The sequence below is a fragment of the Staurois parvus genome, unplaced genomic scaffold (genome assembly GCF_062004578.1).
Source record: "Staurois parvus isolate SC_StPar_1 unplaced genomic scaffold, SC_StPar_1.0 ptg000213l, whole genome shotgun sequence".
Classification (NCBI taxonomy): Eukaryota; Metazoa; Chordata; class Amphibia; order Anura; family Ranidae; genus Staurois; species Staurois parvus.
This window is the reverse complement of record NW_028318009.1, coordinates 1,476,760-1,548,848: the sequence shown is the minus strand read 5'-3', so window position 1 is coordinate 1,548,848 and position 72,089 is coordinate 1,476,760. Positions and strand designations below refer to the sequence as shown.

At 45.4% G+C, this 72,089-nt stretch overlaps 1 protein-coding gene across 1 annotated transcript; it reads right to left on the bottom strand.

Moving 5' to 3' along the window:
• Positions 1 to 26,276: 26,276 nt before the first annotated feature.
• Positions 26,277 to 58,870, bottom strand: ENSA (endosulfine alpha). The gene is made up of 3 exons (XM_089678952.1): positions 58,705 to 58,870; positions 42,629 to 42,754; positions 26,277 to 29,928 (listed from the first exon to the last, which is right to left on the bottom strand). Exons 1-3 carry the CDS (start codon positions 58,759 to 58,761, stop codon positions 29,758 to 29,760), a joined length of 354 nt encoding a protein of 117 aa, XP_089535078.1. The 5' UTR covers positions 58,762 to 58,870; the 3' UTR covers positions 26,277 to 29,757.
• Positions 58,871 to 72,089: the final 13,219 nt, after the last annotated feature.

Sequence of the window (72,089 nt, the reverse complement as noted above, 5' to 3'; positions counted from 1 at the left end):
CACAGAACTCTGTCCAAACAATATTATACAGACACTGCATTTTTTTTTAGAAAATAACACGGGTGTGGTAAATTTTGAAACATGGGACTGCACAAAGCCCGACATCGCAATAGGGACAGTGGAACCTCGTTTCCTTGTGGATTTTTTTTCCACTGTCATCTCTGCAAGAGCAACATACCATGCACATCCTGGTAGGTGCTGCCTTTTTTTGGGTTGATGGGATGTGGTCCATAAAATGACGTCCAGTCAGACTTTCTGGGTTGACAACTTCCACAGCACGTCGACCGGATCTACCCGCAGACACTGATGGCGTTTGGTGTTTCAGGAAGATGGATTCCGCCAATTTCCATATAAAGTCTGCATGAACCACAGGCTTTTCACTGTTTTTGCGGAACAGAACGTATGCATTCCACAAACACTGTTCCAGAAGATGCCGGAAAATCTTTTTATAATATTTTCTCTGCTGCTTTCTCATCGCAGGATAAAATGTCATAGCTTGGTCAGCTCTGTCGACACCTCCCATGGTTCTGTTGTAGTCAATGACAACCTGCGGCTTCTGAATGTTTTTGCCACCTTTTGTTTGGACCATAACTGCGGAGGCATTGTGAACGGTACTCATCAGGCGCACATCCTTCTTGTCCCGCCATCTCAGTGCAATCATTTTGCCTTTCTGCCAGGCAACTAATTCTCCCGACTTTAGTTTTTTCCAAACATGGATGGCAGGTTGCGCCAGTTAGCCCGAACGGTTCCGTAGGCATCTGTTCTGTGCTGAAGAAGAACCTTGTAAAGTTCTGGCGAGGTGTAAAAATTGTCCGTCATTATGCAGTAGCCTTGGTTTAGCAGTGGCTCGATTAGTGACAGGACGAAAGATGTTGCCAGTCCGTAGCTGCTGTACTTAGGATCAAATTTTGTTCCTTTGCCGGTGTATATGACTGCGTTCCATATGTAGCCGGCAGGGGATTCGCACAGCAGATAGGATTTTGTGCCAAATCGTGCTCTCTTGGACGAGATGTACTGTATCCAGCTGAGCCTTCCTTTGTAGGCCATTAGACTTTCGTCTATGCTGATATCTCTCTCTGGCACATAGCTCTGCTAGAAATTTCGTACAATTATTTGGTAGAGTTCCCAAATTTTTTTTAGCTTGGGAGCCGGATGACTTGTTTCGTCAAAATCCTCATTATTTGTGAAGTGCAAAAATGTCATAATGAGGGAAAAATTGTACTCCGACATGACAGTGCCAAAGAACGGCGTGGTGAGCATTTTGTTGGTGCTCCAGTACCACTTCTGCAGCGGTTTCCCCACCACTCCTTGCAGAATAATTAGGCCGAGAAACAGCCAAATGTCCTCTTTGGTGACAAGCTCCCACTCTCTGCTGCGTGAAAACCAGGTCTGTGGAGCAACTAGTTGTTGTGCTGCGTACCTATTTGTCTCCGTCACTATAATTTCAATTACCTCATCGGTCAGAAACAATTCCAAGTACGCCAAGGGGTTGTCACCTTCAACGTGTATTTTCATACCAGGTGCGCCGGTAAACGGAAATCTTGGGGGCGCTGGCGTATCGCAATCAATAATGCACCACGTGCGCAGATCACTCACATCAGTCTCAGATTCGCCGCTGTCTTCACTTTCGGTGTCTGAAGATAAATCGCCACATGAGTCGCTATCACTCAATTCAAGTAGCTCCTCACTGTCGCTGTTCGCTAGCTCTTCATAAACCGCTTTAGCGCTAGCGAGGCGCTTTTTGGAAGCCATGAGCGCAAAACCGTTTTTAATCACAAAAACTCAAAAACTGCACTATGGCTATATCACAATGTATGCACAGAGTAACACTTTATTTTGACAGTGAGCTATTTTTATAATTCCCGCCTCCCACAAGCCCCGCCCCCCGACGGCACGGCAGACTCACGCTGATCACACTGATCAGCGTGAGATAGACGGGAACCAGAGGAGCAGGGAAGGAGACTGGGGACGGACGGAGGGGATGGCTGCTGGCAGCGCAGGACCAGGGACACAGATTGGCACCAGGTAATAAAATTGCGGTCAGCCTGAGTCTGGCTCGGGGTTACCGCTTTTGACAGCTGCATTTTACCCCGAGCCAGACTCGGGAATACCGCTTGGGAGGTTAATAAAAGACATGTAGCAGATTACATTTTGACCAAAACGTATGAAGAAATTAGATTTTGTATTTTTTTGCTTTGGATATGCAGAAAGTAAAAAAAATTTTTTTTTTTTTCAAAATTTTTTATTTATTTTTTCGCTTATATTGCAAAAAATATAAAACCCATTGGTGATCAAATACCACCAAAAGAAAGTTCTATTTGAGTGAAAAAAATTATATCAATTTAGTTTGGGTACAGCATTGCATAACCGTGCAATTACCAGTTAAAATAGCTCAGTGCAGTATAGTAAAAAATGGCCTGGCCATGAAGGAGGTAAAGTATTCTGGAGGGCAAGTGGGTAAAATAAAAATGCATCATTATATTCTATAACCGAAATAATTATACAATAAACAATTCCGTGCTTTTCTCAAATTCAAATAGTGACAAATAATAATCCCAATGTGAACTGATTAGTGAAAAAATACTACAAACAATATGCCCAAAATCTAATGAACTAATAACATTATGATCAGATCTCCCTGAGGAAGCCACGTGACCCTGTGGGGTAATGTGTATGGGAGGGGCTTGGTGACGTCAAGGCGCTCGCGGTCAGCTGACCCGCTCCAAGGAGAGATCAAGGAGGGGAATACGGACAGAGTTGGTTATAGCCAGAATGTGTCAGCTACATTACATTGTAAGCATGTATTATTGGGTGCAATGGAGCACCTGAATCATGTGAGTTGCTTATTTATATTTTAATAAAATAAAGGTTTTTTAAACAATAAAGCACTATTGGTCTGCCTATGTATTTACTATATGTATGCTGACTGGAGGAGAAGGAGTCAGAAGAAGGAGCTGAATCAACAATGAAGGAGAATCTTGGTAGAGGTCATACCATCACTGTATGTCCACCTAGAGGACACAAGCTATCTTTGACCAAACTTTGTTGTGAGGTCAAAAATTTCAGGTGAGGACACAGCTGGTGTCACTGGTGGTGGAGGTGCACTGTATATGAAAAAAGATTTTTGATGGCAAAAAGTTTTTTCTTAGCTGGAAGGAATATGCAGTAGCGATGAACTGTTATTAGTTCATTAGATTTGAGCATATTGTTTGTAGTATTTTTTCATTATTCAGTTCACATTGGGATTATTCTTTATGTCACTATTTGAACTTGAGAAAAGGACGGCACTGTTATTGTATAATTTTGATATTTCAAACATTTGTATGAGAATGTGTAGGTGTGGGCAGCTTTTCATTATTTGATTGTATTTTTAAATTGTTTTAATTTGTTATAGCACTTTCATTTCGAGGTAGGATTTTTATTTATTTAACTGCTCGCGGGTTCACATTTATATCTTTGATATTCTATAAGCTGTTTTGTTACATGCTTTCTCTACGTTAGTTGGAGTAGCATACTTGCACATATGATGCATTTCGGGGGCCAGAAAACACACCCCCTTCATTGGGGCTTTCCAGTGTCTTTAAAGTGGAACTTCACTTTCTCAATCAACATTGAGATTTATTTCTTTTAGAGTTTATTTACTAAAGTTTTCTGCATAGAAACCATCAGCTTCCAGGATGTATCCAGCTTAATTAATCAAGTTAAGGTTAGAAGCTGATTGGTTTCTATGCAGGAGTGAGCTTGATTTTGAACTTTCCAGTATTAGTAAATAAACCTCATTGAATATTTTTAATCATTTTGCTGCTAGCATTTGTAAATAGATAGGAAAGCGTATCCTAGTTACTTGTTTTTTTTTTTTTTACATTTATTCAATTACTTTCTAGTTTCTGGCCTAGGCACATGATATCATACATCCCAGGAGTCTTCAGGAGGAGAGAAGGCTGTAAAGGTTCCCATGGTTTGGCCATACAATATGTTGAAGGATAAGTGGATGGCTCTTAATCTGTCATTCTCTCTGAGACATTTATGCCCAGACTCATCCTGCTTCTAGATGTCTTGGTTGCTACCTTAGAAGGGTTTATAGGCCAAAATGAAAGAATAACGTTTTTGGTAAATTGAATTGTATGTATTTGGCAGTGGTTTTGGATCCTTGGGCCTACCCTGAAGGTTAGGAGGATGTGTGGCCCTTACGTTCCCTCCTCCCCTGCTTTGCTTTGGCGGGGGAGGGTCTCTCTTTGGGAGAGTCCCTCACCCAAAACTTGTTGGTTGGTGTCACGGAGTGCCCGTGCCTTCTCCACTCCCCTTTGCCTGCTGTCCCTCTGCCGTATCCCTTCACCCCTCCCTCCCCCCTTGCAGATTCCTCACGTCCTGCCAATCTACATCGAAGGGCTGTGCAGGACAGAAGGAAACGCCCCTGTGGTGCGGTTAGCACCTCTTGGGCCCATCACCAAGAATGAAGGTTTCCTGTGCCGGAGACAAAGGCTGCGCTCTCGAGAGCGCGGCCCGTGTTGACGGGGCAGGGCCTTGTTGCCCCGGCAACCCGCTGCTGGGCCGGCCGTTGCCAGGGCAATCGTGGAGTGTCCTGCGCCGGCTTATGAAGGCCGGCGTGGGACCCCGGTGTGTGCACTCGATCCCGCTCGGGACAGGGTGCTGTGCGGGGTCTGCACTGAGGCCAGACCCCACAGCCAAGACCCTGCCGAGCCCCTGAAGCCTGCTGTGTCCCTACCTGCAAGCCTGCTGTGAACCCTACCTGCTGAAGCCTGCCATGTCCCTACCTAAGAGCCGTGGGGGTCCCTGTCTGTTGATCGCTGGTCATCCCTGTCTGCTGATCGCTGGTCATCCCTGTCTGCAAGCCGCCTGCTGCTGAGTGTCTGCAAGCCGCCTATCCCACCTGCTGGCGACTGTCTGCAAGTCCCCAACCGTGAGTGTCCCTACAAGCCGCATGTTGCGAAGTGCCCTGAACTGCCCCCCATTGTGTGCCCAGATTACCCTTGCTTAACTGCCCCTACGGTGTGCCCAGATTACCCTTACCTGAACTGCCCCATTGAGTGCCCGGATTATTGCTACCTGAACTGTCCCTATTGTGTGCCGGGATTAAAACTTGCTCGGACTGCCTATTGTGGTACCTGTACTGTCCCCCCCCCCCCCGAATGCTCGGGCCATCGCTACCTAGATTGCCCTAATGTGGGCCTGATTACCATTATTTTGGGCTCCTCCCCTCTTTGGGTACCTGGATGCTACCTTCCTACCCTGATTGAGTGCCTTCCATAGTTCAATAAAGCTTTGCGTGTTAATTATCTTCTTTGTGTGTTCTGTCCTGCCTACGCTTCCGTCACAGTTGGCTTTGGCTGAACATGAGGAGCAGGGTCTGACGGACCTTTCAGCTAGGTGGACCTGAGTGTACCCCATGATGAGTTTTGCACCCTGGGAAAAAAAGGGGGGGGGGTCAGGGAAGGGTCCTTCCGCTTCAGGAGGGGACCATATGACACACCCTAAGTACAATTTTTGGTGTGTGCTCACATATACTTTTTAAAATCATTTTTGATGCTTTGTTTTTGCGCACCACATCTGGGGCTTAAGAAAATAGTAGTTTTTGTAAACTTTGACAAACAAAGCAGTTGCTTTAAAGGATCCTGTTACTTTATATAAATTAAGAAAATATTACCCTGTTGAGGGGATAGACTTATCTGTTCCACCACCTGGGCCACTGATCTTCCATTTTATTAATGACCTACGATGTTCTGGGAATCCACTTCATCTGACACGTGTCCAGATCAGGTATGCGCAATTCATGGTGCCCCACTGAGCACTGTGGTACTTCTTCCAGCCTAACATCACTACCAAGTCCTGCCATGATATAAGGACCAATGGAAGGATCCACATAGCTCCCACAAGTGGAACAGGTATATTTTCTCTTCTTTACAGGTCACTTTTTTTTTTATTTTTAAGAGAAAGCCAACTTTTTTTGTGAAGGTGTGCTTCTCTAACTGGAAGGTCTAAAAGCTAAAAGGCTGGCTGTCCATCCATGTGTGTGGGAGTCAGCTGGATGTGGTCCCTGGTGTACTGGCTGAATATCCCATAATCCAGGGAGCACCGCTGCTGTTCCTCGGAGCGGCTTTAATCACAGAAAACAGCCTTGTCTGGGGTCTGCTGGGTCCATATAAAGTGGGCAGCAATGTAAGCAGAGTCTCCTCTAGGCACGCACACCCACGCAGTGCCAGTGTTTACAGTCAGATGGCGGAAGTTGGGTGAGCTAAATGTAAAAATGCTTTGTATCCAAATGAATGTTGCATTGCTGGCTATGGTTGTGCCTTGCTCCCTGCAGCGGTTGTGTATACCCTGAGCTCCTCCACAGACAGTACTCTGCATAACAGGTGTACAAAGTAATACTTTGTCTGACATTACCTGTTGGTAGCTTCTCATATTTGCTTTACTATTGTGCCAGTATGCCAACCACTTCAAAAGACCAGCATTTCCAGAGAAGGTAGAGGAGTCGTCTGTGAATGACTACCATACCCAGTATTGCCTGTTGGAGTATAGGACATCCCTTTAACATTTCTTTGTGGTCTCCAGTTTCTCAATAAAAAAAAAAAAAGGTCTTTATGTCGTCAACAATTCCCTTGGATGACTTGTGTACATTGCAGAATATTATTGTAATTCTCATGCAGATTCCTACCTTTTTGTTGCATTTCTTAACAAAACATTTTCATCATGTCCTGTTCTCTGGCAGGGCAAGGTTTGGTTCATTAACCTCCTGGTGACTTCAGGGCTATGGTTGGAAGCTGAAGTATTGGCATCCCTCTAGCAGTGGTTAACTCTTTAGGGTTTATTACTAAGCAAGCCATTTTCTACTTCATTAAATTATTGTTTGTTTGTTTTAGCTGCTTTAAGCAGCAGGCAAAATCCTGTGAAAGGTTTATCTCATCTGGCAATGAGCAGTCTAAGAGCTTTCCCAAGCAAGACAACCCTCTTCAGACTTTCAAAAAAGAAGACACAGATAAACATGAATGTTTGAAGGGTTATCAGCATTGGCAATGAGAAGCTGCCTAGTCTTCCCAGGCGAAACATCCCTCTTCAGAGTTTCCAAAGAGGACGATGTAGACGGACGTGACTGCATGATCACTGCTTTGTTCGAGCAACCAAGGATAAAGATGACACCTAACCGGTTGTCACATGAGACCAATACACTCTAAGGGAATGTTTTCACTCACACTGTGAAAGGGTTATCTGTTCTATCAATCAGCAGTCTCCTAGTCTTCCAGGTAAACAATCTTCCTCAGAATCTTCCAAAAGAAGATTCAGGTGAGCACGACTGTGTGAGCCCTGCTGGTTCAAGCAACCATGGATAAAGAAGTTGACACCTAACAATTTATCACATTCATTGACCCCACGTGGTCAATACATTCTAAAGGAGTTGCTTCCACTCACCTTGTGAAGGGGTCATATATTCTGCCAATCAGCAGTCTCAGAACCTTCACAGTCAAATCGATCCTTGCCAGATTCGTTCAAAGAACATGTGGACAATCATCACTGTATGATTCCTGCTTTGTAGACAGTGATTAAGATGATGGTGACCAAGTTGTCACAATTAATTAATCATGTGGTCAAGCCACTCTAAAGGAATTGCTGATTTCACCTTCTGCAAGGGCCACCTATTCTTGCATTGTCCAATTTTACTTCTAGAAACATTATAATTGGTCTCAGAGCCTTATCAAGCCAATCAATCCTCATCAGTCCCTTTTGAACAAGAAGATGAGGTCAACCATTGTCCAGGTTGTTGCTTCCTCCTTTTGTAAGGTTGATAAAAATTCCTTTAACCACTTGCCTACTGGGCACTTATACCCCCTTCTTTTCTTTCTTTCTTTGAAAACATGCCGTAGCACGAAACATGTCAGAAAGCTACCCTCAGTGACCTTTCTACGATGTGGACTTCATTTTTGGCCATCAGGCCACTTGCACTTTTACATGTCAGTTACATTCTTGTTAATACTTTGCACCTATTAAAACAGTGTTGCACTAAGATACTCCTTTTGTGCTTGGGCTCATTTCTTTTTGAGCCTGTCCCCTCTAAGGGAATCGTCAGATGCATTTCAAGGTGCAGTCTTCCTCTGGTGGTCCTTTCTGAGCATACTACACTCTTTTGGATACCTGGTTTAAAGAAGGTTTGATGACATACTGGTTGTTGGCTCCCTCTGGTGGTCCTCAATCAGCATTCGGTCATGCAGAAGCCTGGCTGACATGCTGTGATTCCTGTCGCTGCCTGTCAGAAAACCTGGGTCCAGATATCCATATCCAGATGATTTCATCATTCACATGCGCATAGTTAGTGCAACTCACTCTCACACTTACCACCAGTGTCACGATTATTGTCTTTCGTCAGACAGACTGTCACCGTTTATCACCAATTTATCTATGAAGCATTGAATTAATGAACTGCTCTCATTTATAAGATCTTATATACTTTATTTATTCTCATGTATTCAGGTATATTATTTTCATCTTCGCGCTGCATGTTATTTTTCATATTTTTTTACATAGAAGGTTTTGAGGTATTACCTTTTCATGCTAGCTGCTCTTTAAATACAGATCTAGCGCTCGTTTCCTGTACTATTATTTATACCCCCTTCCTGCCCATGCCAATTTTCAGCTTTTAGAGCTGTCGCACTTTGAATGACAATTGCGCAGTCATGCAACATTGTACCCATATGAAATTTTTACCATTTTTTTCACACAAATAGAGCTTTCTTTTTGTGGTATTTAATCTTCGCTGGATGTTTTATTTTTTTGTGCTATAAACAAAAATGTGAAAAAAGTGTTTCTTTGTTTCTATTATAAAATTTTGTAAACAGGTCATTTTTCTCCTTCACTTATGTGCACTGATGAGGCTGCACTGATAGGCAGCACTGATGGACACTGATGAGGTGGCATGGATAGGTAGCACTGATAAGCTGGAACTGATGATGCTGCACCGATACAGCAATGATGGGCAGCACTGCTGGGCATTGACTGGTGGCACTGCAGGGCAGCACTGGTGGGTGGTACTGCTGGGCACTGATCATCAGTGCCCTGATGATCAGTGCCAATCTGTTCTCTGACAATATCTTTCCTCATGTTGTGACAGCGTGAGGAAAGTGCAGCCGATAACCGGCAACTGCATTTACCCGGTAATCTGCTGTGTCATTGGACACAGCTGATCACATGGTAAAATGCCGCTATGACTGGCCTTTTACCACATCATGTAATCAGCTGTGTCTGTACGACACAGCGATCATGGAGATCGCCTGGGGCATGCATGAGGGCACGTTCTGGGAGGACGTCATATGTATTTCAAGTGCCTCCAGAGGACAGTTTGACAATTCCCTTATGGTGACTGAATCAAGTGTCTGTTCTACAAGATTGGAGCATGTTGTCACAGCAGGATGTCAAGGGTTGTGAATCACCCCATTGGTCAGTGTTTCCCTTATGGGATTGGCTAGATACATGACTTTACCATTAGGAGATGCTGTGGCCGTCCAGGATGTACTCAATAACTGCATTGTTCTTGATCTTGGAAGGTGAAGTCTGAATTAATAGTGATCAGTTTGACTTCCTGCCTCAAGATAAAAATTGTTGAGTTAAAGGAGACTAGAGTTCAAGAGTCCATTTCCACGCTCACTCCAGAAAGGGTAGGTTCTGCATATCTGGCTAGGAGTCAAAGAAAAAACCAGTACATAATCCAAAAAGTCAGTGAAGAGCTTCATGTCAGGATGCTTTCTGGTATTTTGGGAATTGTGCCAACCTTACATGTCTTATGGGCACTTGGTCGTCCCTTCTTGGACATAGGTAAAGCTTTGGTGACAGACATATAGTCACTCAAGGCAGACATTTCAGGTCATATTTGGGAGATCTTTCATCCTTCACATCTCAGATCCAGCAGGTCAGGTAGACTCAGTTGAACTCTCACCCCCTATCAAGTTGGGTTTCTGGACTGGTAGCAGTCAGAGGGCTGACGTCAGAAGATATGGATTACACCCTGTATGGAAGTGAGCCAAAACTTGTAGTTGGAAAAGCATAATATTCTGCAATGTCATTCCCAGCTGATGACCTACTGGCTGGTGGTGCAGTAAGACACCAGCAAAGTAGGAGTTAAAAACTGAATTTCAGGCTCCCCTTGCCTTCAGTGACCTCATCTAAAGTGGACCTGCCCTGGTGAAGTTAGAGAGCACAACGACTGTGGCCTACATCCTGAAACAACGGGGCACTTAGTGTCTCCCTCCTGAAGGTTTCTCTGATTCTAGAGTTGGCCCAAGTCAATATCCTGCAGCCATCTGATGCCTTTACGCCCGGTTGGGGGAATCTTTAGGCAAATAATTTGTCCAGGACAATCCTGGACAACAATTAATAGCCCAGACTGCCGCAGGTCTTTCGAGAACTAACGAGCTTGGTAATCACTTCCAGAGGTAGACCTGTTCACATCCTCAGTCAACATAAAGTTGCTTTCTATTCCAGGGTCCAATATCCACAAGCAGTGGGGGGTGGAGATGCTGATCGCAGAGTAGATCTCCAGGACAACTTATGCCTTTCTGCCTGTCCCTCTTATTCTCAGCTTCCTGGTTCTGGTGGTGATCCCAGATTGGTTGAAAGGGCCTTGGTACCCTCTGCCCCTCCTAATGAGTGCTAAGGATCCACTCTAGTGGTGATTCTAGATTGCTTGAAGGGGCCTTGGTACCCTCTTACCCTCCTAATGAGTGCCAAGGATCCACTCCCTCTCCCAGTAAAATCGGACTCTCCGAAGTCACATTCTATTCATACACCTGACAGGCTCAAGGTCATGGTTTGGGTCTAGAGAGGCAGAGGCTAATAGATCTTGAGGGCTCTGTAAAGGTTGTGAATACTCTTATGAAAGCAAAGAACAGAACTAACAGCAAACTGTTGGCGCTATATAAATCCTGTATAATAATAATAATAACAGTGCCTATAGTAGAATATGACATAAATTCACAGGATTGCTTCTGATCAAGGTTTTACACTTGGCTCTCCACAAGTCTGTCACATTCTGAAGTTTCTGTAGGCGGGGCTTGATTTATCTTTATATGTAAGTACGCTATGGGACATTTCAGCTATCTCTGCCTTCACCGGCATACAGTGGGCATCCAACACTCGATTATACTGTCCTTCAAGCTGCAACTTGGTTGAAACCTACCTAAGGGATTGTTTGTGAATTGGGATCTCCCATCGGTATTGGACTTGCTTACATCAGATGCCTTCAATCAAAGTGGTACGTCTTGCTGAAAACTGCTTTCCTGGTGGCAATTATATCAACCAGAAGGGTGTCTGTATTAGTGGCCCTGGGGTTTAAAGAACCCTGCCTTACGTTCATCCTGGATAGGGTGTTACTCATGCTGATGCTCAAGATCATGCCTAAGTGGCCATCATAGTCCTTAACACACAGAAAGTTGTCCTTCCTTCATTCCTCTTGGGGAGTACCCAAGAAGTTAGCCCATCAGATGTGGGTCAAGCTTTAAAATTTAACATCAAGGCGACATCTGTCATCAGGAAGTTGGAGCACTTGTTTGTCATTCCAGATGAAGAATGTAATGATTTTATGGCTTCCAACAAGATTATTGCCTCCTGATTGGCGAAACTCATCTCTGCCCAGACACTATCTGCAAGGCAGCTACATGGGGGTCAATCGTATCTATTGATACTCCATAGCTCCATGTCAGCACAATTCCCACCCAGCTTGGTAGGACTAGATACAGAACACTGAGGCTGCAGGTGGGCTCAAATTTATAAGTTAGGCCCTGGAAGCATGGGGGGCGGGGCCCTTACCCAGCTGTGCTGACATGGAGCCTGTCAGGAATGGAAAACTACAGTATCTCTATTCCATTTTCTTTCAAAGAACTTTATTGAAATGTCATGAGTGACCTTTCAAAAGAGTTCTATTTACTGTGGCGGTGCTGCGTTGCAGTGGTTCATGTCACAACCCAACGGGCTGAAAAAACTGTACATTTAGTTGTGAATTGACATCATATAAAGCAAGGCACTTTGCTTTGTCTATGTATTGGGGCTGTGTCGGAAACAGCTACCTGCATAGCCCCACTGCATCTGATGGAAACAGGCCTTCAGTACCACTCAGCATATGACTGAGAGCCAGAGTCAGTTCCCACCACTCCCCTGTTTGTTCCAGATGGCTCCCCTGGAAGCAGAGACTGAGAGCTATCAGATCAGCAGTCATGTGATAGTCAACATGTGATGGTCTTGGAGTCGGCGTGGGACAGATGCAGCATCAGGATGAGAGATCAGTTTGTATCTCTATGTTTTTATGACCCCAATATCTCCTTTAATTTTGTGGTAAGGTGACTTTAAAATTTGAATCAGACAAGTTCCTGTTTATGGAATCCATGAAGTCCTTCTTTTGGTTGCTGAAAGCTGAGAAGGGGACCTTACTGTTGTGTATACTCACTCACACACATGCTGCACATTGGGAGTTGCTGACCTACTGGTGGATGATGTGAGCTTTGCTCAGGAGATCCAGAACTGAAGTACTTCACTTCCTACTAAGAACAATGGAGGCACACTGCCAGTGACATTGTTTAGTGTGTAAAGTGTAACATCCTTGTATTTAGCATGCAAAGGTCTCAGTATAAAACATGTCCTTGTCACTGTGAGAAAATCTATACAGCAAATTTCAGACCTACAGGGTGGCCATAAATCAGCTGATGGACAGAAATAAGGGAGCCAAGATTACAGGCTCAGGGTTTACAATCCTAATTTTAGTTCGATGCCAACTGGTGAGTCACTGATTGCGAACAAGCCTGCTGGATGGCCGTTCACAGCATTTGGACTTCAATGACTATATGTTTGTTCCAGGACACCGACGCACTGGATAGGGCTCTCTTGCAATTTGTCCAAAGCAAAGTAAAAAATAAAACTCTGACTCCCCCCATGAAATTTGGTGGCCAAGCTGGGGTTGATTTGTGACAGTTGCTTTGTATAGAGTTCCAGGACAAGTTTATATGGGATGGCAGATGGGGTAGTTCCATGTTGGCTCTATGGCCAGCTGGATGTGAATGGACTTTTATGTCCATTTATATCAAGCCATCTCCGATTGGTCCCATTTAGGTCTGGAAAAATGGGAAAGAACGCAGAGGGTTTACATCAGCCTGCACATAGACCAACATGGAGATTCCTATCAGGTTCGCCTGAAAAACAGACAGACACTCTAGCCTTAGTGCCACTTCCCCCCCCCCCCCCACTGGACACTGAGGACCTGGTGGGGTAGGCCTAAAGGAACCAAATAATCCACTGAACCAATAGAAAACATCAATTAAAATTGGGGCAGATACCTGCTATTGTGCAAAAGCGTTTTTTCTTAAACCTTTATGATTTTTTTTTTCTACTGTTACTTTCTTTTGTCACAAATAAAATCCATGAATTATGAATCTATATCTGCTACCAAATAAACATCCCAAGTGACTAAGTAATTTGGGTTAGGAGATAAAAGTCCCTTTTCAATGAAATGTGTAATGGTGTGCACATATTTTATGTATCATGGTCAAAACTAAAAAAAAGAAAATGATGCCCACTCCTGGATTCACCCTTCTCAGGGAGCAGGCCTGGGAGGTAGAGGTCTCCAGCACAGCTTTTCGTAGGCAACACTGCAGGAAGCAAGGAAAAAAGCCCACTAATAGAAGGTCACCCCAAATATTTTTTTTATCTTCCCCAGCAAGTTTATAAGGCCAGTATAGGTTTCTTACTTTTGATAAAAGATTACTATGTAAAGCCAAAGCGTTACAGGGGCTCACAACTCCTCCATCAGGGCCTGAATGCTGGGGGTGATGGGAGAAGACACTGGATAACATCAGGCTGTCACTCACATTATAATAATCATTATATTAATTACTGAATCTTTGCTTTCATCATCCAGTATTTTCTCCCATCACCTTCAGCCTGATGAAGGGGGAGTTGTGAACCCCTGAAATGCTTCGGTGTTTACCTTTTATTACAAACCTGTGGTGCTCTCAACCGTCACATTTTTTTTTTCTGACTACTCCCAGCACCCTGTAAGGGACCGCCCGGCGGTACCACTAGCACTCCACTGAATAGGCGCCCCCAGCACACGGAATCTAAGTCCCAGGGTGCTTGTTCACCAGGGCCCCTGATGGTGGGGATGGACTTGGAGCACCCCGAGACCAGGTCGTGGCTACTGGGTACGTCCGTCAGTGGTAGTGGTATGCGCCAAGGGCTCCCACGGGAAAGAGTCTGATATGAGGAGGTCAGAAGACCCCACTGCGAGGGATGGACGGATGGATGGATGAGCAAGGTCAGACGGGCCGGTAACAGAGAGGACAGTAAGGTACAAGGCAGCGGGCAGAGAATGGTCGGGTCACACGCCAGGTCAGCAACAGCAGGTCAAATCCAATAGGGGGCATCCAGGAGAGAGGTCAGGCAAAGCAAGGGTCAGGACAGGAGAAATTAGCAAGGTCAGGTACAATCCGGGTCAATAACTTACAGGGCACAGGTTCACAGATTCACAGGATGCAGGAAAGACCAGAAGGCACTGAATGACAGCTCAGGGCCATTTAAATATCCCGCCCTGCGCTGCCATTGGTGCCCAGCGGGCGGCCGCGGCTTCTACTGCGCATGCGCGAACTCGAACGCCGCGGCCGGCCCGGACCTAGTGCCCGTGTCCCTGCACAGGGCGGCGTACTGCGCCTGCGCCGGGACCATCGCGGCGGGGATCGAGGAGATCCCTGACATTGCCCCCCCCTACGTGCAACCTCCGGATGCCCACCCGATCTCTCCACCACGGGTGATCGCGAAAAAACCTCCGGACAAGTCTGGGTGCATGGACATTATGGGCTGGTTCCCAAGAATTGTCCTCAGGGCCATAGCCCTTCCATTTGATAAGGAATTGGGTCTGGCCCCCCCTCCTTCGGCACTTCAGGATTGTTTCTACCTCAAATTCTTCTTCTCCCTCGACCGTTATGGCCTCCGGAGGTCTAGATTCTCGTTCAGGGAAGGCATCTGGGATCACTGGCTTCAGCAGGGACACATGGAAGACTGGGTGGATCTTGAGTGTGTCAGGGAGGACAAGTTCGTAAGCCACTTCGTTGACCATCCGCTTAATGCAAAAGGGGCCTATAAATTTGGGTCCCAATTTCTTTGAAGGGCAAAGCATCTTTAAATTGGATGTCGCTAACCAAACCTTCTCCCCAGGCCGCAACAGCAGATCTACCCTCCGTTTCCTGTTGAATGCCTTCTTGTAGTCTTCTTGGGCCCGACTGATGGCCTCTTGAAGTTTCTTGTTGTTTGAGGAGAAAAATGTTACTACATCTTGTGTTGCTGGAACTGGGCATTCCGAGACCAAATCCGGGAGGAAGACGGGGTGAAACCCATAATTGGCAAAGAACGGGGACTGCCCCGTTGCTGAATGGCAAGCGTTGTTGTACGTGAATTCCGCCAGGGGTAGAAGTGGCATCCAGTCATCTTGAGTAAAAGATGTGTAGCATCGCAAGTATTGCTCAAGGGTCTGGTTGGTCCTTTCGGTCTGTCCGTTAGTCTATGGGTGGAACGCAGAGGAGAGGGACAATTTGATGTCCAGGGCTTCGCATAGTGCCCTCCAAAATCTTGACGTAAACTGGACCCCTCGGTCCGAGACAATGTCTTCGGGGACCCCATGCAGTCTTACAACCTCACGAATGAATACTCGCGCAGTCTCGGCTGCCGAGGGAGTTTTCTTCAACGGAATGAAGTGGGCCATTTTGGATAAGCGGTCCACGACCACAAGGATTGCCGTGTGGTCTAGCGATGGCGGAAGCTCGACTATAAAATCTAGCGAGATTTTTTGCCAAGGTCGTTCAGGAATCGGTAAGGGCCGCAGCAGACCCCAAACTTTGTTCCTTGATGGCTTGTTCTTCTGGCAGGTGATACAGGATCTTACATAGCCCTTACAATCTTTAGCCATGTCTGGCCACCAGAAGGAGCGTCGGAGAAGCTCCAGGGTCTTTCCTGGGCCAAAGTGCCCCGCCATCGGGTGGTCATGGCAATGTCCCAAGACCAGGGTTCGGGCTTCCTCCGGCACCACAATCCGATCTTCCCTCCATAGGAGTCCCCCCTTGTTCTGGAGGGGCCCTTCGACTGGGGTTCATACGGTTGTGGACGCCTCCATTATCTTGGAACGAAGGTCCGACTGAAGGGCCAAGAAGTTACCCGAGGACAGGATAGTGTCAGGCACTGGGATCTCCTTGGCGTCCTCGTACATACGTGATAACGCATCTGGCTTTGTGTTCTTTGATCCAGGCCTGTACGTGATGTGGAAATTAAATCTCGAAAAGAATAATGCCCATCTTGCCTGTCGTGGGCGTAAACGCTTGGCGGTCCTCAGGTATTCCAGATTTTTGTGATCTGTAAATATCAAGATGGGGTGCACGGCTCCATCCTCCATTCCTCTAACGCCGTTTTGATCGCCAGTAGTTCTCGATCACCGATATCATAGTTTTTCTCCGCGGGGGTAAGCTTCCGTGAGAAAAATGCTACAGGATGGAGCAATTCCTTGGTGCCTTTCCGCTGGGAAAGAATGGAACCTACTGCATTCTCCGATGCATCTACCTCTAAGATGTAGGGTAGGGCGGCGTCTGGGTGACCCAAAATGGGTGCCGAGGTGAACAGCTTCTTCAAGGCTTCAAAAGCTTCCTGAGCCTCTGGTGTCCATCTGAACCGAGTTCCAAGCTTGGTTAGCTGAGTAATGGGGGAGACCAGACCCGAGAAGTTCTTGATGAACTTCCGGTAAAAGTTTGCAAACCCAATAAATCGTTGGACGCCTTTCCTGTCCGTGGGTTCAAGCCAATCCAGAATTGCAGCGACCTTCTGAGGGTCCATCGAGACCCCAGGGGTGGAGATAATCAGGCCCAAAAAAGTAATGCTGGATTGTTCGAAGCAACATTTCTCTGCCTTGGCATACAACCCATGCTGCCGCAATCGCCCCAATACCCTTGCTATATGTATTCTGTGCTCCCCCAATGAAGGGGAGAAAATCAAAATGTCGTCTAAGTAGACGATAACAAAGATATCCAGGAAGTCCCTAAAGATATCATTCACAAAGTGTTGAAAAGTGGCCGGAGCATTGCACAACCCGAACGGCATGACCAAATATTCAAAGTGGCCGAAGCGGGTGCGGAATGCAGTCTTCCACTCGTCCCCCTCCCTTATGCGAACCAAGTTGTACGCTCCCCTCAAATCCAGCTTTGTAAAAACCACTGCTGCTTTTAAACTTTGGAATAACTCCGGTACCAATGGAAGTGGGTAACGGTTCTTTATTGTGACCCTGTTAAACTCCCGGTAATCGATACACGGCCTTAAGGTTTTGTCCTTTTTTTCAACAAAGAAAATTCCCGCCCCTGCCGGAGAAGTGGAGGGGAGGATGAACCCCTTCTGGAGGCTGTCCTCGATGTATTCCTTCAGGGCCCCCAATTCGAGCTCCGAAAGGGGGAAGATTCGCCCAAAAGGAATTTCTGAGCCGGGTAACAGGTCAACGGGACAGTCATATGGGCGGTGGGGGGGTAGAGTATCGGCTCCCCGTTTACTGAACACATCCAGAAGCTCATGGTAGGCTGCAGGGATTACCTGTTTTAAATCGGCATCCCCCTCAGAGCACAGGAGGAACTGGGGGACCTCCGGGCCCGAAGTGCGGCAGTGTTCCCAACAGTATGGGGAAGGGAACGAGATTACTCCAGTCTCCCAGTCAATTTGGGGGTTATGGGCCCGTAACCATGGGAGCCCCAAAATGACTGGGAAAAGGGGCGATGCTATAGCATCCAGGCGGAGGAGTTCCAGGTGCTGGCTGGCAATGGCAGCGGCAATGGAGGGGGTTTCCTGGTTAACTACCCCTGATTCTATCCGGGAACCGTCGGCCAAAAATATATTGAACCCTTTTTCTTTTAATTGGAGGGGAATACCCTGCTGGTGAGCAAAATTAATGTCCAAGAAGCAGCTGCATGCCCCCGAATCAACTATGGCCGTCACCTCCACGGTCCTTTCTGGAAGCTGAAAGGAAAGGGGCACCACTAAGTATTGGGATGGACTAACATTGCCAATAGACAAGGAAGAAGAGGTGCACTTACTCAGTTTCTGCGGACAGGATCGTACCATGTGACCAGCTTCACCACAGTAGAGGCACAGGTTCTGGGATCGTCTGCGCTGGTGTTCCTCTGGAGATAATTTAGGCCGTGCCAGGCCAAGCTGCATGGGTTCAGGGATATCTCCAGGTGGCCGGTTCTGGATGTTTGGCCTAGTTGCTTGGCTGGGACCTTGAAATGACCCCCAGGGACTTCCATGACCCTGACCGGACCTCTCAAACCTGCGTTCCCGCAGTCTACGGTCAATCTTAATGGTCAGCGCAATTAAGTCCTCTAATGTCTCAGGCACCTCTACCCGGGCGAGTTCATCTTTCAGGGCTTCTGATAGGCCTATACGGAACTGATGCAAAAGTGCAAACTCGTTCCAGCGTGTGTCCCCCATCCAACGCCTAAACTCAGATGCGTATTCCTCCGCCGCTCGACGGCTTTGCCGGAGCGTGTACAAAGTAGCTTCAGCAGAGGCTGCCCGCTGTGGGTCATCGTATAGGATAGCCATTGCGTCAAAAAAATTGTCAACCGAACTTAGGTGAGGGTCATTCTTTCCCCGCAGTCGGTGGGCCCCGTCTTGGGGCTCACCCTGCAGGAGGGAGATGACGAACCCCACCTTCACGGATTCAGTCACAAAGGTCCGTGGTTGTAATTCAAAATAAAGAAGGCAGGACTCACGGAACGACCTGAAGCGTGTGCGGTCCCCGTGGAAACGTTCTGGTAAGGGTACTCGGGGTTCGGCCGCAGGGAGTGGTGCGGAAGCCCCAGAAGCTGGCACAGGGGCTGCTACGGCCAGGGGTGCGGGGACCGCAGCCTGTGGGGCAGGGACAGATATAGTGCAGGTCTGGAACCGATTCTCAATCTGTAGACATCTGTCCTGCAGGGCCGATACGGCCTGTGTCAAATTAGATAGGTGCCTGCAGATCTCCTCAAGCGGAGAGGGCCTTCCTCTAGACTCAGTCATGGCCTTCTGGTACTGTAAGGGACCGCCCGGTGATACCACTAGCACTCCACTGAATAGGCGCCCCCAGCGCACGGAATCTAAGTCCCAGGGTGCTTGTTCACCAGGGCCCCTGATGGTGGGGATGGACTTGGAGCACCCCGAGACCAGGTCGTGGCTACTGGGTACGTCCGTCAGTGGTAGTGGTATGCGCCAAGGGCTCCCACGGGAAATAGTCTGATATGAGGAGGTCAGAAGACCCCACTGCGAGGGATGGATGGATGAGCAAGGTCAGACGGGCCAGGTCGGTAACAGAGAGGACGGTAAGGTACAAGGCAGCGGGCAGAGAATGGTCGGGTCACACGCCAGGTCAGCAACAGCAGGTCAAATCCAATAGGGGGCATCCAGGAGAGAGGTCAGGCAAAGCAAGGGTCAGGACAGGAGAAATTAGCAAGGTCAGGTACAATCCGGGTCAATAACTTACAGGGCACAGGTTCACAGATTCACAGGATGCAGGAAAGACCAGAAGGCACTGAATGACAGCTCAGGGCCATTTAAATATCCCGCCCAGCGGGCGGCCGCGGCTTCTACTGCGCATACGCGAACTCGAACGCCGCGGCCGGCCCGGACCTAGTGCCCGTGTCCCTGCACAGGGCGTCGCACTGCGCCTGCGCCGGGACCATCGCGGCGGGGATCGAGGAGATCCCCGACACACCCATAGGGATACCCCATATTATAGAGAGCTACCTCTTGAAACTGAAGATCACACCTGACTATACTTACCTTTGAGCCCAGCACTCTACCAACACCCATTTTGTACCATTCTACCCTATGTCAACCATCATTCAATTTCCTCATTACATAGCTATTAAAGTGTTACTAAACCCACAAAAGTAAATCAGTCTGTATATGCAGTAAAGCATGCTTGTTATACTCACTGTGGAACCTAAGGGGTTAATCCTCTGCATTGTGTAAAAAGGCTGTTTGATCCTGACTTCTCTGCCCCCTCCTCTTGTTTAAATGTCCATGTCTTATCTCCTGATAAGACAGACTGAACCCATAGCCACATGCACATGCTCAGTTTAGCGTGTATTACTAGAGAGGTTGTTTTGTTTTTTTTTTCTTGGGAGAAGGCATGTGATCAGCACAGGGCCAATCAGCACTGTCCAGACAGAGGGCCAGGGGTTTTGCATCCTCCTAGAGCAGAAAGAAAACTCCTTCTACAAGCTTTAACCAGTGCTCTGCTGAAGTCACAAGACTGCTCTAACTGCTGATGGGAAAAGGTATTTAGCAGTTTATATTTACTAAAATAATTGCACTTCTATGCTCTGTGTACCATGGCAGACCAGATATGAATGCAGGGTCCTGGGTTTAGTAACACTTTGAAGAACTTTTTTTTCCATTTTGGATTAAGCAAGAGAGGGTTATAACTCCTCTGTTTATCTTTTGCCATCTGTGTCTCATTGGGAAGATTTCCCTTCACTTCCTGTCCCCTAGCCAAAGCAGGAAGTGAGAGAAAATCCCTGAAAATTAAGGTAAGTCCTTGGGGACCCCCAGGTTATCAGAACTGGTGTCCCCATTGGAAGATTTCCCCTCTATTACCTTTCTGGGGACAACCCAAAATTTGGGGCCTTCTTTACTTTCACTTTCAATGATAAAGGTAAACAGGACAAATGGAGAGGGTGAATCTCCCTAATGGTGGCACAGACTGCAATAAAAACCCGAGCAGGGTTTCTAATCCACGCTATCCAAAATTTGAAAAAAAGTTTTGCCTTTAGTTATACTTTATTAAAATCATAAATGTCATGTAGGCTGCAGTTTTATTTTGATGGTTATGAGTGTTTCATCTATGACAGTTTCTCGGGAGAAACTGCTTTAAAAGGAATTACCTTAATCCATAAACCTATGATATAGGTCAAGAGCAATCTTCTAAATGCTTATTTAAAATGGGTTTAGAAGAGTGGTTTTACGGAGATTTTACTACTTGACACCACGTTTCATCTACCAATACATCATCAAAATGTCAGATGAGTGTAGAAAATGTAAGCAAAGAAATGGACAGGCTAATAATTTTTTTTGTTTTTTACAGATGAAGGTTTAGTAGGATAAATTCCCGTGTGTGGCAAAATTATGACACCATATAGCACAATGTTTCAGGGGTAACATCCCTTGAAAGCATCTGAAGACGCAGGATGTCACCCTGGAGATGTTATGACAATGCTGCTTTGTATTTCTGAGATGCTGAATTCATTTCCAGAATTCTAAGGCTTGCTATCCTTTGTAGTTGTGTTACACCATCTGTGGAGTGACTAGATGTCTTTCCTTGGGTTGCAGAAACTGGATTTTTCTGATCAGTGAACGCTCTTGAGTCGGTGGGGGGTGAGATCCCCCTTCTGGTTTACAGAGCAAATTGGTCTGGCTATATGGCCTATGACCTGACCACAGGACTTGGAGGAGCTCCTTCACATTGTTTTTGAACATTTTCATAATATTATTTGCATCACTTTGTATTTACTTATTCCTATTTTCCAGACAGTACACTTGGTCTTTGATAAAGGGTACATACCTCTCCCATTGACTGAGCCACCAATCTTCATGGTCTTTAAGTAATACTCTTGCTGTAAAATCTTCAGAATCTGACACCTTCTCTGCTATGGTTCCTTCCTCTAAAGGAAACAACAAGGTCTCATTCACATGACTGTGCTGATTTACGCAGGATCTTGCTGCTGTACACTGTAGGCTTGTAACATTTGCACTGACCCTATTGACCACAGCCACTGCTCAAGGCTGTCATGTACATACCGCCGCCACAGATTACAAACTATTGAGGTTTACGTGTCAGGGCCAGTTCACACCACATGCAATCCAGTGCGTTTTTTTTTTCTGCATCAAAAATGCATGGATAGGAGGTTACATGGTTTGCAATGGCTTAACTCACACTAGTGTGGTCAGTTCCAGAAATAAAAGTAGAACATGCTGCATTTTTTCTGCACCAAACTGTACCGGAAAACACATAAAAAACGCACATGTCCTTATTTAAGGTAAAGAAAAAAGGCATCAAACACACGCATGCAGAAATGCAACCGGACTGCGTTACTATGGTGTGAATCAGCCCTCAATGAGTATTTCATGTTGCACTGCAATCATAGGGTGACCTCCCCCCATTCTGAATGACCCAAGAACAAGGTGACTCATTCAGGGCTGATATGTAAACGATAGGGATGCATCGATACCGAGTATTTTCACGAGTACTAGTGCAAATGCTCCTGATACCTGCAACCGATACTTTGCAGTGCGATTTGCATCAATACAAAAAAATTTATGGACGCAATTCACAACGCAAAGAATAGAATGCGATTTGAACAGGAATGAGCAAGGGTAAATGTCCCCAGCACACAGAGGATCACCAGTATGGGTCCAAAGTTTTAATGAACGATCGCATAGTTACAGCAAGGCGTAACCATGCTGTAACTATGTGATCATTCATTAAAACTTTTGGACCCATATTGGTGATTCTCGATGTGCTGGTGACATTCTCCCTTGCCGATTCTGTTCCAGTCGACGGTTGCTTCAGCACCCACTTACACACACAGCCATTTTTAACGCAGGAATGTGTGCGTTTGGATTATATACTTGATTTTGAACAGGAATGAGATTCCTGTTCAACTCGCATACTATTCTTTGCAGTGCGATTTGCATCCTTACATTTTGTATGGCCACAAATCGTACCGTAAAGTATCAGTATTCTGTATCTGCGATCAAAAAAGGGTATCGGTACATCCCTAGTAAACAACATGTAATCAGCACGGGGTTTAAGGGGACAGTGGGGGGAAAGCATATTATGGACTGATAAGTCTACATTTAGGGTGTTTGGATTACGGAAGAGATCGTAAAGCCAGCCATAGCCAGATCGTAATTCGACTGGTTCAGCAGGAACCGAACAACTTTTAATCTATCTACGGGTAGACTGGTTGTACTGAAGTCAATCAATAGAACAACCAGCATGTCGTTTCTTTTTTCCGTATGTTCACTGCCGGTAGCTATAGCCGCCAGAAGTGATCATGTTGACTGGAATCAGGGGATTTCCTTTCCTTCAACCTGAGGCCGAAGGAAAGAAAGTTGCATAATCTTCCAACCTAAGTGAGATGTAAACCAAATAAGATACGAAGGAGTGCTTGAAGCCTTCTGTAAAGTGTATTAGAGGAAATATAACCGTATATACAGAGGCTTGGATGCTGCTAAGGTGGGAGATTTCCAAAGTACATAAAGGGTATGGAATAAGGAAAGAGAAACTTTAGCCTTCTGTTGTGGGGTGTGGCATATCGCATGTGATTCGCACAGGAACCGCACCGCATTTCTGTGCAAATCACATGCGGTTTATGTACGGTGGAATTTGAGCCACCGCATCCACACCAGAAACATACAGGATCCTTTTTTTGGTCCGCACTAGAATCGGATTGCATGGGTATTCACACCTATGCAATCGCACTGCGTTTTGTGGACTGATTTTTGGGTGTTGTTCACTTTACACACCCACAGTGGTTCACATGAACGGGGTGCGATTGTGATGCAGAATTCGCACAGAAAACGCTGCAAATTCCACACCGCATCAGTGTGAAACCAGGCTTAAATATCACACCATCCCCTGTGGGAAGCTCTAGCCCTACAAGCCAGTTGCACCTCTTGGATAAGCTATAGAAGGCAGGGGAGAAATATCATTGAAATATAATAAATATATTCAACAACTGACATTACAAATTTGCAAAACTATACAATTTTCTGTCCAATTTCCTTTAAATTTACCTTGAACTATGTAGAGCAAGGGCCTGCCTAATTGTATACAATTTAAAGTGTTTAGGTTTGACCTCGTTATATGGTTGTTGGTAAATCTATAGCAAAATTCTCAAGAAATTGTATAATGTATAGCTAACCTAAGACTACATTGGTGTAGTAGATTCTTGCCAGCGGTACTAAACTCTACCTGCACTCAATGGGGTTACCTTACTAGTACTGGAGAGTGCAAAATCTGGTACAACTCTGCATAGAAACCAATCAGCTTCCAGGTTTTAGTTGGTTCACCTGGAATCCGACTTTGATTTCAAAGCCGCATGTCAGTGTGACTTCAGGTGCGACTTGGCTGACATCTGTGCGACTTCATTCAGATGTCTTTGCAAGTCGCACCTGAAATCACAAAAAATAGTGCAGGAACCCTTTTTCAAATCAATGTAGCACCGCAAAGTCAGAGTCACACCGATTTGAAGAGTTCCATTGCCGCCAATAGGGTGTGACTTTTCATGCGATTTGAAATTAGCAAATTGCATGACAAGTCACACCAGTGTGAACCAGGTCTTATTTTCAAACCTTAATTGGTTGGACGCCAAATGGCTACCATGCACAGCTGCAACAGATTTTGCACTCTCCAGTTTTAGTAAATCAACCTCACAGAGTGCACTCAGCAGCAGCTGTCAAATCAGCACCACCACTATTTTGCATGTAGGCACATTGGAGTAGTTACATGCAAATAGAGCAGACAATGAATGGGTGTCACACAATCTGCCAGCGGCTAATCAGCTCATTTGCAATCAACCGCAGCACTGCTGCATCCGGAGGTGACATTTAGCTGCCTCTGAATGCAGCAAACTACCCAAATCCCATGTGAATGTAGCCAACTTGCTACAAATGTCTGGAATCAGTGGGAAACGTGCAAAGAAAAAAAAAATACAAAAAAAAAAAAAAGTCAGGAAAATTGAAGTTATCGCCAAATAAGTACCTTTTAAGAGGAGCAGTTTTCTTAGTGGTATTAAATAAAAATGCTTCCTATTCTGAATCTCTGTGATGCAAACTGGTAATGAGGACTGCTTTACCCTCCATCTTCTATGAACCTGCTGGCTGTTGCACCTAAAATTCTTTGACGAATAGTTATAGAAAATAAAAAGAAGGTTATGGCATCATCAATGTATTGAATACATGGACTATAAATTCTGACCACTTTAAATAGCAACTCCACTTTTGTTGACAACAATGTAATCCCTCTGTGTGATCTATGTCCATTGCAGAGATTTAAAAAAAAAAAAACAAAAAAAAAAAAAAAAAAAAAACTTTGTTGCAGTTTCTTATCTTTTTCTGCTCTACAGGATTAGCTCTTTGATTAGGTCAGTCTGCAGAGTGAATCTGAAAGGGAGTCACTTTTTCATTATTAATCAGCTGATACACTTGCAGTGTTCTAGTGAGGAACATTGTAGGGTCTGCCTCCCTTGACAAGTATTTATCCTTTAGGAGTATCTCACCAAAAATGAATGTTTTATTACAGAGAATGCCTAAAATCTGATTTGTATCTTAGGGCAGACATCTGGGAAAATCAGTGGGCCACTCACACACACGCAGTGGTTGGTGTACAGAAGGCCTTCTGGTTGCCATTTTGCATTTTATAAAAAAATTGCATAAGTTGCAGATTGAAAAGGAAAGGTAATTTTTAATAACATTTAATTGCAATATGACTTGTGTAGCAATGGCATATGGTGTTTTTTTCCCACAAAAGTGGAGTTACCCCTTTACAGCCGCACTCCAGACAGATATAAACTCTCACTAATTAATACAGCCGTATTCATCAATAAATAATACAGGACCTTGATATCAGCTTCATGCAATCCACTATTAGAACAGCACAGTAGCAGATGAAGGGGCAGGACTGGGAGCCAATCAGGTATAAAACAGGCTGATCGGAGGAGAAAGAGTAGAGGAATGACTTCATCGGGCTGCCTCTGCTCTTTCACTATCTAGTCCAAGGAGCAGGGCCCTCCCATCCCTCTTGTATTGAACTGTATTGTTGCTGTATTGTCTCCCCTTATATTGTAAAGCGCTGAATAAATCCTGTATAATAATAATAATCTAGCCAGATCTGGGTTGATGCAGAGTGAAAACTCTGAAGTTATCCTAAAAACCTGTTTCCAGCCAGCAACTGATATATTAAATACCACACATCCCTCTGCTCCTACAGTGTCCCGCTTTATTTATTAGGGACCTTCTTCCAGTGTTGTTCTTTTTATGTAGAGTAGGGGAGCATAGGTACTGAAATAAGCTGATACCAAGTCACAATCAGATACTTACACTGCTTGCATTTGAATAATAAATGTATTATTGACCACAGAGCTGCGTTAATGTGTGTCTTTTATATCTGCCTAAAGTTCAACTTTAAGATATGAACACAAAAATAAAGGTTTGCTGCAAAATACACTGGATTCATCACTTTATTACAAAAAGAAAAATATCCAGTCCACCCCCCTCCCTAGTGTCATGATTGGCCATCCACACAGCATGCTTGGAAAAGTTACGGGCACTCTTGATTTTGTTGGTCAGCAGCATTAAACACAGACTGCCTGTCTGCAGCAGCCCGATCCTTTGCCCACGCTGGCGTCACTTAAAGTGCTTCCGCTGCTGTGAAGGAGCCAAGATTGGCCAAGTGTGCTTCTGATACAATATACAACTTGTTAAGCCCTCTTGGCAAAGAAATAAATGATTAACGCAGCAAAGACAAAGCAGTGAAATTCTGAAACAATCCAAGAAAGATGCTCTGTCAGCTAGGGCAATTAAGCTTCAATTTAAAATAAATCTGCAAGAACGATATTCCAATAAAACAATGCAGGACAATGGCAATGCCGAGGTAGGAAATACATTTCTGGAGAGATGCTGAGTAGATGCAAGAAAGCAAGCCCTGGAAAATGACACCAGCTACACACCTCTTTAGATTTCAAGTGATTGTAAAGGTTTACATTTATTTTTTAAAAATAACAAACGTCATACTTACCTGCTCTGTGTAATTGCTTTGCACAGAGAAGCCTGATCCGCCTCTTCTCGGTCCGCCATGGATGCTCCTGGCTCCTCCCCTCCACTGAGTGCCCCCATAGCAAGCCACATGCTATGGAGGCACTCATATGGGAATGTTTCTGAGCCCGCTCCCTCCTCACTGGCTGTAATTGACAGCAGCAGGAGCAAGAGGCCTCAGGCTTGCCATGAGCACTACCTTGGTCAACCCAGTCCTGCCTGGAGTCAGCAGCTTCTGCAGTAGAGTGTTGACCTTGGAGAATATTGGCCTTGTCTATCTCATGCAGCCATAGAGAACAGTACCCAATAACTGGGTCAGGTCCTCCAGATTACACGGTCTTCAAAGGGAAACAAAGGTGTAGGTAGCATTGGTACACCCCTCTGTGATATCCCTGCTTAGAGAGGGTGACATTCTTCCAATGTAGGACTTCTGTGCTGGTTCCCACTGTGTTACCTCTTGCGAAAGGGAGGGGTTCCCGATCATGTGACCACTGTGACATTTTACCACAGTGGTCATGATTACGAACCCACTCTTTGATATGTTGGGAGGAGTTCAAAAGGGAGCTCACCTACAGTAGCATAGTTCATAATGCTGGTTTAAATTGATGTAAACCCAGCATCTATGGCAGGCGTTCTCAACCTTCAACATGGAGAAACCCTTGAAATAACTTTTTGGCCTCAGGGAACCCCTGCTAAAAATGACTATATCTACAACTCATGATACATTAGTGTGATGGTCAGTGTGAAGAATGTTCCTTACACTTGTCATTGGGAAAAATCACCCCCTTACAGATAGCTAAAAAGGTGCCAATGGGAACCTGAGAGGCAGAAATTGCTCATGGAACCCTAGAAACCCCTGGGGGGAACCCTGGTTGAGAAACCCTGACCTCACGGCTTACTTAATACAGTTTTCTTGAGCCAAAAAGGTTTTAACACTAGATCCTGCCAGTAACAGCACTTCCTGACGCATGCTGACAATGCTGAGCCACTGCCTCGCAATTAGCAGAAGTGTTGTCAGTCTGCCATGCAAGCTACTTCAGTTGGCCAGGCCTGATAAGAAGCGTCATGGCCAAATGAAGAAGTACACACACAGCAGGGTGACAACATTGCTTCTAATTGTGAAACAGTGGCTTAGCACTGCCAAGAAATACTGTTACTGGAAGCATCTCCAATTAGGAAATTTTACAACAGAAAAAAAATTTTTTTTTGCTTAAGAAAACTGTATAAAATAATGCATAAGGCCAAATATACTGAAAAAAAAATCAGGATTTATGGTTTACACTTTAAGGGCTTGTACGTGCATACAGCGATGCATACAGTGTATAGTTTTGTACACATCCCTATAGAAATCTATGGGCTAATTCAGATAGCTGTGTAAAAAGGTAAAATAAAGGTGCACAGTGAAAATGAACTTTTGGCCACCGTTGCTGCTCAGGCTCAACTTGTAAATAGAGACAATGTTGAATCAGTAGTGGGTATTAAAGTGGAAGTTCAGTCAAAGTCCAAGGCTAAATCTACTCCCACCCCCATTCAAGGCCTATTCTATGTAACCCTGTAGAGAAAAGATCTGTATACTTACCTATTCTGAAGCTACTCCAATCCAGTCACATGAGCTCCTGTGTAGAGGAGAGATCGCTGACAAGGGCTGCAATGCCTGGGCGATGACGTCACCCACGGGCTTACTACGGGGCATCCGTTGTCGGCTGTCCCTTCTCTAGACTGAAGCCGCTGTTGACAGCTGATCATGTGACGGAACCAGAGCGGCTTACGAATAGAAAAGTATAGAAATATTTTCTTTACAGGGTTAGATAGCATAGGTTTAGAATGGGTGTGGGATTAGATTTAGCTTTAGTTGAGTCGACTGAACTTCCACTTTCTTGTTGGGTATGAATGAGTAATTCATGCCGTATCAACTCATGCGCAGAATGACCTCGGCCAGCCATTCATGAATGACTGAAGGCTGGTCATTCTGCACATGTGACACATGACTGAATCATTCAAAATGATGTGTAAACTTCAGTAGTGTAATTAGTACCCCATCTGAACTGAATGACCCCCTAATGCTCCAAAGGTTTGCCTCTGCCAAGCATAAGTAACAGGTTCTCTTCAAGTTCTATAAACCACCTCTGAAAAGAACACATCACTTATAAAGGGTAACAATTTAATAAAGCACAGGACCACCACACAGAGTACATTTTTAAAATTTGTGAGTGTGTCAGTTTTTACTTTGTAGATCCATGTGGCGTTATAAACCAGGGCAAAGATACAGGCTCATCACAAGGTACCATTTGCACAAAAGACAGACAAAGCCTACGTAAAGGATTTCATGATATCCGCTGGCTTCCATAGTAGCTCACAGACACAGAGTAGGTTTTCACGCTCTCTATTATCTTACACCACTGAAAGGTTGGACGACTTTTAAAGGTCTTTCTAATCCAGCCAAGGCCCTGTTGAGGGGTCGCAGGCCTCGCCCGCAGAAGACAATCGACTCCGTTCACTCACATGGTCAATTTTCCAAGGGTGGCAAAATCACCACTGTGACCAGTCTCTAGCATGCCTGTGTCACACACACAAAGGAATGCAAAACCCATAGATATATTTTACACTATATAACAGTCAGTTAATTGTCTTAGCCAATATGTCTGCACCAAGAACTCATCACACTTTGTCCATCACCAGCTGCAAGTCTCTAGTCAAGCAGCGGTCTTGCTGGCTTGCTTGGAAAGCGATCAGAAGCTTATTCTCAGGGAGGAACGGCCAGTGAAGCATTGCAGGACAATGAGGCACCGGCCCTTCCAGCTCTGACAAGGTGACGTGTTAATGTGAGAGTCCAGCCATCCCAGCTCTATGGTACAGTGAACTGCGGACATGTCCGGTCTGGAGGGCAGGCTACCCGGCTAGTTTGCTGGTAACGAGTGATGACTTCCTCTGTGGAAGGTCCTGCGGCGTTGGAATATGATCACCAGTGACTAGGTTTTTATCCGGCCCAGCGCATGGCAGCTGCTTGTTCTTCATCTTGGCCTTTGCCATGTTGTAGTCTCCGGAATCAAAGTACTTTTGCTGCAATAAGAAACATAAAATGTCAAGAGATGAAAAAAAAGCAACATTATATTCAAAGATTGCAGCTCCATATATTCATATTTTAGGCCTGGAAAGACCTCAGAAGTGAAAAAGCTAAAAAACTGCAGATGTCATCTAGTGTTTTTTTTCACTAAGGAAACAGATCCTAGAACTCTAAACCTGTTGCCACCCACATAACACATATGGGCGGTGCCAAACACTGGGTTTTAACACACATGCAATGCTGGGCGGTCACTTCTGTGCTCTTGGTCTGGACTAACAATGAGGACAGGCTGCTGATCATGTGACCACTGAGACAGTCAATCACAATTGTGAACCCGTCCCTCCCCCAGGGTATTTAGAACCTCTACGGGGATTTTTACATTCCTTTTGAAAGCAATGAAAGTGATTAAAAAAAAAAAGTAAAGAAACAGTTCAGCAGGGACTGGACGAATTTTGATCCATGTATGGGCGGGGTAATTATACAGAAGTCACTCTACCGATCAACTCTGGTACAACCACCCTGTTGGAAAATTTCCACTCGATCAGCGCCACCACCCCCTCCTTGCCCCCAGCATGCCTTGCTGTTGTGATTGACAGGACTCTATCAAAACACCAGCAGAGTCGGAGGAAGCAAACACCCCCTGCCCCGTCCTACGGATCTCCTGTGTTGATTGACAATGGCTATATATATTTTTCCAGCCAGTCTTCTGCTCTACCAGAACCCACCATGTGATAAACTGTGTAATCCAAAAACAGCTTTTCCATTCCAGCAATTATCTATGAACTCAACTCCACTGAGCTCCTGCAACGTGCCCGTTTTCTTCCTGGGCCTGCTAAGCTACTGACAGTCACCTCCCTTTCCCTGCCTGGAACACAATGATAGGTACAGTTGACAGCACATAAACATTTGTGCATTTCACCTCTGTCACTTCAGCAGTCGGTAACAACCATCCCAGTTGGCCTAATTTTAAAGTGGTTATGAAGTTTGAAGGTTTCTTACCTTAATCCATTCTATGCATGAAGGTAAACAGCCCTTCTGCATGCAGCTCCCCAGCCCCCCTTATACTTACCTGAGCCCAATCTCGATCCAGCAATGTGCATGAGAGCAGCGGCTTTCTCAGCTCTCTCTCCTCATTGGCTCAGACAAAGCAGCAGCCGAGCCGAGCTATGTGTGTCTATGGAGAGCCGCCATAGCAAGTGGACTGCTATGGGGCACTCGGCAGAGGGGAGGGGCCAGGAAAGCCGGTAGAGGGGAGGGGCCAGAAGAGCCAGTAGAGGGGCCAGGAGAGTTGGCAGGGGATCCTAGAAGAAGAGGATCGGGGCTGCTCTGTGCAAATCTATTGCACCGAGCACGTAACTAGGCCATGTCAGTTATTTAAAACAAAAGAGCGTTTAGAATCACTTTAACCACTTGCCTACCAGGAACTTTTACCCCCTTTGTACCCAGGCCAATTTTCAGCGCTGTTGCATTTTGAATGACAATTGCGCAGTCATGCAACATTGTACCCATATGATATTTTTTCACACAAATAGAGCTTTCTTTTGGTGGTATGTACTAGCCACTGAGTGATTTATTTTTTGCACTATAAACAAAAAAAAAAAAAAAAAAAAAAAAAAAAAAAGAAGCAAAAAATGTGAAAAAAAACAAACAGTTTGTTTCTATTATAAAATTTTGCAAATAGGTAATTTTTCTCCTTCACTGACGTGTGTTGATGAGGCTGTGCTGATAGGCAGCACTTATGGGCACTAACAGGTTGCACTGACAGGCGGCATTGATGGGCGACACTGACTGGCGGCACTGTTCATCAGCTGTGACAGCGTGAGGAAAATGCTGCCGATAACTGGCAACTGTTTTTACTCTGTGATCTGCTGGGTCATTGGACACAGCTGATCACGTGGGAAAAGGCTGCTGTGATTGGACTTTTACCTCATCACGTGATCTGCTGTTTGTAGGACACAGCGATCATGGAGACTGCCAGGTAAGTGCCGCTGGGGGCGTCATATGACGCCCTACCAGAACTGGACAACCACGCTGTAGCCGTCAGTTGGCTATAGCATGGTTGGCAAAAGGTTAAAGGGATAGTTCACCTTTACCAAAAAGCTGCCTATGCAGAGAAAGGGCGTCTGTAGATAAAACAAGCTGTGCAGCTCTGACTAAAATTGAAGAATGACCTTGCTATAGGTGTAGGCCATTTACATACCTACTGCAGCCTGACTGGAAAACTCCCAGGATGTTGCTAGGTGAGGCCTAGTCATTACTGCTCACCTTCACCATCACAGGAGTAAGCTCAGAGTTTAGAGCTACTGCATCAGAAGAGAGTAAAAGCATGTGAGGGGGCTTGAATCAAAGAAAAAGCTGACTCCTGTGATAGTGGAGGTAAGCAGTAATGACTAGGCCTCATTTAGCAATGTCCTAGGAGTATTCCAGTCAGGCTTCATGAGGTACATAAATGTCCTACACCTATAGCAAGGGCATTATTCAAATTTAGCTAGAGACAAACAGTTTGGTGTTATCCACAGACACCCCTTATCTGCATAGGCAGGTTTCTGGTAAAGGTAAACACAGGTAAGACAGGCAAGTAGGGGTTCAATATACTAAAAGGTTCGTGGCCACAAATACACATTTTAAAACACATCTTCATCTACACATGGAGATGGAGGAAAACGAGTTTTTACAGTCTACGGGAAATCTTCTTTAAAAAAAGGACAACTGATGAAGCAGAGCAATTAAATGCGAGATAAAACAATGTCTGTTCTGTAAGATAATAGAGAGTTGCCTGCAGACCTCACCACTGTGTGACAATTCAACTGCTTCTATATTTACTACAGAGTTTATCAATGCGGCTTATCACAAGGCCACATGTTTTACTTTTAATTAATTTTTAACTAGTGTATGAGACTAGCACAGATAAAGAAGCTGCATGCATGGAACACTATGTCCATGGGGCCCACTGCACTCTGCATATTAACAGATACATCTTACCATCTGGTGCTGCCAATGCTGTAACATGCATGTTTACCATGATCCACAACATGACAAATAATAAAAGGAGCCAAGAAGGCAATGCACCTCATATAATCTGCAGCCAGGGTACTTTAACCACCTCCCGCCCGCCACATAGTCCAATGACGGGTGCAAGGTGGTTCTCTCGTTCTGGGAGGACGTCATATGACGTCCTCCCATTCTCACCGCACATGCGCGGCTCAGGGAGCGCGCAGTGCGGCGATCGGTGGTGTGCTGTGTCCCTCGGACACAGCGGATCACCGATCTACGGAAAGAGCCGAAGATGTCGGCTCGGTCATGTGATCAGCTGTGTCGAATCACAGCTGATGACATGTAAACAGGGAAATGCCGGTTACTGACATGTCCTGCATGGCACCAGTGATCTGCTGATCGCTGCTGCAATGCTTTCCAGGCTTTCCATTTGTGGAATTTGATCACAACTGGGTTTTTTATTTTTTGCGCTATAAACAAAAAAAGACCAATTATTTTTACTATAAAACATATCCAGTAAAAATAAATCAAATTTCTTCATAAATTTATGCCAAAATGTATTCTGCCAAGTCATTTTCCAGTCCCCGTTGACAGATTCCTAGCCATAGAGGCCAGGAAAAAATGTAATGCAATGCGATTTGCACTACATTACATTCAGTGGAGCACAGGGGAGACATGCAGGGTCTTTTGTCCTCTATGTGATAAAAAAAAAAGTAAACACAATTTTTTTTTTTTTTTTAAATAAGTTACACCCAAGCATATAAACCCCCCCCAAATTTTTCAAGGCCCCCCCACCCCCTCATATGTACAGACGTACAAATGTAAAAGCATGCGGTGGGGCACCTACGCATGAAAATGACAATTGCGATACACATGTTACATATCGCCACACACGCCAGAATGAGAGCGATAATTCTAACACCAGACCTCCTCCGTAACGTTAAATCATAACCTATAAGGGGCTTTAAAATTGTCTCCTATAGAAAATATAGGGTTACTTAAAATTGTTGCCACAAGCGCGCTCAAATTTAAGGTTTGACATGTTGGATATCTATTTACTCGATGCAACCTTGTCTTCTATATTTTACAACAAAATTGATAATTTATTGCTTTTTGTGCCTCAAAATTAACTTAAGTGTATTTTTTAAATTGGAACTACCACTATTTTATTCTCTAGGGTCTCTGATTTTAGAAAATATATGTTTTGGAATTTTATGTAATTTTCAGGCCTTGAATGATTTTTTAAACGTGTGCAAAAAACGCAAAAACAGCTCTGGCAGAGAAAGGGATAAAGGATAAGCCAGACACTCCCCTTTCCAGTCAAGCACCCAATAGGTGGTCATTACACTGCAATGTCTCCCCCCTCCCTGCTTGTCCCCGGGTGCGGTGCTGAAGACAGGCAGGGAGGGGAGGAGAAGATAAACAGCACAATGTTAAAAATATTAAACGTTTAAGTCGTCATAGAGTCCTTTTGTTTTTAAAAGCCCCAGACATTCCTTAAAGCAGATTTAAATACAGTTTTGGTTAAAAAAAAAAAAAAAAACATTATCAGGATAAGTAGATTGTCATAAGGGACAAGTAGATTGGGACACCGATTTAGTCCCTGGACAAGTAGTTTTTTCAAAAACTTCCACACCCAATAATGGAATTTTTATATTTTATTTACTTCAGGTACCTGTATATCGCCATAAATTTACACAGAAATTATATATATATATATATATATATATATATATATATATATATATATATATATATATATATATATATAGTACATCAGTCCCTAACCCTCAAGGGGTGTACAATCTAAGGTCCCTAACTTACATTCATAAATACACATACTAGGGCCAATTTAGATAGGAGCCAATTAACCTACCAGCATGTCTTTGGAGTGTGGGAGGAAACCCACGCAGGCAGGTGGAAACTGACTAACTGCCACTGACACAAATACAGTGATCAGTGCTAATAAAAAGCACTGTTACTGTACTACAGACACTGGGCAGGAAGGGTTAACATCTGGGGCAATCAAAGGGTTAACTGTGTGTTAGGGAGTGCTTTTACTGTGTACTGTGGGGTGTTTTACTAGGGGATGTGCTTGTTATCTCCCTGCTTTGCAGGAAGCTGAAAAGACCGGTCTTGTGCGGAGAGGATCAGTGGGTCAGGTGAGTATATCTTTGGTGTCCTCTCCCCTAGTACAAAATGCACATTTAACTCGTGCAGTGCTGGCACGACCCTACTGCACGGCCAACAAAATTTGTTTCCCCCTGATTGAAGCCTAAGAATACATTTCACAAGACAAAATATACGCCTACAAAACTTATAACATATTTGAATAGGTCTACAATACCTATGACTAACACATCCATTCACAACCTAGGTTTAGCTCAAAGTAAAGAGTAAATTAATTTTGAATATGTTCTGCCACCTCTGGTTCTGGCTGCGACCAAGCTGGATGTTCCCTGGCTCTCATGATGGTCATTCTCTAGGTCATAATGTCCCGCGGATGAGTCTTATAGGTATACCCTTATAGGCAGCACAGTGGCTAAATGGTTAGCATTTCTGCCTAGCAGTACTAGGGTAATTGGCTCAAATCCCAACCACGACACCACCTGCCTGAAGTTGGCATGTTCTCTCTGTGCCTGTGTGGGTTTCCTCCAGCTAATCCGGTTTCCTCCCACACTCCAAAGATATGCTGGTAGGTTAATTGGCTCCTGTCTAAATTGGTCCTAGTATGTGTATGTATGAATGTAAGTTAGGGACCTTAGATTGTACGCCCCTGGAGGGTTAGGGACTGATGTAAATGTACAATATATATGTAAAGCACTGCGTAAATTGACGGCACTATATAAGTACCTGAAATAAATAAATAATACCCAGCTGACAGCCATGAACACTTTATCCTGGACTGGAACTCGGCTCACTAAAGTGCCGAGATCTACACCACTCTAACCAGACTTTGATAAGTGAACCTTTACCGGCTATATTATCTGGTGTCCCGCTGGTACTGAGATCTGAATCCTGCTTCTAGTGAACTGTTAACCCTTTGTGACCGGAATATGTGCATCCACATTAAATCCAATGGACTAAAGAGGAGCAGTCACTATCTGATTTACCATGTTGAGAAGAGCAATTGAGAGTGCCCAATCACTTCCCCTGTTGGCATTCTACTTTTTTACTTGCACTGTGGATCAAACTGCAGTAGAAAAAGATGGGTGAAGGGATTCTTTGGCGACTTCCAGCCATCCCTATACACCTTATGCGCTTCTGACCGCTTGCTTTGGTGGTCATATTGTTCCAGTAAGAGGCACATGTGTGGAAGGTGAAAGGATTCTCTCCTTTTCAAGGCACTTTTTTATTTTTTTCTGGCACCGGGTCTCTTTGTGACTTTCGACTGGGATATTTGGAGTTTCTTGCATTCACTATATCCGGTCTCCCCGGACCCTGTATTCACTATATCTGGTCTCCACGGACCCTGCATTCACTATCTCTGGTCTCCCCGGACCCAGCATTCACTATCTCTGGTCTCCCTGGACCCAGCATTCACTAGATCTGGTCTCCTCGGACCCAGCATTCACTAGATCTGGTCTCCCCGGACCCAGCATTCACTATATCTGGTCTCCCCGGACCCAGCATTCACTATATCTGCTCTCCCCGGACCCAGCATTCACTATATCTGCTCTCCCCGGACCCAGCATTCACTATATCTGCTCTCCCCGGACCCAGCATTCACTATATCTGCTCTCCCCGGACCCAGCATTCACTATATCTGCTCTCCCCGGACCCAGCATTCACTATATCTGCTCTCCCCAGACCCAGCATTCACTATATCTGCTCTCCCCGGACCCTGCATTCACTATATCCGCTCTCCCCGGACCCTGCACTCACTATATCTGGTCTCCCCGGACCCCGCATTCACTATATCTGGTCTCCCCGGACCCCGCATTCACTATACTGTATCTGGTCTCCCCGGACCCTGCATTCACTATATATGGTCTCCCCGGACCCTGCATTCACTATATATGGTCTCCCCGGACCCTGCATTCACTATATCTGGTCTCCCCGGACCCTGCATTCACTATATCTGGTCTACCCAAACCAGGCATTCCCACAGTACACAGAACATGGAAATGCTATTATTTTAGTAAATATAAACTGCTAAATACCTTTTCTCATCAGCAGGTAGAGCAGCCTTGTGACTTCAGCAGAGCACTGATTAAAGCTTGTAGGAGTAGTTTTCTTTCTGCTCTAGGAGAATGTGAAAGCCTTGACCTCTGTCTGGACAGTGCTGATTGACCCTGTGCTGATCCCATGCACCCTCCCAAGAAAAAAAAATAAAAAAACCTCTAGCAATACACACCAAATTGAGCATGCGCACGTGACTACAGATTCAGTCTGTATCAGGTGGACATGTCAACAAGTGGAGGGGCAGAGAAGAAAGGATCAGACTTTTCACACAATGCAGAGGATTAACCCCTTCGGTTCCACAGTGAGTATAACAAGCATGCTTTACTGCATCTACAGACTGATTGTACTGTTGTGAGTTTAGTAACACTTTAAGCTGCTCGCTGATGTCATCACACTGTATGTGAGTGAGCCCATCCATGTCTTGCAGCATTAGGGAGAAGAGAAGAGCACAAGAAAAAAAAAGGTATAAAAAAGGTATTACACCTCTACCTCTAGACTAAATAAGAAAAATGCAAAGGAATTTTTTTTATTAATGGCGGAGTTTAGCTTTAAGTATTTACACAATGGGGCAGTTTCCTGCTAGCGTAATTTAAAAGGCCAAAGAAAATCCGTATCTGCTTCCTACAGTAAAAATAAAGTATCCCAGGGCAAACACATATGATTTATTACATCTGCTGGTACAATATTGGACCTTAGTTTTTCAAATACTAACAAAGCTGCTTGGATCTGTGATACCACCACAACTACAACATGCCTTATGTAAGCAAAGCTCCTCCAAAAGGAGAAGCTCTGCTTGTTTGCATGCACTGCCACATTTGGGAGCAGGGTACCTGGTTTTGACAGCCACAGCAAACTGACCCAGACGTTTGTCCCCCTCCTTTTCCCCCGCAGTCTTCTGGGAAACTTCACAGGTCCCAGAAGACTAAGGGACCAATCACAAGGCACAGCGCGACGTGCAGTAGGAATCCGGCTGTGAAGCTGCAAGGCTTCATTTCCGGTTTCCCTTACTTTCAATGCCGGCACTGGGAACCTGGAGGCTAGTGAAGAACTACACTGGGTGACAATGGCATTGGACCCCTGGATAAGTAAGTATCCATATAATTAAAGTCAGCAGCTACAGTATTTTTTGGGGGGAGCCTGGAACTCTTCTGTAATCCTAAAGGATACGTTCAACTTTCTAACCGCTTTCCCACTGCCCGATAACAGAAATACTGCTACAGGGCGGCAGGGGTGCGCAAAATCACATATATATGTGCTTTTGCATTTCCGGGTAGGGGATGCGAATGACACCCTACCTGCGCACCCATTGGCGGCCTCACCTGTCGATCACAGGGTCCCGGCCGGTGATTCCCCGCCAGCACCCAGCGATCGCCGTACATCACGGACGGAGAAGAGACCTGTATGTAAACAATACAGATCCCTGTCAGCTCCTGTGCACTGCTTTGTATGGCTCTGCATAGCAGTGTGCTTACAGTGTAAAGCACACACAGCACACAGTTAACCCTTTGATCACCCCAGATGTTATCCCCCTCCTGCCCAGTGTCATTAGTACAGTGTCAGTGCTTTTTATTAGCACTGATCACTGTATTGGTGTCACTGGGGAAGTCAGTGACAGTCAGTTCCCCCCCCAGTGTCAGAATGCCCACCGCAGTCCCGCTACAAGTCGCTGATCGCCGCCATTGCTAGTATTAAAAAAAAAAAAAATTCCACGATCTATATCACCATTTGTAGATGCTATAACTTTCACATAAACCAATTAATTTACACATATTGGGATTTTTGTTTTTTTTAGCAAATACGTGGAGCAGAATACATTTTGGCCTAAATTTATGACAAAATTTTTTTACTGGACATGTTTAATAGCAAAAAGTCAAAAATGTTTTGGTTTTTTTTTTTTCAAAATTAGCGGCCTTTTTTTATAGTGCAAAAAATAAAAACCGCAATCAAATACCACCAAAAGAAAGCTGTATTTGTGGGGAAAAAAGGACAAATTTCATTTGGTTGCAGTGTTGCATGACTGCACAATTGTCAGTTAAAGTAGCGCAGCACCGTTTCGAAAAAAAATGGTCTGGTCAGGAAGAGGGGGGGGGGGGCGGGGGTAGAATCCTCTGGAGGGCAAGTGGCTACAGAATAAGAAGAATAATAAACAAAATTAAAACAAATGAAATAATTAACTTGCGCTAGCAAAAACAGAAGATAAAGACTGCTGTATCCACTACACAATCTAGACACTAGATGTAAAACAACTACTTCAAAAAAAGGGGGTGCACGATCTCTTAAAAAACCCAAAGTGCAATTGTGCATAGAGGCCTCTATCTTCTGAAGATGCGGTTTACAGTGAAACGCATCAGTGCAGGGCCAAACACATGACCCTGCTCTGCACGCTGGCGGAATTTGGTGATGCTCATAGTTTATTATATGCTTGTGATTGTCTTCTTATTGTAAGTGCATTACCATACTAAAAGCCCTTGATTTTAACATAGTGCGCCATTGCGGTCCCTTCTTGTTTTTAACTCCTCTGTGCTGAGCACACCTATACAGGACTGTATCTAGATGGAGTGGTGTGTCTGAATATTTTGTACTGTGGGACAGCAAGGCGCTTCATGATCTCTATGATGAGGGTGTGATTTCCTGGCACCCTCTATTCCTCCAGCACTGAATGCCCGCCATATTACACTTTGAAGTGTGTCTTCTTTTCCTTTGGGATTTTCCATCTTGATTTTGGATTGTGCACCAGGATACCTATTCATCTGTACCGACATTCTGCACATTTGGTTGCTTTATTCATCTTCAACTTTGTTTGCTTGTTCATTTAACTTTTATCCATACGTACATTTGTCCATCTGCATGCATATACACTTTTTTTTGTTTTTTCTATTTTGAGAGTGAAGTACTGGGTTATATCATATACACCTTTTACGCTTGCACGTTTTTGATACATTTAGGCATCTAGCTTGTTATTGTCCAAACACACATTTGTCCATCTGTACGGATATATACTCTTCTAGCTTTATTTTTTGAAAGTCGAGTATAATGTTTTGGCACAACCTTACTTGTAATGTTATCTTTATATTTATTTTGGTTACTGCATATATTAAGCTCACATTAACAATTTTCTCTATAATAATATGGTTTGATATACTGGTAGTTATATTGTATATACAATTGCACTTTGGAATTTTCAAGAGACAGAGCACTTCTCTTTTTTTCAAGTAATAATAAAAACACAGTAAAAAAATGTGCTTCATTGTTTTTCTTTTTCCTTCAGAAGCCTGTAAAGCATTGCACCAGTGATCGGCAGATCGCCAGTGCATTCTCAGACTCCTGCAGACTGTCAGTGTACAAGCAGGCAGTTACACAATGACAGGAAGACTCAATGGACTACTAGAACACTCACTAGCGCCCTTGCAGTTCCTTAAAAACTACAAGCCAAAATTGCGCAAAGGCTGTCTGTACTTGTAGTTCATTATACACAGAATGTGCATGAATGACGCGTCTGTGTGGGCGTAGCCCTGCACAGCCAAGTTCTTTTCAAACTCTGGCAGTGGGTACGGGAAGAAGGTCTCCAGCCCGCTATCACAAGGGAGGTGGGGCGGTGGGAAAATTAGGGAGAGGCTGCAGGAGCAGGTACATGTTACACATTTTACCCTGAAAGCAAGAGGAGCATGTAACGTTCCCAAAGGTGAATTTAGCCTTTAAATATGAATTCCAGGTATGGATAGTTTATACATAGTCACATTGTACCAGCTTGGACTGATGTAACCATGTATATACCATCCCTGGCGGATGCCCTTGGAAGTTGGAAATCACTTTAGTAGACATTGCTATTCCAGTGATCACTACTTGGCCGCCATTTAAAAAATGCTGTGTATTTTCTGAATGAATACAAAGCAGGGTGGATAAAAATCAATGATTTATAAAAAAAAAAAAAAAAAAAAATTGGATTTTTTTATTTAAATCGGACTTTTTGATTTTAATCGGATTTTTTTTAAATAAAATGCTTTTTGAGGAAAATATATTACCATCCAAAGGTTATTCCATCATGAAATAAAGATTCGTTTTTTAATTATGTAGAATAAGGCTGTATATGTTTAATTTTTTTGGTAAATAAATTCCATTAATCCATTCACAATGTCATGCTTTTCCAGAGGTTTTTGTAAGATTACTGGGCAGTTTCTCTGCCTACAAGATATTATCACAGATGCTCGGTTTACTTTTGCAGTTCTCAAAACTGAATTTGACTCAGCGGAGATCACATGCCTCTTCTTCACAGCAAAAATGTTATAACATGAACAGAGTTAAGAAAAAGACCTTCATCCTAACTTCTACAAACCTATGAATACAGAATCAACCCCCTCAGTGCTAAGTTTCAAGAAGTTCAGTGAATAGAATAGAAACAATATTTTTCTGATTGTTTGGAGTGGAATAGATCTGCACAAGAAGAAAGTGAAACTAAGTGTGAGGAGGAAGGGGCTGGCAGTCTAAGTTTCTTAAAATATATATATTTTGTTTAGCCAAATTAGTTAACAAACATGGATGTTTGTTTAAGCAAATCACATATGCTGGAATGTTATTGTTTCAGATGAATAAATCTATTTAAATTGTTATTATTAAGGTAATGATTATTTTTCTCCTTCCTAAGTACAACAGAAAAGTTGTCCAAATACAAATGATTAACCTATTAAACTGGGGATAAAAAAAACTAATATGAAAAGTTGTTATTCTAAAAATCTTCATCTACTTGCATATTAAAGTTATACCAGCAAGAATTAGTCTTTATGTAGAAAACTAGGATTTAAATCAAGCCTTACTGACTAGTGATTTAAATCGTGATTTAAATCAGTTTGATTTAAATCAAATCCACCCTGGTTAAATGTGTTAATGTTAATCCGCAAATCACCTGGACTCTAAATTCACTAGGGGCACTTCACAAAAATACAAGGATATAATAATGATGAAGACAGAGCGCATTCCCATCCCAGACTACAGCAGATCCAAATCTGATATGCTCAGTCTCATCATGATTAATATCCTGCCGTATAAACAAATATTCAGAAGCATTCTGTGCCAGCTCTTTGCCCCTCCAGTCCTTTGAGATTCACACGCATTAAGAGACAGCTGTAGACTGATGAGAGAAGAAACATGTGGCCATAGAACAAAAGGGAGCTCAGCAACCTGGCCTTCCTGTCTATGGCCTTGTGGCTGTATACAACAGGATGCCAATCTCAGTACAAGAGGTAAAGAAGGGATGTTTGGCAAACTGGCAACAGCAACTTAGCATGCCACCCATCAGATATCTTACAAGCCCATGGATGCATTCCTCAAGGGGTTAACTCACCTTTTCAGAAAAATTATGAAAAAGTATAAAAAGGTAAACTAACACCGTATAGCCTCCCGATACCCTCGCCAGGGGGGTGTCGAGGGTGTACAGTGTGGGTTCACCTTTTCAATTTTTTGGGATTCAAGAAAACAATATATAACATAGGAAAGTGTAATGTTCTCCAGACAGCCACCTACCCCTTTCTGAAGCCTCTTCATGAGGAAGTCCGATCCTCCTGGCTTCTGCCCTAGATTGGGATATTTGGCCTTCAGTTTTTGCTCTTCTGCTTTTTCTGGTGTAACCACTTCCTTCTCTTGGGAATCCTGAAAGAAAAATTATACTGCTGTAAGGAAGGTATGCGAGGACCAAACAAACCTGCTGAATGATATTTACTTTTTATTGATAAACCTTTGTTTTATTTCTTTATAACTTTTGCCAGTTACATTTTTAATAAAAATAAAGTATATCTGTCACCAGCAAAAACATCAGACATTATAATGAGCTTACAGAAAGCACCACAGGATGGACGATTTTGAAAAGGTTTTTCTGTTATAGGCAGGACATAGTGTTTTTGCATGTATTTTCTTTATAATCAAAATTTTATAAAGCCAGAAAGATCACATGGTTTTTGATCTCTTTGCTCTCTCGTTGTACAGCAGTTTGTTGCTTATGGGGCTCAATAGTTCAAACTTAAATTTACATAACACCTAATGGGTTAGAACAGGGGTGTCAAACTGGCGGCCCTTCAGCTGTTGCAAAACTACAAATCCCATTGTGCCTCTGCCTTTGGGAGTCATGCTTGTAACTGTCAATCTTGCAATGCCTCATGGGACATGTAGTTTGGCAACAGCTGGAGGGCCGCCAGTTTGACACCCGTGGGTTAGAGCAATAACTCGTCCTTTATTGGATGGCTTCATCATGGGTTTCAAACAATGAACCGGTCTCTTTAGATCAAACTGTCTCCAAACTATGGCCCTCCAGCTGTTGAAATACAAGTCCCATCATGCCTCTGCAAGTCTTGCCTGTGGCTGTCAGTCTTGCAAGGCCTCATGGGACCAGTCTTTTCTTCTCTACAGCAGTTCAAAGTGCTGAATTATAAAGCTTGTTTGAGCCATCAGAATAAAGGGGGCGGAGAGCTGAGGATGCACACTTCAGATCTCAGTGAGGAGAGTGTCGAGAGCTGATTGGAAGGAAAAGACACACCCCCCTTTACAGCTTCAGCTCTGTTCCTGTAAGCTGTCACAGGAACAGAGCTCAGGCGGTCAATCTGATGTAGGACCCTCATTTTTCTCTTGGTGTCAGGAAAGCTCATTAGAAGTGATTCATGCTGATCGCACAGGAACGAGGCAACAGACAAAAATGACACTTAGTGCTCTTAATTGAGACAAGTACACACTATAGAGGGATATGCTTTGTTCATATTTCATGTCAGATGTTTACAATCACTTTAAGGGACAAGTGTGGGTTTGGATAAAAAGTCCCTTACCACCCGACTCACTGCCTTCCTTACCTACTCAAAACTAACCCAAGTACCCACTTACCTCCCTTCAAGGTGGCAGCTTCACACAGTATTTATATTCTATGTTCATACATCTTCTCAGAGGCAACTCTGCCTGCACAATAACTTGCAATTCACTTGAATTGTCTATATCGCTGGAGCATTGCCCCAATCAAATCTACGGGTGGTTGGCGAGGAGGGGAAGGGAGGTGGGGAGGTTAGAGTACATTAGGTTGGTAGGGAGTGGAGCCTAAATTTGTTCTTAAAATGAAACTTGCAATAAAGAGCTAAAATCAGATTTTTCAGGCACATTAAACAAGTATGTAGCCAATGAAGTTCACACTTCCAACTGTTCAGGACAACTCCCCCCAAAAAGGTTACTAGATCAGCATGACAGCCAAGCAGGGTGGATAAAAATCAATGATTTTTTTTAAAAAATAAAAATCAGATTATTTTTATTTAAATTGGATTTTTTTGATTTAAATTGGATTTTTTTGAATAAAATGCTTTTTGAGGAAAATATATTACCATCCAAAGGTTATTCCATCATGAAATAAAGATTAGTTTTTAATTATGTAGAATAAGGCTGTATATGTTTAATTGTTTTGGTAAATAAATCCCATGAATCCATTCACAATGTCATGCTCTTCCAGAGGTTTTTGTAAGATTATTGGGCAGTTTCTCTGCCTACAAGATATTATCACAGATGTTTGGTTTACTTTGCAGTTCTCAAAACTGAATTTGGCTCAGCGGAGATCACATGCCTCTTCTTCACAGCAAAAATGTTATAACATGAACAGAGTTAAGAAAAAGACCTTCATCCTAACTTCTACAAACCTATGAATACAGAATCAATCCCTTCAGTGCTAAATTTCAAGAAGTTCAGTGAATAGAATAGAAACAATATTTTTCTGATTGTTTGGAGTGGAATAGATCTGCACAAGAAGAAAGTGAAACTAAGTGTGAGGAGGAAGGGGCTGACAGTCTACGTTTCTTAAAATATATATACCGTATTTGCCGGCGTATAAGACGACCCCCCTACTTTTCCTGCTAAAATGTAGTGTTTGGGCTATACTCGCCGTATAAGACTACCCCTCTTCCAATGCACACCAGTGGGAGGAATAGTGCCCCATCATTGATGTCAGTGGGAGGAATAGTGCCCCATCATTGGTGTCAGTGGGAGGAGTAGTGCCCCATCATTGGTATCAGTGGGAGGAATAGTGCCCCATCATTGGTATTAGTGGCAGGAATAGTGTCCCGTCATTGGTATTAGTGGGAGGAATAGTGCCCCATCATTGGTATCAGTGGGAGGAATAGTGCCCCATTATTGGTGTCAGTGGGGAGAATAGTGCCCCATCATTGGTGTCAGTGGGGGGAATAGTGCCCCATCATTGGTGTCAGTGGGAGGAATAGTGCCCCATCATTGGTGTCAGTGGGGGGAATAGTGCCCCATCATTGGTGTCAGTGGGAGGAATAGTGCCCCATCATTGGTGTCAGTGGGAGGAATAGTGCCCCATCATTGGTATCAGTGGGGGGAATAGGTGCCCCATCATTGGTATCAGTGGCAGGAATGGTGCCCCATCATTGGTATCAGTGGCAGGAATAGTGCTCCATCATTGGTATCAGTGGGAGGAATAGTGCCCCGTCATTGGTGTCAGTGGGAGGAATAGTGCCCCATCATTGATGTCAGTGGGAGGAATAGTGCCCCATCATTGGTATTAGTGGCAGGAATAGTGCCCTATCATTAGTATCAGTGGAGGAATAGTGCTCCATCATTGGTGTCAGTGGGAGGAACAGTGCCCCATCATTGGTGTCAGTGGGAGGAATAGTGCCCCATCATTGGTATCAGTGGCAGGAATAGTGCCCCATCATTGGTATCAGTGGGAGGAATAGTGCCCCATCATTGGTATCAGTGGGAGGAATAGTGCCCCATCATTGGTATCAGTGGGGGGAATAGGTGCCCCATCATTGGTATCAGTGGCAGGAATGGTGCCCCATCATTGGTATCAGTGGCAGGAATAGTGCCCCATCATTGGTGTCAGTGGGAGGAATAGTGCCCCATCATTGATGTCAGTGGGAGGAATGGTGTCCCATCATTGGTGTCAGTGAGGGGTGGAATAGTGCCCCATCATTGGTGTCAGTGGGAGGAATAGTGCCCCATCATTGGTGTCAGTGGGAGGAATAGTGCCCCATCATTGGTGTCAGTGGGAGGAATAGTGCCCCATCATTGGTGTCAGTGGGAGGAATAGTGCCCCATCATTGGTGTCAGTGGGAGGAATAGTGCCCCATCATTGGTGTCAGTGGCAGGAATAGTGCCCCATCATTGGTGTCAGTGGCAGGAATAGTGCCCCATCATTAGTATCAGTGGAGGAATAGTGCCCCATCATTGGTGTCAGTGGGAGGAATGGTGTCCCATCATTGGTGTCAGTGAGGGGGGGAATAGTGCCCCATCATTGGTGTCAGTGGGGGGGAGGAATAGTGCCCCATCGTTGGTGTCAGTGGGAGGAATAGTGCCCCATCATTGGTATCAGTGACACCAATGATGGGGCACTATTCCTCCCACTGAGACTTGCTGACCCTGTTCTCGTATGGTGCTGCTGCAGCCAGCATATGTGGTTGCAGCAGCACCTCTACACAGAACACTTACCTGCTGCTCCGGCACTCAATTTTCGCGGGGCCGCTCGGCTCCGCCCCCTCGCCGGTGATTGGCCGCCTGTGTGCCTTTCCTGAGCTACAGTTCTGGCGGCCAATCACCGGTGAGGAGGCGGAGCCGAGCAGCCGCACGAACATCCAGTGGCCGAACTGAAGGAGACGGCGCGCTTCCTGGACCGGATCGTCGTGGGACTGGATCCAGGTAAGAGACATCAGCCCCTGCAAACCCCTGTACTTAATGCCGCAGCCCCCCTAAACATGTGTACCGGCGTATAAGACGACCCCCGACTTTTGAGAAGATTTTCAAGGGTCAAAAAGTCGTCTTATACGCCGGCAAATACGGTATTTTGTTTAGTCAAATTAGTTAACAAACATGGATGTTTGTTTAAGCAAATCACATATGCTGGAATGTTGTTTCAGTTGAATAAATCTATTTAAATTGTTATTATTAAGGTAATGATTATTTTTCTCCTTCCTAAGTACAACAGAAAAGTTGTCCAAATATGAATGATTAACCTATTAAACTGGGGATAAAAAAACTAATATGAAAAGTTGTTATTCTAAAAATCTTCATCTACTTGCATATTAAAGTTATACCAGCAAGAATTAGTCTTTATGTAGAAAACTAGGATTTACATCAAATCCACCCTGCAGCCAAGCAAGTAACATTCTCAGATAAAAAGGCCAATACCGGCAGCCTACAAAATGTATCTCAGTAAAGGTTTTAGAACTAATGTAACAAGAAAAAATATTTCAAATATCCACATTAGACAACTGAATCCAGGAAATTAAAGGGTATTTTACAGAGGCAAGCAAGCTGAATAGGCAATGTCCTCACATTGTGGTATTGTGGAAGACCATATATATTTTTAAGGCCCAATGACTTCTGGGCTCCTAGAATGTGACCAGCCTAAAGCGGCCTGGCATTTTTAAAAAGACCAGCATATTGGGCGAGTTACCCTGTAATACATATCAGATAAAAAGGATAAAAACAAACCGTCATTCCGCAGAAACCCAAGATCCTCTGATATCACCATACCAGAATCTACAATCTGACCAACACACTATAGTGTCTCTCTTATCTGGCCTCTCCAGTCCAGTCCCATGCACCATGTCCCATGATACGTACTTGGCACTTTCACAAAGCACTGCAGGAGACTCATTCAAAGATGTAAGGAAAGAGCAAAGTTGTGGTGGCCGGCGAGATTGCCTAGGTGAAAAAGCTGAAGTGGCTGGCCAGGACCCATTGGAAAGATACTATACTCCCCCCCCCCCCCCCCCCATAAACGTAATATCCAATTGTCTAACAAGCGGATGAAAGAAAAGTTGTGAAAAGAAGAGAGAGAAGGTCTGCTTTAAGTAAATCATTTTTGTTTTTGAATTTGTTGAAACGTTTTCTTCACCTAGAGAGAGCGCCAGTAACAGCGTTTCCTGTTGCAGGCTGACAACTCTGAGCCCTTGCCCTGCAATTAGCAAATATGTTGTTATCCTGCTCTGTGATCATTTTATTTTTTAACCGCTTGCCCGCCACCCTATAGCAAAAATACTGCTGCAGGGCTGCGCAAAATCACGTACATATACACATGAGTTTGCATTTCAGGTTAGGGGCCGCCAGTGGCGGGCTCAGCTATCGATCACCGGGTCCCGGCCGGTGGTTCCCCGCCGCCACCTGGCGATCGCCGAGTATCACTGACGGGGAAGAGGTATGTATGTAAACAATACAGATCTTTCCCCTGTCAGCTCCTGCACACTCTTTTGTATGGCTCTGCATAGCCGAGCCATACAAAGCAATGTGCTTACACAGTAAAACACAGCACACAGTTAACCCTTTGATTGCCCCAGATCTTAACCCCTTCCTGCCCAGTGCCGCCATTAGTATAGTGTCAGTGCTTTTTATTAGCATTGATCACTTTATTAGAGTCACTGGGGATGTCAGTGACAGTCAGTTCTCCCCCAGTGTCAGAATGCCTGACAGTCCCACTGCAAGTCTCTAATTGCCACCATTACTAGTATACAAAAAAAAAAATTCCAGTATCTATACCACCATTTGTAAACGCTATAACTTTCATGTAAACCAATTAATTTACACCTATTTGGATTTTATTTTAGCAAAGACATGGAGCAGGATACATTTTGGCCTAAATTTATGACAAAATTTGATTTCTTACATTTTTTTACTGCACATGTTTAATAGCAAAAGGTCAAAATTATTGAGCACCCTGCTTCCTTCACTGTATATTAGCTGCAACATTGTCAGATGTTCAGTAATGATGTACAGAAATAATGGCGTTGGATTAGGTCAAACACATGGCCAGCCAGGCAATTTCATGTGGTCCTCGCACCTCTCCTGTAGCTGCAACACCCCCTTTATCTCCGCCCTCATCTTGTCCCAGCGAAGAGGATAGACCTTCTCCTACAGGCTCTGGAAGCTGACTCCAGCCCTCCTCTGGTCCTCCTCCAGACTGTGCACTTTCTGCTTTCCAAATCCCCCCCCCCCCCCCCCCCCGTTTCTTCTTGGCAACAGCACAAGGTAATGAGGGTGCACTGCGATGTAAGAGAGGGTGGGGGAATGTGCACTTATGACGGTGAGGGGCTCTTGAAATCTGATGGAAGAGGGAGGTGGGGTGCTCTGGACATCTAGTCTTACAAATACAACTGGCCCAACCATAATACTGATACCGCCACAATGAAATGGAGTATGACACCCCTGAATAAGGTGGTGCTTATGTACAGGGTTGTGTTCACATTGATGCACTGAAAGTGTTTTAATATTTTTCTAGACTATTTTAATTTATTGTGTAAAATAAATTTGTTTTCATAAAGGTCTATTTAAAGTTAGTATCATGAAAGTCTGCACATTCTGGTGTTTTATATGATGATACTGACAATTCACTTCTTATAATCTACATGGAGGTCATCTTTAAAGGATAAATTCACCTTTGGGAACTTTACCCGTTTTTAGGGTGGAACATGTACCATGTTCCCAATGATGCAGCTGCTGCCTGATACCCCCCCCTCCCTGTGACAGCAATAGGGAAGAGGTTCCCATACTAGTTGTCAGTCTTTGAAATCAGCGCTGCTGTACTGTGCTCCGGCCACACGGCCGCATCATTCATTCACATTGTTCTGTAAAAGAATGAACGACAAGTCCCAATATCCTTAGCGGCTGTCAGCTTGTAGTTCTCAATGAACTACCGCAGTCCCGCTAAAGGTCGCTGATCATTACTAGAAAACAAAATCCCAGTATCTATACAGCACACAGTTAATCCTTTGATCGCCCCTCAAGTTAACCCCTTCCTGTCCAGTGCCATTAGTACAGTGTCAGTGCTTTTTTAGCACTGATCACTGTATTGGTGTCACTGGGGATGTCAGTGACACCAAGTCATTTCCCCCCAGTGTCAGAATGCCTGCCACAGTCCTGCAGTCGCCGCCATTATTAGTAAAGAAAAAAAAAATTCCAGTATTTATAGCGCCATTTGTAAACGCTGTAAAGTTCACGTAAACCAGTTATTTACATGTATTGGGATTTTTTTTTAGCAAATATATGCAGCAGAAAACATTTTGGCCTTAATAGCAAAATGTCCAAAATATTGTTTTTTTTCTCAAAATTGTCGGTTTTTTTTTTTTTTATTTATAGTGCAACAAATAAAAAATGCACAGGTGTTCAAATATCACCGAAAGAAAGCTCTATTTGTGGGGAAAAAAGGGCGTAAATTTCATTTTGGTGAAGCGTTGCATGACCACACAATTGTCAGTTAAAGTAATGCAGCGCCATAACGCAAAAAATGGCCTGGTCAGGAAGGGGGGGGGGGTAAATCCTCAGGAGGGTAAGTGATTAAAAAAAAAAAAGGCATATGTAAATTTGATAAACAAATCCTGCCGGCAGTATTAGCTCTGCTTTATATATTACAGCACAATATAAGGCCTAATGAGGTGATACATTTGCAGTAGTGATTATACATCCCAGTATAACCAGGACACACTTCATTTGCAATTTAATAAAAACCTTTGCAGAATTTTGCTAACTGCTTAGGAATACAATCAAATGCAGAATCTGTAATCCAGAAAGCCTAATCTTTGTTGTCCTTACTTGCCCTGCAACCACACACTGCAATTTTCACCAACACTGATAGCAATAGGAACATCTCTCACAAATGGGGAACACGGTGATTACAGGGATGTTCCAACATAACAAAATAGGATGTTTAACAACAGCCAACCTGTAGCAGATGGTGGACATTTCTTACATTTCACCGCAGTTCCCTGCACTCTGCAATTGTGTGCATTTAAGGTCCAAGTCACACCATCAGTTCTGTTGGGATCAACAAGGTACAGTGGTCACCTTAGGCCCATCCAGCTGCTTTCTGGTATTCTAACGCCCTAAGTAGGTAGCCTGTCAAACAGCAGACTGTGGCTGAAGGCTGTACCAAGGGGCACCAATGTTTAGGGTCCTGTGTTTTAACAAATAAGTTCACCTTTATAAAATAAATAAATGCTTACCGTATATACTCGAGTATAAGCCGAGGTACCTAATTTTACCACAAAAAACTGGGAAAAACTATTGACTCGAGTATAAGCCGAGGGTGGGAACACCAGTGAGAGCAATAGTGCCCCATCATTGGTATCAGTGGGAGGAATAGTGCCCCATCATTGGTGTCAGTGGGAGGAATAGTGCCCCATCATTGGTGTCAGTGGGAGGAATAGTGCCCATCATTGGTATCAGTGGGAGGAATAGTGCCCCATCATTGGTGTCAGTGGGAGGAATAGTGCCCCATCATTGGTGTCAGTGGGAGGAATAGTGCCCCATCATTGGTGTCAGTGGGAGGAATAGTGCCCCATCATTGGTGTCAGTGGGAGGAATAGTGCCCATCATTGGTATCAGTGGGAGGAATAGTGCCCCATCATTGGTGTCAGTGGGAGGAATAGTGCCCCATCATTGGTGTCAGTGGGAGGAATAGTGCCCCATCATTGGTGTCAGTGGGAGGAATAGTGCCCCATCATTGGTGTCAGTGGGAGGAATAGTGCCCCATCATTGGTGTCAGTGGGAGGAATAGTGCCCCATCATTGGTGTCAGTGGGAGGAATAGTGCCCCATCATTGGTGTCAGTGGGAGGAATAGTGCCCCATCATTGGTATCAGTGGGAGGAATAGTGCCCCATCATTGGTATCAGTGGGAGGAATAGTGCCCCATCATTGGTATCAGTGGGAGGAATAGTGCCCCATCATTGGTATCAGTGGGAGGAATAGTGCCCCATCATAGGTGTCAGGGGGAGGAATAGTGCCCCATCATTGGTGTCAGTGGGAGGAATAGTGCCCCATCATTGGTGTCAGTGGGAGGAATAGTGCCCCATCATTGGTGTCAGGGGGAGGAATAGTGCCCCATCATTGGTGTCAGGGGGAGGAATAGTGCCCCATCATTGGTGTCAGTGGGAGGAATAGTGCCCCATCATTGGTATCAGTGGGAGGAATAGTGCCCCATCATTGGTATCAGTGGGAGGAATAGTGTCCCATCATTGGTGTCAGTGGGAGGAATAGTGTCCCAACATTGGTGTCAGTGGGAGGAGTAATGCGTCATCATTGGTGTCAGTGGGAGGAATAGTGCCCCATCATTGGTGTCAGTGGGAGGAATAGTGCCCCATCATTGGTATCAGTGGGGGGAATAGTGCCCCATCATTGGTATCAGTGGGAGGAATAGTGCCCCATCATTGGTATCAGTGGGGGGAATAGTGCCCCATCATTGGTATCAGTGGGAGGAATAGTGCCCCATCATTGGTATCAGTGGGAGGAATAGTGCCCCATCATTGGTGTCAGTGGGAGGAATAGTGCCCCATCATTGGTGTCAGTGGGAGGAATAGTGCCCAATCATTGGTGTCAGTGGGAGGAATAGCGCCCCATCATTGGTGTCAGTGGGAGGAATAGTGCACCATCATTGGTATCAGTGGCAGGAATAGTGCCCCATCATTAGTATCAGTGGGGGGAATAGCACCCCATTATTGGTGTCAGTGGAATAGTGCCCCATCTTTGGTGTCAGTGGGAGGAATAGTGTCCCATCATTGGTGTCAGTGGGAGGAATAGTGTCCCAACATTGGTGTCAGTGGGAGGAATAGTATCCCATCATTGGTGTCAGTGGGGGGGTGGAGGAATAGTGCCCCATCGTTGGTGTCAGTGGGGGGGAGGAAAAGTGCCCCATCGGTGGTGTCAGTGGGGGGGAGGAATAGTATCCCATGATTGGTGTCAGTGGGGGGTGGAATAGTGCTCCATGATTGGTGTCAGTGGGGGGTGGAATAGTGCCCCATCATTGGTGTCAGTGGGGGGGGGAGGAATACTGCCCAATCGTTGGTGTCAGTGGGGGGGAGGAAAAGTGCCCCATCGTTGGTGTCAGTGGGAGGATTAATGCCCCATCATTGGTATCAGTGACACCAATGATGGGGCACTATTCCTCCCACTGACACTTGCTGACCCCTGTTCCAGTATGGTGCTGCTGCAGCCAGCATATGTGGTTGCAGCAGCACCTAAGCACGGCACACTTACCTGCATCTCCTTCACTCGATTTTCGTGGGGCCGCTCAGCTCCGCCTCCTCGCCGGTGATTGGCCACCTGTGTGCCTTTCCTGAGCTACAGTTCTGGCGGCCAATCACCGGTGAGAAGGCGGAGCCGAGCAGCCGCGCAAACATCCAGTGGACGAACCGAATGAAGGAGCAGCCGCGCTTCCTGGACCGGATCGTCGTGGGACCGGAGCCAGGTAAGAGACAGCAGCCCCCTGCAGACGTTGACTCGAGTATAAGCCGAGGGGGCCGTTTTTCAGCACAAAAAATGTGCTGAAAAACTCGGCTTATACTAGAGTATATACGGTATATTTTTGAAGGTAAATAAATGTGCATTCGCTATTTTTTTTTGTAGGAGCCTGGAAAGATTTGCACCCATGATCAGTAGATTGCTGATGCCATGCAGGACTCCTACAGACCTGTCAGTGTATCTGTGTGCCCGTACATCCCATACAGGCAAGCAGATACACACTGACAGGAAGAATGAATGAACTACCGCAGCATTCAACAGTGCCGTATTAGTTCATTGGGAGCTACAAGCCAACAGCCGCAAAGGATGTCGGAACTTGTTTATTCACAGATCTCTGTGAACGAATGAAGCAGGCATGTGGGTGGAGACCCGCAAGGCCACACTCTTCAAAAAGTGACAGCGGGTACAGGAACTTCATCCCGAACTGCTGTCACAAGGACAGAGTAGATCAATGAGGGGCTGCAACAGTGGGAACAAGTTACATATTGCACCTTAAAAACGTGTTCCCAGAGGTGAACTTGCCCTTGAAGAGATGAAGGTCTGGGTCGCAGGTCTTTTTTGTTCAACTCCATCCAGCTGCAGCCTGCCACAGACTTTGACAGGCTGCCTGTAGTGGGGCTGGACACTGCACCTGTCCCTCTCAGACACACTAAAATGTGGGAAGGGAAGCACTGCATACAGACAGCCCCATGTGTATTGAGCCCTAGTAAATGGTTTGCTGAAAGAGGAACTCAAACTCCATTGTAAGAAACAGCAAGCAGGCAAGTTTTTATTGTAGAAGATACATGTGCTTTATATTCTGCAATAAAATGCCCCCACCTGCCTGCTCGCTGTCTTCTCCAGTGCTGTAAACCGAGTTGTACATGCACAGCTTGGTTAATAGTGCCCAGCTGGGCTGAGTGGCGGGACCCTTACCTCCTGCACACGTGTAGGAGTGACATCATCTCCTGTCAGCCAATGAAGAGGCCCGAAGACCAGCACTCAGAAGAAGATGCTGGCACCGGGGAGGGACCATTGGACAGGTGAGTATTCACCCTTTAGTTCCACTGTAAAGTGCTAGTGAACACACAGCAGTAAAATCAGTCTGTATATGCAATAAAGCATGCTTGTAAGCTCAGTGTGGAACCTAAGGGGTTAATTATGTAAAAAGGCTGTTTGATCCTGTCTTCTTTGAGCCTCGCCTTCTATTGTCCCCAATCCACTGTGGAACCTAAGGGGTTAATTTGTGTAAAAAGGCTGTTTGATCCTGTCTTTTCTGATCCTCACCCCCTTCTACAGTCCCCAATCCACTGTGGAACCTAAAGGGTTAATTTGTGTAAAAAGGCTGTTTGATCCTGTCTTCTCTGATCCTCACCTTCTTCTACTATCCCCAATCCACTGTAGAACCTAAAGGATTAATTTGTGTAAAAAGGCTGCTTGATCCTGTTTTCTCTGATAGTCACCCCCTTCTACTGTTCCTAATCCACTATGGAACCTAAGGGGTTAATTTGAGTAAAAAGGCAGTTTGATCCTGTCGTCTCTGATCCTCCCCTTCTACTGTCTCCAATCCATCTGCTGATGGCACAGAGCTCTAGGAGTCACTCTGGACATGTTCAGTTTAGTGTATTGCTAGAGACTTTCTTTGTCCGGACAGAGAGTCAGGGGTTATGCAGCCTCATAGGACAGTCAGAGGAGAATGAAAACTCCTCCTACAAGCTTTAACCAGTGCTCTGCTGGACACTGATAGAAGTCACAAGACTGCTATATACTACTGATAAGAAAAGGTATTTAGCAGTTTATATTTACTAAAATAATTTCATTTTCATGTTCAGTGTACTCTGGGAGACCTGATATAGTGAATGCAGGGTACTGGGTTTAGTAACACTTTAAGAGCTTGTACACACCATGTGCATTGAGACTGCATTGATTACCGCAGGCTCAGTGCAAGCACACTGAACACAATTGTTCCTTATGTACCGTGTTCACAGCATACGGGTGTGTTGATGGGCACAGAATAAAAATATAACTTATCTGCATTTTTATGCATTACAAGGCATGACAATGTGCTGCAACACACTGGGGGTTATTTACTAAAACTGGAGCCATTCTGCATAGAAACCAATCAGCTTCCAGGTTTTTATTTTCAAAGTTAGAAGCCGATTGGCTACCATGCACAGCGGCACCAGATTCTGTGTGCTGCAGTTTTAGTACATGTCCCGCACAGTTTGATATCATGTTGGGAAAAAACACTTTGGGAAACTTTATGCCAAAGTATTTTCGGTGCCACATTTTGCCCCCTTCATGAGGGCCTAAAAGAATAGAAAGACTTGGCTGTAGATGAAATTGTACATCAAAGGAAGCTCAGTACTGTTTAGAGGGCTGGGTGTGTGTTATAAAGTCTAATACACGTGCCTATAAAGCTCACCCCACTATTCCCATTCTCAGCTCATCCATCTTCCAGATTCTACTTCTACAGTCCCTGATGAAGTGTGACTGAGGAAGTCCCTCAAACGTACTGGTTTATGTTTATATTGTGACCAATAAAGATCTAACTGGACTGTTTACCATACATTTGGTGCTCTCCCCTTTCCTTACTACACAGCTGGGTCTGGAAGGTTAACAACGGGATTGTGTTCAGGATTATCCTTGTCTGCACCTCAGAAGTGTTCTACTCCAGAGGTTTAGCCAATTGTGTGATTTACTGTCTGTACACATTAGCAGACGTGTTGTGAGTATAATGTGTGCACACTGGGGGTGAGATGTGTTGTAATAATGTATTGTGATGTTTACATGTGATGTGTTGCATGTTTTTGTGTTTGTTTGTTTTTTGGAAAGATGATAAAAAACAAATCCCTTTTTTGTTTGTTTTTTTTTTAGATGCTCCTAGACGTTATGGAGGAGCCGAGGGGCCGCGTCCCGAGCACCGAGGAGGAGCCGAGGGGCCGCGTCCCGAGCACCGAGGAGGAGCCGAGGGGCCGCGTCCCGAGCACCGAGGAGGAGCCGAGGGGCCGCGTCCCGAGCACCGAGGAGGAGCCGAGGGGCCGCGTCCCGAGCACCGAGGAGGAGCCGAGGGGCCGCGTCCCGAGCACCGAGGAGGAGCCGAGGGGCCGCGTCCCGAGCTCCGAGGAGGAGCCGAGGGGCCGCGTCCCGAGCTCCGAGGAGGAGCCGAGGGGCCGCGTCCCGAGCTCCGAGGAGGAGCCGAGGGGCCGCGTCCCGAGCTCCGAGGAGGAGCCGAGGGGCCGCGTCCCGAGCTCCGAGGGGCCGCGTCCCGAGCTCCGAGGGGCCGCGTCCCGAGCTCCGAGGAGGAGCCGAGGGGCCGAGTCCCGAGCTCTGAGGAGGAACGAGAGGCCGCGTCCCGAGCACCGAGGAGGAACGAGAGGCCGCGTCCCGAGCACCGAGGAGGAACGAGAGGCCGCGTCCCGAGCACCGAGGAGGAACGAGAGGCCGCGTCCCGAGCACCGAGGAGAAACGAGGGGTCGCGTCCCGAGCACCGAGGAACGAGGGGTCGTGTCCTAAGCACCGAGGAGGAACGAGGGGTCGTGTCCGGAGTACTGAGGAGGAAGGAGGGGACATGTTCTGGCCATAAAGAAGGAGCTCTGGCCATTAATGCAGAACTAAACCCTCCTACCCCTTATCGCACCCAAGGCTCCATTCACACTAGGGTGTTTCAAATCACAGGTGGACGTCGCAATACTAACTGAAAACACGCTGTGAAAATGAGCATTTGCGTGTTCAGGTGCCATTCATTTCAATGGCAGCTGGAAATGGGGGGATCGCGCAAACAAAATCGACACCGAAAAAAGGTTCCGCCCATGATTTGAAACTCCCTAGTGTGAATGGAGCCTAAGAAGCTGCCATCTTGGCCTCGGTTTGAGGTTCAGTTGCCATGGTGCTGCACATGATCAGTGATGACACCAGTCATTGGATGCTTTGGCAGTTCAGGTGAGAGCACAATTGTGACACCTATGACCTACGACATGACTTTGGGGTCAGTTTCGGGAATCTGTTCTATTGGTGGGTTTAGTTCTGCTGTAAGGAGGACCGGAGGGGACATGTTCAGGCTACTATGGAGGCACTCCGGGGACACATTCTGATATTAAGGAGGAGCTTTGGTGATATGATCAGCCTATTAGGGAGGAGCTCCAGGGATACATTACAGTGATGGAGGAGCTCTGGGGACAGGCTGTGAAATTAAGGAGGAGCTCATTGTGATACATCCTGCTCATTATGGGGGCACTCTGGGGGACGCCGTCCCGCTCATTATGGGGGCACTCCGGGGGACGCCGTCCCGCTCATTATGGGGGCACTCCGGGGGACGCCGTCCCGCTCATTATGGGGGCACTCCGGGGGATGCCGTCCCGTCACTATGGAGGCTCTCCGGGGGACGCCGTCCCGTCATTATGGAAGCACTCTGGGGGACGCCGTCCCGTCATTATGGGGGCACTACGGGGGACGCCGTCCCGTCATTATGGAGGCTCTCCGGGGGACGCCGTCCCGTCATTATAGAGGCTCTCCGGGGGACACCGTCCCGTCATTATGGAGGCACTCCGGGGGACACCGTCCCGTCATTATGGAGGCACTCCGGGGACAAGGTTCGGTCATTATGGAGGCACTCCGGGGGATGCCGTCCCGTCATTATGGAGGCACTCCGGGGACACGGTTCGGTCATTATGGCGGCACTCCGGGGACACGGTTCGGTCATTATGGAGGCACTCCGGGGACACGGTTCGGTCATTATGGAGGCACTCCGGGGGATGCCATCCCGTCATTATGGAGGCACTCCGGGGACACAGTTCGGTCATTATGGAGGCACTCCGGGGACACAGTTCGGTCATTATGGAGGCACTCCGGGGGACGCCGTCCCGTCATTATGGGGGCACTCCGGGGACACAGTTCGGTCATTATGGAGGCACTCCGGGGGATGCCGTCCCGTCATTATGGGGGCACTCCGGGGACACAGTTCGGTCATTATTGAGGCACTCCGGGGACACAGTTCGGTCATTATGGGGGCACTCCGGGGACACAGTTCGGTCATTATGGGGGCACTCCGGGGATGTGTCTGACTGAGAATACAGCAGAAGAAATAGAACAGCCCCTCCACCATGTACACAGTATGGAGGTTGGGGGTATCTGGGGCCCCTGTGAGGACACTGGCTGTTCCGGGCCCTCCATATGTCCCCTCAGGTTGGTGACTGACCCTGGAGGCCTCAACATGAACCATCCCCCCAGCTCCCACAATGCACCGGGCTCCCCCTGACGAGCCGCCCCGCGGAGCCATTTACCCAGGGCCCTGGAGGGGCCCCTCACAGCTGTCACCCCGCCTCCCCTGGGGGCCGGCAATACCCATTACCTGCTTCTCCTCGCCGCTCTCTTCCAAGGTCACGTCCCCTTCGTATTTCTCCGACATGATGCCGCGACAGGGACCGAGAACGGCGGCTTCCCCCAGCACGGGCGCGCTTCACTTTCTCCGCTTCAAAATGGCGGCCACCCGACGTCACAGGGCTGAGAACGAACAGCCCTCCTCTACCCGCCACCGCCAAGAGAAGGCGACAGGACGCCAATCCGCTCTGCTGGTGACATCATACGGAGCCAATCACCGACGACAGCGGAAAAGGGGCTGACCAATAAGAGGGCGGGACGGGGTGTGGAGGCGGGTGAGGGAATTAGAGCGGCCAATCAGAAAGAGGTCGTGACTGGGCTCTGTTGCCATGGGAGAGATGCATCAGAGTGCAGAGATGTGTGTGTGAGGTGATTAGGCGGGATGGATTGTGCCGTGTATAGCCTGCCACCTTCACTCTGTTCTGCGCTGTACACTGATCAATGGAAGCCTTCTATATATATAAAATAATACAGAAAACGTGTAAACAACATTTTATTATAAATAAATAGCAACGAGTATGAGTCTGTATAGATATCTGGGGTATGAAAATCAAAAATGACATATGAGATAAACTGACTAAAGTTGATTCATAAAGCTAAATAAATACAAACATACGTTTGTTGACATTTGTTGAAGTCGTGGTTTAGCCACGCGCAGGGACGGACTGACCATTTGGAAACTTGGGCACTGCCCGAGGGCCTGGGGTCAGTAGGGGGCCCCATGAGATGCCCGGTACCTTTTTCATAGGCTTTTTTGAGTTTGGGCAAGGACACAGGGGCCCCATGATGCCCTATTGCCCGGGGGCCCCATGAGTTCCGCCCCTGGCCACACGTTATTCTAGCGCTGCTTGTTAAGGAGCCAGCACCCGCCGGCGTCCCTAACATCCAGCATGGTTGTTAAGGAGTGGACGGCCGCCAGCATCCTTAACAACCAGTAACTGTCATGGTTGTTAACCACTTGCCCTCCAGAGGATTTCCCCCCCTTCCTGACCAGGCCATTTTTTGCATTACGGCACTACGTTACTTTGACAATTGTGCGGTCATGCAACGCCGCACCTGAATGAAATGTATGTCCTTTTTTTCCACTAATTGAGCTTTCTTTCGGTGGCTTTAAATGTTTGCGCTATAAACGAAAAAAACCTGAGAATTTTGAGGAAAAAAAAACAATATTTTTGACTTTTTGTGCTATTAAACAAATCCAGTAAAAAAATTTAAAAAATCAAATTTTGTCATAAATTTAGGCCAAAATGTATTCCGCAACATGTCTTTGCTGAACAAATCCCAATAAGTGTATATTAATTGGTTTATGTGAAAGTTATAGCGTTTATAAATGGCGGTATAGATACTGGGATTTTTTTTTTACATTTTTACTAGTAATTATAGTGGGACTGCGGAGGGCATTCTGACACTGGGGGGAACTGACTTGGTGTCACTGACATCCCCAATGACACTAATACAATGATCAGTGCTAATAAAAAGAACTGACACTGTACTAATGGCACTGGGCACGAAGGGGTGAACATCTGGGGTAATCAAAGGGTTAACTGTGTGCTGTTTTACTGTGTGCTGTGTGTGTGTTTCACTGTAAGCACACTGCTTTGTATGGCTGTGCTATGTAGAGCCATACAAAGCAATCTGCAGGAGCTGACAGGGGAGAGATCTGTATTGTTTACAAACAGTGCTCCTCCCCATCGGAGATGCTCGGCAATCAAGGGGCGCCGGCGAGTAATCACCGGCCAGGACCCGCGGCCAAACAGCGGCGCAGGTAGGGAGCGCGCACCCCCTACCCAGAAATGCAAAATCATGTATATAACATTAACCACTTGCCTACCAGACACTTTAACCCCCTTCCTGTCCAGGCCAATCTTCAGCTTTCAGCGCTGTTGCACTTTGAATGACAATTGCGCAGTCATGCAACACTGTACCCATATGAATTATTTATTATTTTTTTCATACAAATAGAGCTTTCTTTTGGTGGTATTTAATCGCCACTGGGTTTTTTTTTTTTTGCACTATAAATGAAAAAAGAGCAAAACATTTGGAAAAAAAAAAGGTTTTCTTTGTTGTTGTTTGTGGCACTGCTGGGCACTGCTGGGTGGCAGTAAAGGGCACTGATAGGCAGCACTGATGGGCACTGATAGGCTGCACTGATGAGGCGGCACTGGTGGGAATTGATGAGGAGGCACTGATGGGCACTGATAGGAAGCATTGATGGGCACTGATTGGCGGCACTGATGGGTACTTACTGGCGGCACTGACTGGTGCCACTGATAGGCATTGATGGGTGGCACTGCTGGGCACTGATAGGCAGCACTGATGAGGCGGCACTGGTGGGAATTGAGGAGGCACTGATGATGCTGCACTGATGGGCACTGATAGGCAGCATTGATGGGCACTGATTGGCAACACTGATGGGTACTTACTGGCGGCACTGACAGCACTGACTGGCGCCACTGATGGGCATTGATGGGTGGCACTGCTGGGCACTGATAGGCAGCACTGATGGGCACTGATAGGCTGCACTGATGAGGCGGCACTGGTGGGAATTGATGAGGAGGCACTGATGATGCTGCACTGATGGGCACTGATAGGTGACATTAATGGGCACTTATAGGCAGCACTGATGGGTACTGACTGGCAACACTGATGGGCATTGATGGGTGGCACTGCTGGGCACCACTACTGGGCACTTTTGGGGCTGCACTGATAATTAGGGCACTGATAATCAGTGCCCTGATTATCAATGCAGATGTCCTGTGTGACGCCAGTTATCGGCAGTACTTTCCTCACGCTGTGACAGCATATGGAAAGTGCTGCCGATAACCGGCAACTGTATTTACTTTGTGATCAGCTGTGTCATTGGACACAGCTGATCATGTGGTAAAAGGCCGCAGTGATTGGCCTTTTACCTTGTCATGTGATCAGCTGTGTCCGTAGGACACAGCGATCAGAGACAGCGTCGGGTGCGTGCCGCTGGGGGCGTGTTTTGGAAGGACGTCATATGAACTGGACAAGCCGTCATTCGGCGTAATTATTATGTGTTCGGATTTAAAGGGATGAGGTGGCAACTCTAATGTAGAACTGGACTTCTGACTCTTCTATAAAGGATACTCGTAGTCAGGGGCGGACTGACCATTCGAGCACTCGGGCACTGCCCGAGGGCCCGGGGTCAGTAGAGGGCCCCATGAAATGCCCCTGGTACCTTTTTATAGGCATTTTTGGGTGTGCTTTGAGTGTGGGCAAAGACACAGGGGCCCCATGATCCCCTTTTGTCCGGGGGCCCCATGAGTTGCCAGTCCGCCCCTGCTCGTAGTAAGTCCTCACTGGATGTATAAGGGAACAAAATAGATTAACACTTGGGGATGCCCTTGGTGATCTGTGCAGATCCATGCAGCTGTCCACCTGTCATTGATTTTAAGGCTGCCTGCACAGAACACCTGTGGCATCCTATGCAGGAAAACACGGCCTTCTGCGTGGGTGTATGGAACAGAACACCCATGTGAATTAGGCCTGTCCATGTGTACTGGAAGGGCATTGGTGTGTCATTCAATACCATTAAAAATAAATGGCAAAAATAAATACACTATGGCACGCACATTGCCACAAGGACTCGTATCTGAAGCCAGTCCTACCCACATCCCTACCGCCATAAAAATTTGGGGGTATTGTGGACCTAGGGAGGCCATCATAGCACATTTTGGGTAACAGGCACATAAAAGAACACTCTCTAGTGTTCTTTTATATTCAAAGAGATTTATTCAGTCTCTTGGGGACACCAACAAGTGTTTTTCACCAAAGAATTTTAACCCTTTGGTGATTCTTTTATGAACTGTTTCCCTTTCTATACATTTTGCAGCTAATTTACTTGTGACTTATTTATGAGTTTGTTATGTTATCCAGGTAACAGACATTGTGTACAGAGCCTTTCCAAACACCTCTGTGCTGTGTAATTGCTGGGATGACCAATCACAAATGTAAACAACGTAGTGTTTACGTTGGAGAGCCCACCCCCTTCCAATTACAACTAATGAATGAAAAACATAATTTATTCAGCAGTTACAGACCAGCAGCAGCAGATTCATAATGGGGGTTGATTGTGGGATTGTATATCTGTTCTCTAGCCTATCTGTATATTAACCCCTTCACTTTTCTTATCCTGCACATTAACCTTCTCACCTATTCCTCTCTCTTTGTATGACCTATAATGCTTTTGTATCTAGTGTACCACTACCAGATTCCATGTTTAACTCCCTCAATGCCAGCATGACTCTTCATTTCCAAAACATTGTGACAATGAGATCAACTTGGGGTGTCTACTTTCCAAAAAAGGGATTATCTGGGGGGTATTCACACTATCCTGGCATTTTATTTGGTATGTTTTATAACAGAAAGCAATTGAAAGTTTTGATTTTTTTTATTTTAGGGATTTTTTTCTTTATATAGCAAAAAAACAAAAACAAAATGGTTATTAAATTCCAGAAGAAAGCTATATCTGTAAAATATATATACATTTCCATTAGGGTACACTTTTGCATGATTGAGTAATTGTCAGGCAAACTACCATGGCACTGAAAGCTGAAAAATAATGAAGGAGTAATGAAGAGGTCAAAGAAAGCCTGGACAGAGAGAAATTTGAGACTACTACTTTGGATCAGCTTAAAAGCCTGACTGTCACATACAGTACCTGTCAGGAGACAGACATGATGAGGATGGCCTCTCTAGTATCTCCTGCCCAAGCACCCCTGAATGTAAGACAGATGGTGCTAAAAAACAGAAGGAACACTAATGCTGGAAGATGTTGCTTGCAGAATCCCAGACTGGAGATGCCAATCAGAAAGATCTAACAGAACATGCAGACAGGAATTTCAGATGAGTAGTCAGCAGGAGAACCAGCAGAACTTAAAGAGGAACTCTGGCTTGGTTATAAACCTAGAACAGCAGATTCCACCCGTGACACAAGCGGACAGGCGGCAGAAGTATACATGAAAATCTGCACCTGAAACTTGAAGTGGAAGAAGAAGGCACTTGGCGGTAGCATGGAGCAGAATCAGAGGCAGGAGCAAAGTCACAGAGCGAGCCCGGGTCAGCAACAAGCCAGATCAAGGTCAGCAACAAGCCAGATCAAGGTCAGGAATAAGCCAGATCAAGGTCAGCAACAAGCCATATCAAGGTCAGCAACAAGCCAGATCAATGTCAGCATCAAAGCCAGATCAAGGTCAGGAATAAGCCAGATCAAGGTCAGCAACATGCCAGATCAAAGTCAGCAACAAAGCCAGATCAAGGTCAGGAATTAGCTAGATCAAGGTCAGCAACAAGTTAGATCAAGGTCAGCAACAAGCCAGGTCAAGGTCAGCAACAAGCCAGATCAAGGTCAGGAACAAGCCAGATCAAGCTCAGCAACAAGCCAGATCAAGGTCAGGAACAAGCCAGATCAAGGTCAGCAACAAGCCAGATCAAGGTCAGGAACAAGCCAGATCAAGGTCAGGAAGAAGCCAAGCTTGGAAAGTGGTTAGGTAACCACAAAGAGCAGGATCCAAAATCAGTTCAGAAAGAAAGCTGGTAACAGGCTAGCATTTGCAGAACACACATCAGGACATAGGAAACAAGATGAAGACCAGTCAGCATTGAAAATGAGACAGACTATTCCTTAAATAGACCACTTGGCATCAATATTGACCCTGGGCATGCAAACACATCCGTGCACTAGCCACAACTGTAGAGCTGAGAGCAAGGGCAAGTACGAGTCAGCTGGTAAACAGGTATTCCTTGACACTGACACTTAGTATACTCAGAAGAAAGTTCAGCAATGGGAGCCTTTGGACTTTCTTAGAACTGATTTTCTTTTCCGCAGTGTCGTATTCTGTCACAAGATGGCACTGTAATAAAACATTACAGCTTGCTTGGTCAATGAATCTCACAGCTGACTTGCCATGTGAGTTACTATTGTGTAAAGCAAAACTTCCATTCTCACAATTCATCCTCATCAGAAGTGTATATCGCACCGTGTTTACCAGTCCTTAAAGTGTTACTGCATTCACTATATCCGGTCTCCCCGGACCCTGCATTCACTATATCCGGTCTCCCCGAACCCTGCATTCACTATATCTGGTCTCCCCGGACAATGCATTCACTATATCCGGTCTCCCCGGACCCTGCATTCACTATATCCGCTCTCCCCGGACCCTGCATTCACTATATCCGGTCTCCCAGGACACTGCATTCACTATATCTGGTCTCCCCGGACCCTGCATTCACTATATCTGCTCTCCCTGGACCCTGCATTCTCTATATCTGCTCTCCCCGGACCCTGCATTCACTATATCCGGTCTCCCCGGACCCCGCATTCACTATATCCACTCTCCCCAGACCCCGCATTCACTATATCCTCTGTCCCGGGACTCCGCATTCACTATATCTGCTCTCCCCGGACCCTGCATTCACTATATCCGCTCTCCCTGGACTCACTATATCCACTCTCCCCGGACCCTGCATCAGGGGCGGACTAACAACTCATGGAGCCCACGGGCAATGGGGGATCATGGGGCCCCTGTGTCCTTGCCCACACTCAAAAAAGCCTATGACAAAGTTACCAGGGACATCTTATGGGGCCCCCTACTGACCCCGGGCCCTCGGGCAGTGCCTGAGTGCTCAAATGGTCAGTCCGCCCCTGCCCTGCCTTCAATATATCCGCTCTCCCTGGACCCCGCATTCACTATATCCTCTCTCCCCGGACCCCGCAGTCACTCTATCCGCTCTCCCCGGACCCTGCATTCACTATATCTGGTCTCCCACAGTACACAAAGCATAGAAATGCAATTGTTTTAGTAAATATAAACTGCTAAATACCTTTTCTCATCAGCAGTTAGAGCAGTCTTGTGACTTCTATTAGTGTTCAGCAGAGCACATGTTAAAGCTTGTAGGAGGAGTTTTCTTTCTGCTCTAGGAGGATGCAGAACCCCTGACTTCTGTCTGGACCATGTTGATTGCCCCTGTGTTGATCACATGCACTCTCCCAAGAGAAAAAAACCCTCTCTAGCAATACACACCAAACTGAGCATGTGCAGAGTGTCTCCACGCAATATGTTTTATCAGGAGATAAGAGGGGGACACTGGAAGAAGGGGAGGATCCGAGAAGACAGGATTAAACAGCCTTTTTACACAATGCAGAGAATTAACCCCATATGTTCCACAGTGAGTATAGAAAGCATGCTGTACTGCATATACAGACTGAGGTTACTGTTGTGGGTTTAGTAACCACTTCATGACAAAGGTCCAAACAAATCTTAACAATTGAAACTAGATTTGCGACTCTGACATGTGTTGGTAAAACTGTACATATCATTGGAGATACTTCATGTATCCAAGCAAATTATACCGTGTTTTATTCAGGAAAAATAGTTTTTTCATTTGGTGGTACATGGTAATGGATATCTTATGATTTGTTTTTATTATCAAAAGAAAAATGACCCAAAATAGGAAAAAAATATTTTTCACAATTGTACTTGCATATTTCTCACCATTACCATAACCTATCACCAAAGAACAACCCAAAATACATTTTCCTACTCCTGACAATTGCAGGGATATCACATATGTGTAAATTATTTGATGTTAGTAACCATAATGGGGCCAAAAAAACAATAGTGCGCATTTTGCTTTTTTTTTTTTATCCTACGTAAAATATACTGACCCTGACCTTTGACCCTAATCCAGAAACTGACCTATATTATACCTTGATTTAGTTCCTTTATCTGTATGTTTTTTTACAGACTTTTTCAAAACATGTTTTTCCTCTAGCAAGGAGAAAATACAACTCAAGAGGAAAAAAAAAGAGTACATGGGTGGTTAAATCCACTGCTCCTCTGAAAAGCGATTCACATTTTGCAGAGGCAATTGACAGACAGTGGGGAGGCCATGCGATGCCTGCTCACTGCCTGTTTTAGCCTCATTATTGGCTAACAAACACACTGCAACCATGTGCATTGCAAGTGGCTGCAGGCAGTGCTGTGGATACAGGAGTACCACCAGTCCTCCTGTACAGGGCCTATGCAGCTGGGTGAATCAGATGTGTGCAGGGAAGAGTGATCAACACGATGGGGGGGATTTACTGGAACCGATGTATGGCTCTCTGCAGCAGCTGAAAGCTGGCTCCTTCTCCTCCCCCAAACAGGGGATCAGTTCCAGCAATTGCCCTTTTTCCCCCAACCCAACTGCACCCATCACGCTCCCTGTGCACCATATGTTTCCCCCTGCTTCCCAGGCCCCCCTTGTATGACCCCACCCCACCGCAGTGCTGCTGGCATCCTTCCTCTCCTTCCCACTGACAGCTGCAAGCACAAAATAGGATCCTTCAGGATGGAGAGTGGGGGACCGGTCCGGTACATATGACACATTTACCACCCCCCTTTTTGGGGTTTTGATGAATGAACACAATGAGTGATCGGTACTGGTCAACCACTGTGTTCATTCATAGCTGAAGCATAGTAAACTGTGTTTTTTTGGGGGGTAGGGGGGAGGACCTATCAGGTTGGCTGTATGGGGCCCTGTGGTTTCTAACAGCAGCCCTTGTTTCAGGACATTTTCGCTTCCTTGTTCACTTGAATAGGTCAGTCTCAGTGGGCTTGCTGCCTGCTGATCACGATACATTGGATCATTTTTGCTGTGGGCACAAAGGATCGCAACCATGGCATGTTATAACCCCAGTTTATTTATTTATTTTTATTTATTACAGGTACTTATATAGCGCCGTCAATTTATGCAGCGCTTTACATATATATATTGTACATTCACATCAGTCCCTAACCCTCAAGGGGCGTACAATCTAAGGTCCCTAACCCTCAAGGGGCGTACAATCTAAGATCCCTAACCCTCAAGGGGCGTACAATCTAAGGTCCCTAACCCTCAAGGGGCGTACAATCTAAGGTCCCTAACTCTCAAGGGGCGTACAATCTAAGGTCCCTAACCCTCAAGGGGCGTACAATCTAAGGTCCCTAACCCACAAGGGGCGTACAATCTAAGGTCCCTAACCCTCGAGGGGTGTACAATCTAAGGTCCCTAACCCTCGAGGGGCGTACAATCTAAGGTCCCTAACCCTCGAGGGGCGTACAATCTAAGGTCCCTAACCCTCGAGGGGCGTACAATCTAAGGTCCCTAACCCTCAAGGGGCGTACAATCTAAGGTCCCTAACCCTCAAGGGGCGTACAATCTAAGGTCCCTAACCCTCAAGGAGCGTACAATCTAAGGTCCCTAACCCTCAAGGGGCGTACAATCAAAGGTCCCTAACCCTCAAGGGGCGTACAATCTAAGGTCCCTAACCCTCAAGGGGCGTACAATCTAAGGTCCCTAACTCACATTCATACATACAAATACTAGGGCTAATTTAGATGGGATACAATTAACCTACCAGCATGTCTTTGGAGTCTGGGAGGAAACCGGAGTACCTGGAGGAAACCCACGCAGGCACAGGGAGAACATGCAAACTCCAGGCAGTTCACTGCCATTTCAGCTTAAGAGGGGGTGGTTGGAGGGGTGCTAAAAATGCAGCTCAACCATGCTTTTTTTAACACCCCCCCCCCCCAAGTGCTAGACTAAAAGAGGCTGATTGCTTTCAAAGCTATTTGGCCCATATAGACAAATGCCCACACCCTGGTTGACCAGCACAGCCAACTTTGACAGGTTTATTATTTATTTATTTATTTATCGAGTTTATATAGCGCCAAAGGGTTTGCTCAGCGCTGTACAATAGAATACAATAGACAGGTACGTAGGGACTGGTGTACGGCCCTTGATGCAGCCTTGCTTCTGGGTCCATGCACCCATTCCTGCGTGCTTGTGGGTGAGTCTCTACAGCCAGTACAAAAAGGAAACAAACAGCTCTTAACGCAAAGTGGAGCACTCATGTGAATGAGCCCTTAGAGAGAATACTGTGGTCTGGAGTGTTTTTGAAGCATTATTTAGTGAATACTTCTTAGGCTCTTTCTGGTCTGCCACCCCACCAACCCAAGAATCCAGGTTTGACATGTGAGACAAGAAGGTTCCTGAAGCCATTATGACTGGTGTGGCTGCATTTTAGTAGACTTTGCAAGGAAGTGACTTATGTCGCCGTCTTCAATCCCACCCACCGGCCTTGGGGGGCCTAAAAAAGGCTGCAACCCATATGATTGCGTTACGGGAGCTACAAAGACTCTATTGAGCCAAATTTTGCATCCTAAAAATGCCTCGGGTAGCCTCCCTAGCGGTCTGATTATGTCCATATTTCTGTGCTCAAAGCGGTATATTTTTTTGCATGGAAATATGTATTTTTTTTATTGGAGGCCTGTAATTTTTAGGAATAACTCACTGAAATCTGTCCGAACAAGAGTCTAGTAAACATCCCGGGTATGATGAAATTTTAAATATGAAAGCATAAATTATAATTTAATAAATAATCATAAAAAATAATAATATAATAAATTTAATTAAATAATATAATCAAACCAAAAACACTGAAATTTGAAATAGAGCGCCAAGTTTGCACATCGCTGAGCAAAGTCGCAGAATTGTTTTCCGTGTCTGATGACAAATTTCCCCCACGAATCATTATCACTCAATTCTACAAGTGGTTCTAATTTACTATCGCTGTTCTCTAGCCGGTCTAAAACCACTTTTGACCTAAAGGGACGCTTTTTGGACGCCATGGACGTTTCTCAGTTTCCAGGCAGAAAGAACAGTAAAAATGCAGGCAGGGCGCCGGACAAAGCACTCGGGACAAAATGTATGTGAAATGGTTTGATACAGGAATGTTATACTATGTGATTTTAGTGTATTTAGTGATTGTCACTTTTAGAACTTTCAAATTTCCCGCCAGTTCCATCCCCCGTACATCCCAACATCGCAGGGAACGGAACCCAGATGACAGATGCCGGCATCTGCCGGAGGACATTCCAGGGGACACTGCAGGAGGGACATCACAGGAGCGCAGGACAAGGTAAGTGCAGAAGAGATCCCGGAGCAACGCTGCAGTGTATTCCCGAGTGTAGCTCGGGGTTACCGCTTGTGGTGCTGAAACTTTACCCCGAGCTACACTCGGGAATACCGCCAGGGTTAACGTTATTTTCAATTTAAGAATGAAAATCCATTGAAAATAATGCCTTGTTTTACAAATTTTTTTCGCAATATGAACGGATTAATTGGTTTTCAATGCATTTACAAATTTTTTTTAATCATGTCCCTGTACAGTATTTATGCCTTTAAAGTGCACTTTATAAAATGTTTTGAACAGATAAGACTTTTTTTTACTTTTTTGCTCGCAGCCCCTCCTCAAATCCAAATCCTATAGGTATGGTATCAATTTTGACAGGGACCTTGATGAAGGTCTGGTATGTATTTTGGGTGACCTCATTGCAATATTTAGAAAGTAGAGGACGCTTGGAAGGAAATATGAATTACCAGCCTTTTAAACAGCTTTTTAATGTGCTCCACCAGCACTAGGGTTGCCCCCTCATCCATTTAAACCTGAACACATGTTAATTATAGGTTCTGAGGCTAATGTAATGCACAAAAGGCTCTAAGTGAGTTTAATTACCACCTTAATCAGCCAAAAAAACCTGTGTAATTAATATGTGTACTGTGGGAGAGCAGATATAGTGAATGCAGGGTCCAGTGAGAGCGGATATAGTGAATGCAGGGTCCGGGGAGACCGGATATAGTGAATGCAGGGTCCAGGGAGACCGGATATAGTAAAGGCGGGGTCCGGGGAGACCAGATATAGTGAATGCAGGGTCCGGGGAGACCAGATATAGTGAATGCAGTAACACTTTAAGGACTGGTAAACACAGGGTGCGATATACACTTCAGATGAGAATGAATTGTGAGAATGGAAGTTTTGCCGGATATAGTGAATGCAGGGTCCAGATATAGTGAATGCAGGGTCCGGGAAGAGCGGATATAGTGAATGCAGGGTCCGAGGAGACCAGATATCGTGAATGCAGGGTCCGGGAAGAGCGGATATAGTGAATGCAGGGTCCGGGGAGAGCGGATATAGTGAATGCAGGGTCCGGGGAGACCGGATATAGTAAATGCAGGGTCCGGGGAGACCAGATATAGTGAATGCAGGGTCCGGGGAGAGCGGATATAGTGCATGCAGGGTCCGGGGAGAGCGGATATAGTGAATGCAGGGTCCGGGGAGACCGGATATAGTGCATGCAGGGTCCAGGGAGACCGGATATAGTGAATGCAGGGTCTGGGGAGACCGGATATAGTGAATGCAGGGTCCGGGGAGAGCAGATATAGTGAATGCAGGGTCCAGGGAGACCAGATATAGTGAATGAGGGTCCGGGGAGACCGGATATAGTAAATGCAGGGTCCGGGGAGAGCGGATATAGTGAATGCAGGGTCCGGGGAGAGCGGATATAGTGAATGCAGGGTCTGGGAAGACCGGATATAGTGAATGCAGGGTCCTGGGTTTAGTAACACTTTAAACATAATACCTAGCCATGGACCCTTTGGTGTGCATGTATTGAAAGTTTTCATTATACAAAGACATTAAAAAACTGCAGAGTTCTGCAGACCACATCTGTGCGGTGTGAATATTGTGTCAACACATAGCATTTCCTGTATGCAAAACCATTTCCTGCCCCATCATCGTAGACAAGAGATATGGCTTGTCACATCTGCATACATCTGCTTTTTGTTATTTCCCTTTCAAACCAACTCAGAAACCTAGAACTGCACAAATATGGTCAGAGGATCAGTATACGTATGTAGTGCACCCCATAAAAAGACGCTGTGGAATTGATTCCTATTTTCCCTATTAACCACTTCATGTCTGGACACTTTCACCCCCTTCCTGTCCAGGCCAATTTTCAGCTTTCAGCGCTATCCCACTTTGAATGACAATTGCGCGGTCATGCAACACTGTACCCATATGAATTTTTTAGCATTGTTTTGAGACTGATAAAACTTTATTTTGGTGGTATTTATTCACCACTGTGATTTTAATTTTTTTGCTATATAAATGAAAAGGTCCAAACATTTTGAAAAAAAAGTATTTTTCTTATAAAATTTTGCAAATAAATAATTTTTCTTCATAAATCTTGGCCAAAATGTATTCAGCTATCTTTTTAGTAAAAAAAACAAAAACAAATTAGTTTATAACCAAAAATTATAATTTTTCAAAAAATTGTTTTACATTTCTTTTTTTTTTTTAATATTATTTATTTATTTATTTTTTACATACTGTCACCCTAGCAGTGCAGTGTCACTATAGTGACACTGTACTACTTTTGGGGGGTGATGAAGATTGCTTTTACACTCATAAAGGGTGTAAAAGCAATCATTTCTTCTCTCTGGCTGCATTCTTGCAGCCATTGAGAAATA

Excerpts from the sequence above, each read along its gene's own strand:
- ENSA (XM_089678952.1), bottom strand. The coding sequence starts at position 58,761 with ATGTCGGAGAAATACGAAGGGGACGTGACCTTGGAAGAGAGCGGCGAG. Across the intron at positions 42,755-58,704 it reads AGAGCGGCGAGGAGAAGCAG|GATTCCCAAGAGAAGGAAGT; the intron begins GTAATGGGTATT and ends TTTTTCTTTCAG. Across the intron at positions 29,929-42,628 it reads TGAAGAGGCTTCAGAAAGGG|CAAAAGTACTTTGATTCCGG; the intron begins GTAGGTGGCTGT and ends TTCTTATTGCAG.